We start from the raw sequence: 72089 nt of genomic DNA, 5'->3' as shown, positions 1-72089 counted from the left end.
TTGCCTCACCCAATCTGCTCTTTTCTTATCCCTTAACGTTCCACCCATCATTCTTCTTTCCATAGCTCGTTGCGTCGTCCTCAATTTCAGCAGAACCCTTTTCGTAAGCCTCCAGGTTTCTGCCCCACATGTGAGTACTGGTAACACACAGCTGTTATACACTTTCCTTTTGAGGGATAGTGGCAACCTGCTGTTCATGATTTGAGAATGCCTGCCAAACGCACCCCAGCCCATTCTTATTCTTCTGGTTATTTCAGTCTCATGATCCGGATCCGTGGTCACTACCTGCCCTAAGTAGATGTATTCCCTTACCACTTCCAGTGCTTCGCTACCTATCGTAAACTGCTGTTCTCTTCCGAGACTGTTAAACAATACTTTAGTTTTCTGCAGATTAATTTTCAGACCCACCCTTCTGCTTTGCCTCTCCAGGTCAGTGAGCATGCATTGCAATTGGTCTCCTGAGTTACTAAGCAAGGCAATATCATCAGCGAATCGCAAGTTGCTAAGGTATTCTCCATCAACTTTTATCCCCAATTCTTCCCACTCCAGGCCTCTGAATACCTCCTGTAAACATGCTGTGAATAGCATTGGAGATATCGTATCTCCCTGTCTGACGCCTTTCTTTATAGGGATTTTGTTGCTTTCTTTGTGGAGGACTACGGTGGTCGTGGAGCCGCTATAGATATCTTCCAGTATTTTTAAATATGGCTCATCTACACCCTGATTCCGTAATGCCTCCATGACGGCTGACGTTTCGACTGAATCAAACGCTTTCTCGTAATCAATGAAAGCTATATATAAGGGTTGGTTATATTCCGCACATTTCTCTATCACTTGATTGACAGTGTGAATATGGTCTGTTGTTGAGTAGCCTTTACGGAATCCTGCCTGGTCCTTTGGTTGACAGAAGTCTAAAGTGTTCCTAATTCTATTTGCGATTTTACCTTAGTAAATACTTTGTAGGCAACGGACAGTAAGCTGATCGGTCTATAATTTTTCAAGTCTTTGGCGTCCCCTTTCTTATGGATTAGGATTATGTTAGCGTTCTTCCAAGATTCCGGTACGCTCGAGGTTATGAGGCATTGCGTATACAGGGTGGCCAGTTTCTCTAGAACAGTCTGACCACCATCCTTCAACGAATCTGCTGTTACCTGATCCTCCCCAGCTGCCTTTTCCCTTTGCATAGCTCCTAAGGCTTTCTTTATCACTGAAGCTTAAATTACCAGCGAACCTTTCACGACGTGACGCAACACTGCTGTGTCGGCTGTGGGCAGGAGTAGCATTCACCAACTCCTAGAGCTATCGTATTGGAATGGCGGACTCACCAATGTGCGCTAATTGCAAGTGTGAAGAGAGCATCAATTATCTTCTGTGCCACTGTTCTCGCTTCATTAATCAACCTCAGATTCTCCAGTGTCCCTTGAATACACTTGATGACTGGTCATTTACGGAAGCGAAGATCTTGGGAGCCTGGCCTCACAGTTCATTAGCCCAGAAAGCAGTTCGAGCTCTTTTTCACTACCTGAAGGCAACAGACTTGGGTGCCCGACTATAGACATCCTACACATAACTTGTATCTCTCTCTCATTCACTCCCCATTCTCCTCCGCACGTGTAGGGTAGCAAACTGGACTCAGTCTGGTTCACCTCCCTGCCTTTCCTTCTTTCATTCTTTCTCTCTCTCTCTCTCTCTCAGGACGGTCAATTGATATTTTAAATACTTTTTTCTGGCGCAGTCCTTACCTCAGAGAGAATTACGTGTTCCCCTGACTGTTACTACGCAAGAAAAAATAATTTAAAAGCTAAAGGCTAACCATTTTATTGTAAAGTAACTAATAACTAACTGTATGCTCATTGTGTGCCTGTGCTATTCCCAGCATTTATTTTATGCACTCGCATCTTCTGTACCTCTAGTTACGTCTATCTGTCCATCTTGGTGTATATCTGTGCGTTTGTGCGTGCGTGTGTTGTTAAACCACAATCACGCATCACACCAAAGCTTCGATCGTTGCTTGTGTGCCACACATACGAGAACATCTGACAAGGATTGTCGGCGTCACAATTTCCTGCTGCGGCTGCCTTAACCAGTGCATAACCTTAGGACGAAAAGCGATATTTATTGTTTTCCTACCGTAATGATAGGCTTCTTGCGCAGTCGCCTTTTATAGATTAGCAGTGACAAACTATATGTCGAAAGATACGACTATATGTTGCTTGATGCGGCGTTCACAACGTTTTTGTACGTGTACAGAAATGCAGATAAAACGAAGAAGCAACGATCAAAACAAATTTATGCAGCACCGACGCTCATGGGGGAACAGGGAAAAGGCGTGGCTACCATGGAATCATTTTGTCTTGCGGTTTCACACGCGGAAAGCTTCTGTTTACGAACTTACATTTTTTAATGCTGAAAGTACTACCCTCATTTAAAAGAAGGCGTAGCCGTGTTTTTGTACATTCGTGCAAGCGCGATAAAGAAAAGCAGCAATTTTTTGATACCGTATCATGTAACGGCGGTGGCGTTTTGAAGGCGGTCACATACACAGCACCTAATTGAAATCTCTCCCCAACGTGTAGGTTCGAATGAGAACAGTATTTGAAACCTGTGCCATCCTTTTGAGCTGACTGTAGGGTAAGAAAATGAACACGCGTCTGTATGACTTGTTTTATTTTTTTTCATTATTTTCACTGATTTAAGTCACATTCCCCCGAATATATTTCTTGTGCTTCCAGCATCATCCGTTAGTATAGAAGTAGAGCGAAGCTATTCTTTGATTTATTTTTACTATAGCGGGTGGTAGCACGCTGACACCTACAATAAGTGTTTTCGCATATGTTGTCTAACAGCATTTAGCGTTGAAAAAAAATGACCCGCAACATTGATCGGCACTTCTTTTTAGTACAAAATTAAACACGCAGCACCCACCTAGTAGGGTAGTCCCAGATTAATTAAGCGCATCGGCGTTGGCATTTTCCCAAGTGCCAGATCTGAAATTTATCTTCCTGTACCGGTACCGTTTTACCCTCCGCTTATCAGCGCACTTGTGCTAACGTGAACATGGCGAAATGTAGTGGCGCATGGACGGCCCTTAATTGCCTTACGCTCTCCATATTTTTGCGTGCTTTGTGTATTTACTGAATTGTTGATCTTACGCCTCGTTGCTTGTATAGTATTGGCTAAATTGCAGGAACTCCATGGTGAACCACTCAGTCATGAAGGCTCAAGCGAAACTGAGCATTTAGGTAATGAAAACCTGAGGAACTATACAATACCGCGTACAACTTGTGTATATATAAAAAATGAAACAGCCATCGTTGACGCGATTAATTTTTTGCTATACCGAGATATATGGAAGGCACACTTGGAGATAGATGGGCTTTCTTTCTGGCATTAACAAGTAAAGGCAGCCAAAATGTTGCTACTGAAATGCATTGCGATTATCAATCAGGACATCATAAGGCTACCGTTGGGGAAAATATTTAATTGCCTTCTTTAAGTAAATAAACGCAGTTGTAATAGCTGATGTCTTCGTAGGCTCTATCAGATCATGGATACCAATCGACTTACAAAAGCGCGAGGTTATTTCGAACGTAAAATACGTGATATCTAGGCACAATCTAGGTGTCGAAAGGCGTGCCACCCAACTTCAATATTACAGCAAAAGCTGTATATGACTAACCTTCCGTAGTTTTTTCGGCGCCCGGGAACAGAAACGGACTTAACGATTTCTAACGAAACCCGCCGTGGTTGCTTAGTGGCTATGGTGTTGGGCGGCTAAACACGAGGTCGCGGGACCGAATAGTGGCCATGGCGGCCGCAGTTCGATAGGGGCGAAATGCGAAAACACCCGTGTACTTAGATTTAGGTGCACGTTAAAGAACCCCAGGTGGTCGCAATTTGCGGAGTCCCCCATTGCGGCGTGCCTCGTAATCAGAATGTGGTTTTGGCGCATAAAACCCCATAATTTAATTTTTTTAATTTCTAACAAACCCGTACGGGTGTAGTTCGGCGGCGCAGGTGTCAAAATGCGGAACAGATTAGCACGCTCGCCGTGAACAACAGCGTGACGTCAAGGTATTCACAGTATATAAGCAGGAGCGGTATTGGCGCTAAAAACAGCTGCACTGTCGATGAGGCGTACACGTGTAGTTCATGCACCCCAAGAACAACATGCGTAAGAGGAGCGCCAGAGCGAACAGCAACGAGAATGTAAACGGTACCCGTACACCACTGACCAAGAATGTTCCAACGATGCTAAACGAAAACGGCAACCGCGATCCCGGGCATCTCCGAACGAGCAACGAAGCCAAATTCGCAACGCAAAAAATGACGACCATTCCACTCCGTGAAGATGGAATGGCAGCGAAAGCACTTTGCTTTTCGTTTGAGAGCGTTGCCTGTCGTCAGCTTTCGCTGCCATTGCATCTTCACAAAGTCTAATAGCTGTCATTTTTCATTTTCTTCATTAAGGTGCTGGCTTTGACTGGTCAAATTTCATGAGAATAGCGCAGCACAAGCGCTGTGTCCTCTTCACGCGTGCCTGCTTTTCGTGCTGTTTTCGGTTGGGTTTGTTTTCTGGTTACCAATATATTCTCTATAATACAACCTGTTTTAAATGTCGACCTTCTATTACCATGATCCTGATAATAGTAAACCTAGGCTCGCACATGTTTATTTTAAAAAAAATTGAAAGTGACTGTGTAACAGACATCGTGATCCAAAGCCAATGTCACATATTGCAAGCACGCACGCATAATTTGTTGACCTTTAAGGTCTCCTCCCCTTTGTAAACGACAGCATAAGCAATTTTTGTGCCTTCTTGTTACATGAATGAACCCCAAAATTCATGTTGGCTGAGCAGGCGAGAAGGCGTCATGTAGCAGTAGGAAGCGGCTGGAAATCTCAAACTCAGTTCCCCAGAGCGACTCAACGACTGTGATCTACCATTTTAGGTTTAGTCGATGGTTAATGTTAAGAAAGCGAACGCAACAGAGATTGAGTTTGTTCTGCTGCTTAGTATAAGAAGACAAATATAGATTTAGACACAGCTCGTGCGATGCACCAACTCACTTGAAGTATTGGTTGGGAATCCCGAGCTGCTCACCGCGCCAAAACATACCCATTTAACCATTTTTCAAAGGGAAATGCGTACATTTTGCAGAAGAAACCTGACGCCGTGTTTTTTTGGAAAGAAGCCAGGAAACTAATCTATTTTCCTGGTCATAGTGTACAATGGCATGAGAAGCGTGTTATGTTTTTCTTGTTATTGTTTTGGTTGTTGTTGTTTTTGATGGTTCGTAACTAACGAGCCAAGAAGGCACGGCTGTCGTTTCATTGAGTTGAGCGAAATTAAATTTTCGTGCTAAGATATGTCCACGTTTTGGAGCTAGGAGTTTCCTCTCTTTAACGATCAACTAAACTGTTATGCAGGAGCTGCATTCTACAGCAGAAGGCCCAATGTTCAATCTAAGCACAGCCATATTTGTTGCCGTTATTCTTATTGTTATAAAAAATGACCTTCAAAACGACGGCGCCTTTTGTAATGTCATCTAAAGTTAAGATGTGGAAAGGAGATCGTTTTTTTTTTCTTAACACGATGAGAAATATTAAGCGTGCATCTCTTCGTTAACAGCTAAGGTGGAGAACCTACGGGATGTTGCTGTTCAAATGCGGATGAATATTTTCGTGTATCGACAAAAAACATAAATACTACTTTAGGGCGTACTGTACTTAATCGGTTCACCGCTGTTGTACGAAAAGATCAGGTGCTTTTGATCATATTAGGCTATTTTTTTATGTGCATTCGAAGTGAACACTGTAAGAACAAAACTTCGGACCATTGGTCGAAAAAAACAACAATAATTTTTTAATAGGTTCCACAAAGTATGTTAGCTGGTGTATCCCGCAAGCACTGCTTAGTAAAATGGGATAACGGTGGCAAAGTTCTGTGTGAATTTTTGTTACTGTCTCATTGGAGCATTAAATAGCACATAACGCAGTTCTAATAATAAAAACACACCCAGGTGTTTAACACGTTCAACTACTTTGTATTGAAATCACAAATACAGGTGATTTTATTTAGACCAAGTCTGTGTTGAAAGCAACGTCATGCTTCTGAAAATACGAATTTTCTTTAAATATACTTTGCGCTTCCTGTGATATAAAAATGAATGCGCCTTGAATCCTCCACGAATGTGAAGTTAAGCAGATAGATTCAACATGCAATAATCCGCGCCGTTTCTAAAAACAAAAGCAAGAAACAACGCTTCTAAATAGATGCATAATTTGCGTGTCATGCGAATGATTGATTTATCGATTGTGGATAGATTGTTTCGGAAACAAGTACAGTATCTCGCAGGCTTCACTGGAACGCTGTCCTTATTTTTTTTCCAAGGTGATTTGCTGCAAGGCATATGTAGTAAAATAACAACAGTGACATAAAATAAACACATTCAGCCCCGCTAGTTGCAGGCCTTGCAGTAATGAGTTAACGCCTTTGTTGAACTTTTTCTTGTAGATATATTCCTTGGAAACACTGGCCTTTAGTTTTTCCTCTTTGAGCATCTTGTACCTAATGTCTTGGGCACCAGAGCACTGTCCCAAATGGTGAACAATGTTATTTGTTGACAAAGGAGCCACGTCCAGTAAACAAGGATTTCTCACTACAAATACTTAGGGGTTATTTTAAAGAGAACTTTCTTTGCCGCTTCTCCCGACTTTCCGGGCGCTGCTGCTTTTGTGGTCGTGCTTGCACGCGCCTCTGGTTTCTTGCAGCATCACCAGATGGCGCTCGCCTTCTGGTCCTGATCTTGCCTCCTTGTAGTACAAGTGAGATTTTGTGGCGGAGAGGCGTGTTTTCCTAGGGCTCCGTGGCGGCGACGAAATCATAGGCTTTTTTTTTTCCTACTTGGATCTTGCTTCTGTTTTTTGTTTGTTTTTTTGAGCCTTTAAACAATAACTGCGCAGTTTTCTCTTTTTTTTTCTCTTTTCTCGTGTGCGTGGGTGTTTCGTATACATTTGGTTTTGTAGGATACTCAGAACGTCAGTTCGCTCCCCGTGCTTCGACATCTGCAACCTGGTGAGATATAAAGTCCTTATAGCCTTTAAATAATAGCGAGGAAGTGGCAAGAGTAATAGCTATTAATGGTTTTACTGTGTGTACATTGGTATCGGGAATATTGCTTTGGTTGGAAAGTGAGAGCGTGGCCGCGTGGTTGTAACACGTGCGAACAGGTGTCTCTATGCGGCATGTATTGCTTTTAAAGCATTGGTGACAATTACTTTGCGCCAATTTAAGGATTTAGATTCTGTGGGCATTGGTTTTTGCTAGAAGGCACATGCTCTGAAAGATTCGGTATTTGCATTACAAAAGGCCACGCAACACATGGCAAAAAAGTCGGTAAGGCGTGCAGTGTGCGAGGGGTCCCTCAAGGCAGATGAGGGGACGGATGAGAACGGAGAAGGAATCGATTCAGTCGGCAGACACTGCGATGTCGATGCTAGGCTGAAGAAAATGGAGACTTTCCAGGATGAGCTTGTCAAACAGATCGAAGATTTTTTAAAGATGAGCCAAATATGGAGCGTGATGCACGGAAAGTAATGGAAACTAGACTTCAAGCAGCCGAGGAAAAAATGAACAGGGCCGCCATTGTGAATAAGAATGGTCGTGACAATGGCAACGCAGTCACTCGATGTGACAGGAGATGGTCTGTCAGCGACGCATGTGGAATGCGTGCAACGTGGGGAGGGGGTAGCTGGAAAAAGGAGCACCTACCTTGAGGCCACCACGTGAAAAAAGCAGGAGCGTAGGGGCAATGCCTCTTGTCATGTCTGAAACACGCAGAAAAGGACATAGAAAACAGGGAGAGGTAGGAGACAGTAAGATGGTGATTATCGCCGCCGACTCAAACCTGGCTAGGCACTCAGAAGCAATTGTGGAGAGGGTGAAAGGCGACGCAAGAGTGGCGGTAGGGACATTTCCAGGGCGGACATTTGGTTCTGTCATGGAGCGAGCATAAGCAAAGCTCGCGGAGAGTGCCCATGTGCGCAACCGTGTCATAGTAGCGGCTGGGCTAAATGACGTCATACGCAGGAAAGGGACAGGACTAGCGCTTGGCGGAGGGGGTACACGACTTGCGCGAGCTGTCCACTGAGGTGCAGATCGTGGTGTTCTTGGTGCCGGAGGTGCCCGTACGTGACAGTCACGTACAAAGAGCCGAAGCGGCTGCTAATGAGGCGATATGGATAATGAGCCGAGAGAAATCTTTCGATGTTGTCGAAGTAAACAGTGAAGTCAAATAGTGTGGCGGTTTTTAACGAGACGGGATCCACTTCAATTACAGGCTTGGACGAGAAGTGGGCTGGTGACTTCCTGGTCGCTCTGTTGCTTCTTTAGGTGGTCCACGGGCACTCAGCAGGCCATAGTAGTTAGTAGTCAAGAAGGTCCACTAGGGGTGCCTCAGTATAGCGTCGCCGTCAATAATAGAAAAAGAAGGAAAACAAGAAAGAGAGCTCGCCATGCAATAGGCTACATAAACATGCAGGGCGGAAGAAGAAAGGCAAAGTGGGCAGAGATTGAGGAACAGGTAGATACAAAAAATAGAGATATACGCGCGTACAAAAACGTGCCTTAGAGACTCGGAAGAGCAGCCAGTGATCAAAAATTATGTTTGGGAATGGTGCAACTGAACTAAGTAGGAAAGAAAAGGAGGGGGAGTTTGAATGCTCGTCCATCAGGGAGCCAAATGGAAAAGAGTAAATTCAAAATATCAAGAGCATCTTTGGTTATCAGGTACAATGAGTGGGAAAAAAACTTGCTGGGCGTTACGTATTTGTGGATCGGAAATAATTGCACAGAGAAGAATAAAGAGTTAGTGGAATGCATAAGCGCTGATATTAAGGGTTTCGGGAATGATGCCGAAATTATCGTATTAGGTGACATGACTGCCCACATACAGGATCTAGATCGCTATACCGACCACAACGGGAAGTAAATGCTAGACCTTTGTGAGCAACATAACCTCACTATCGTGAATACAGGGCCTAAGTGTGAAGGGCAGATCACGTGGGAAGTGGGAGACCGGCAGTCGACCATTGATTACTGTCTGATGACAGAAGGCATTCATAAGTTGGGAGAAATGGTCATATACGAGGAAGGGTATAGCAGCATAGGGAGTGTCCATAAACGTATCATTTTGAAAATGGAATATGTAGTTGGTAAAGAGAGCAATGAGTGCAAAATGGCCAGTCCGAATTTTGACGCTGAACAAATAACAGGTATAGTCACAAGAGTCAAGAAAGAACTTGACAAATGGTCAATAGTGGGAATATAGTGAACTTCTAAGTGCAGTTACGACATAAATATGGAAAAAAGAAACAACATGTTCTTTAGAAAGGAAGAAAAACGAGAAGGTGGGTAAGCAGGGACATACGAGAAGCGATCGCCGAACGACAGGAAGCATCCCGAGAGCAGAGGCAGGCAAAGAAGGCGCAGTTGCCGAAGGATGAAGAAGCCAGTAAATGGGAAATATACCAGGAGAAAAAGTCTATGGTTCAAATACTAGTGCAAGCAAAGACAAAAGGTGAAAGTGAACGGTGGTTCTGAGAAATACGTGAGAAAAAGCAGGCCGCACCTAGAATATCTTGTAACCACATGAAATTGTTAGACAGACAGTCAAAAATACAACAACATAACCTATATGAAGATGGAATCAAACAGCAAGGGGAAGCAGCATGCATTAAATTGCATCCGTAAAATAACAGCCGAATCTTCTAAGGCAATTACGAGGTTGTATTTGAAGATAAAAAAATAATGTGAAAGAGAACTGGATGGAAAAGGAGCTGGTGCTGAAGAATTTCAACTGGAAGAAAGCCGAAGAAAAAATTCCAAATCGCACAGCCACAGGGCTCGATGAGGTTCCCGTTAGGCTGATAAATGAAGTAGGAGCAAAAAGTAAGGAAACACTGGTGAAAGCAGTGGGAAAAGCTTTTTAATATAGACGAATACCAGAAAGCTGGCGACAAAGTATAATGAATTTAATTTGTAAAGCTAAACGTGGAGAAAGGTAGAATTCACTCGAATAGACCGTTGACCATTACATCGGTAATATGCAGGGTAGCAATGCAGGCAATTAAATTAAAACTTCAAGCATGGCCAGACAATAATGACATTTTGGGAGTATTTCAGCATGGCTTCAGAATAGGTAGGCGTTTAGATGATAACTGATTTGTTCTTACTCAGTGTATTGAACTATCAAAAATAGAAAGCAGAGTGTTATATGGGGCCTTTTTAGACATTACAGGAGCCTATGACAACGTAGACTACAACATTTTGTGGGATATTCGGGAAGGGGAAGGTTTAGGTGACGATTGTCTACAGCTTTTGAAAGATATTTACCTAGAAAATACAGTTTGCGTTGAATGGGAAGGGATGAGGAGCGAGGAGAAAGTTCATATCAACAAGGGACTGAGGCAGGGGTGCCCTTTATCCCCACTGCTGTTTATGATGTACATGGTGAGGATGGACAGGGCGCTAGAAGGAAGTAATATCGGGTTTAATCTCTCATACAAACAGGCGGGTACAGTAATAGAGCCGCAGCTCCCAGGCTTATTCTATGTGGACGACATTGTGTTGCTAGCGAACAAGCTAAGTGATTTGCAACGTCTGGCTAATATCTGTAGGCAGGAAGGCAACAATTTAGGTTTGAAATTTAGTGTTAGAAAATCAGGTGGTATGGTATTCAATGAAAACAGTGAACAGACAGTGGAGATACAGGGCCAGGAAATACCTCGGGTAACAGAATATAAATACCTTGGTATATGGATAAATGAAGGCAATAGATATATGGAAACACAGGAAAAAAACAATAACAGTAAAGGGGAAGAGAAATGCAGTCATAATGAAGCACAGAGCGCTATGGAGATACAATAGGTACGAGGTGCTCCGAGGTATGTGGTAAGGTGTAATGGTTCCAGGACTTACTTTTGGAAGTGCGGCTGTTTGCTTGAAATCAGGGGTACAATCAGGACTCGATGGCAACCAAAGGTCAGTGGGACGCCTCGCATTGGGCGCTCTCGGGAAGACTACAAATGAAGTTGTGCAGGGTGCAGGGTGCAGGAAGCTGTACAGGGTGACAAGCTTTAAAGTGAGAGAAGCTCACACTAAAATTGATTATGAAGAGTGACTGAGGATTATGTGGAAAAAAGTAAATGGGCTGGGAGTGTTTTTAGGTATTTGTACAGCAAAACATTGAGTCAGAGTGGATGAAAAGAGCTAAGAAGCTTATGAACAAGTATGCGACTTGTATGGTTAGCAATATGGCAACAAAGAAGGTCAAGCGGAAAATCAGAGAGGCTGAGATAAACTCATGGATGGCGGCAATAGAAAATAAACCTGCTAAGAGTAACGTATGAAGAGGAAAAACGAAATAAGGAAAGAAGCAATTTATGATAACTCAAAGGGAAGGTCCCTACACTTCCATACGAGATCAAGCTGCCTTAGAACACGCACTTATAGAGCGATATATAAGAAGGAAGAAGAAGCAGGTGCTTGCTGCGGTAAAGATAGGAAAACAGTGGAGCATGTTTTATTGGAATGTGAAGATATCTGTCCAGCGGTCGATTTAGGCACCACTGATCTTCTTGAAGCGCTTGGGTGCAGGGAGAGCAGTGGGAAAGTAAACATGTCCGCAATAGAGATGAGTAAGATGCGATTGGAATATTGGTCGAAGAAAAGAAGGAAAACGACAAAAAACCGAAACGTGCGAAAACAAAGTTCACAGTAGAGGGTCAGAAAATATGGTTATGGGTATTCATCGCGGATTCTTTGTTTATTTTTTTTTTCACCTAGGTAAAACATTAGGCAGTATAATAGGAAGAGCTTGGTGGCACAACTTACCAGCCTAGTAAAACTCTTGCTTGGGCTAGTTGGTTCATGCTTGAAGTAGTAAAGGCAAGGCGCAGAAGACCAGGACTTAGGGAGAAGAACACAAACGACAGGACCGGCGCCGGTCCTGTCGCTTGTGTTCTTTTCCCTAAGTCCCGGTCCTCTACGCCTTGCCTTTACTACTATTACCAGCCTGTTCCGAAGGGGACGCTCATAACATCTATTCAACATCCATCCATCCATCCATGCTAAAGCACCTCATTAGAAAGACAAAAGTAGAGCCATCCGTTGAAGACTGTCTCCGGCCTCCTCCCCTGCGCTTTTTCTCGACTCTCGGTCCTCCTACTGGCCGAACGCCATCACGCGTTTTTTTTTCTTGCTAGTTTTCGCTTCCGCGGGCATAGCGGTGCCAAGCATGGCGAGCGGTGTACGCAGACGGCACGTTTCGCGCCTCCTTAGTGCTTTTCTAGCGTAGTTCCGTGTTCGCGACGACATGTTGCTGTGTCATCAGATGTGCCACACGGGAAAGTTACAGCAAGCGGCTTACGTCATTTGTAAACCCAGTCCTGCTAAAGTCGTAACGGGCTGCAGATGAGGGGGTTCGGTCTAACGTTTCCGGTACCGGCTAACTAAGGTCCAAGGAGACACGTAGCTTGTCCCCACCGTGCAGCGCAAAGCGGCGTCGCGGCCGGTTCGCTGACTATCGGGCATGCGTAGAGAGGACTCCAGCCGCAACCGTAGAAAGTATCCCCTGTTGCGTCCAAAGGCGCGTACAATACAAGGGTTACTATAGGGCGACAGTCGCAGAGCGCGGACGAAGGCTCATGGGAAATCCGCTCAGCCACACAAGCGATTCTGAGCCAGCCTTGCCACACAAAGGGGCCGCCTATAGCTCATAGGGGCGCGGAACCAGCAGCCAAGAGCACGGAAGGTGTATCTGCCTGGTGAAGACGCCGATGTACCTCAGACGGTGAAGAAAAGAGATGCGAAAAAGATGGCGAGGGTGGCCCAAGGCTCAGGCACTGTTCGCACGCGCGGTGCACGTTGTGCGCTGTAATGTGAGCCGAGCGCGCAAGCAGCCGGCCTCGTATGGCACCGGCGCCAGCGGCTGCGGGAGATGTACGCTTCCAAAATAAGGCTTGAATAGCGTGCCTCCAGCAATCACTCGGGCGATAGGCCTAAGTCGCGCGGGTACTTGAAACGGGGTCCAAGGAGTCTCCATGCAGTTTGTGTAAATAAAGAAAAAAAATGTTACCTAATGAATGGAGGATGGGGATACGTAACGGGAAGCATTTAAACTATATTGCTGTCCGGAACCAAGCGCGGATTGCAATAAAAAACTATGCATACTACATTCCTCGTTGTCGGACGTATATGATGCATAAAATTGTCTTTTAGTTTTCAAAAGAATTTTCGCTAACACACATTTTCACACTCACTTCAAAGCAGGGAGGAATGACAGGAAAAAAAGGTTATCGCAGAGTTTGTGAGTATCACGCAATACAACATAAAATGCAATAACTAAACCATTTTATAACTAAGACATGTCTCTGTCGCTCTGATGGCATCCGGCGAAAACTGCCTCACCACAGTGACGCTGCTGTGCTCTCTAGAGTTACGTAAACTATTCAATAAATCAGATCGGCGAACACGCCAGCGCCACTTCCTGCGCGTTCCTTCCATACCGAATTGCAGAGAATCGCTCGAATTCCCTTGGTCTTGAATTCCAGCGCCTAAACTGGCAAAAGAACACGAAACAACGTGCACGTGTGCCTCAATCGATGACTTAACTCGAAACAACGCAGATAATGACGTTTTCCTAACGTATAGTAAATGTTTTCTCAAATTACGAGAAAGATTTCCTCCTGTGAAGTGAGTCTGCGCCTCTTCATTGACCGGTTAGGACGCGAAGAGCTTCTGCGAGCAACTATATAAGGCAATCGATGCTCGTGCGCTTAAAACAGTCTGTGTAATAGCCACGGAGCGCTAGCAAAGAGAGCACGTGATCGAATTAGAGAAGGCTCATTGGTTCGACGCGGTGATCACGGCTGCTTTTTTTGTCCCCACAAGAACGTCAGCATGAGCTTCCGGGCCACTGTGACTCGCCTATGACACGAGGTGGTGTGGTCCATTAGGCGGCTCAATATCCCTATTGCACTGCGCTGGTGTTCGGTGCACTCGGGACTGCAAGTGCCAATTCGCCTCGCGAGGCCCGTCCCCGACGACGTGGCTTAGTTGCTTTTCTTCTGTCGTTCCTTAAAGTAATATGAGTTAAAGTTACGTCGCAAAAGTTTCTTGCATAATAGGCCAGGGATGTGAAGATTTGAAAGGTTAGGCGTAGAACGCGTAGGCGTTAGTCACAATGTACAAGCAATTTTGTCGTCCTTTTCCTAACTTCATCTGGTGTCCGTGTCTCGTGCGGCCATCCTTTCGAACGATGAATTCTTGCCAACTCGCTCGATTTGCGGTTGTTACAAATGTTGAAGGTGTCTTCAGGTTCCACACCATGAAGGCAAATTTTATGAGCTCAGCATTCATTCACCAAGGTTGTTCAGTATTCCCGGACATCAACCATGTGTTAGGATGTGGGGCTAAGACACAAGGAATTATTAAAGTTCATGCGAGAGCACGTAGTCTGATAATGTATAAATATACAGAAATTCTACTGCAGACTGTGGTCCCGCCTCTTCCCGCGCTTATAACGCGTATTTATGTCCTGCTAGAATTTGTCCCGAAGCCGTATTAGCCAGGATTAAGGCTGGTTAGGACAAAAGTGGGATAATAAATATTAAAATTACATTATTTTATAATCACAATTATTTATCTCGTTAATTGATGTCCTTGTTGACAAGTCATCAATGGGTAAGGTGCACACAATTAAAAGAAACACCGAAGGGGTTATTTTCAGCATGACATGATTGAGGGCTTAACGTTTTCAGTTGAAAAAGACGACTGGCGAAACACGAAAAATACCACGCGTTGATGCATTCACCCACGCAATTCGTAGCACAGAGGAGCGCCTTTAAGCAGGCTCAGGAGGAAAACTCTCGAAAATTATAGATACTAACAGGTGAGAGTGTTACCAACTTATCTGTAATGCCCCTCCTGAGGGAAAGCGTAGAATTGGTGTTGGTATACGGAACGATGCGCCGATAGCTCTTCGCACATTGTTGAAAGAGTGAGGGGTGCACTTACCCCCTATGCCTAATTGATAGCTTTGACAATGCTTTCACAAAAGGTGACCCTGTATGAGGTCGCTACTTTCTCATGCGGCTGAGCGTGTAAACATTTTCTTTTTCTCTTTATTTTTCTTGTGGACTTTCTTCTTCGCCTGCAAGGAAAAAGCACGCTAGTTGTTCTAATTATATCATGATAAAAACAAACCTGTCCGCTGTCTCTTAGAACTGTATTCAACCTAACAATGGAGATCTTCGAATTATGACAGTAAGTGAGTTGGGGTAAATGTATCAATTACGCAATTTAATACCATTATCAGAAAATTACAGGTGGCTTCAATGTGAGGAACATGTATGTAGTTTCGTTAATGCAAAATGATCCATCTTTTTTAAAACTTGCTTCATGTTTGCTGAGACCCGCTTCAATATACTTATCGCAGGTCAGCGGGCGTAGGGGCGTTTATTTCTAAGCCTACACTTCATTGTGCAGCTATGCCCTCAAAACCCGCTTCAGGGAAAGGTTCTACGCACTAAGGTGACACGCTGATTGAAATAAAGAAGAACCAAGTCCCTCATAAATATACGGACGTTTACTCCCCACGCGTTACTTACTTCTAAAATATGTTTTCACACGATTTCTGCTAAACAAAGTTTCACCATCCCCATATAATACAGCTGTTCAAATTTCGCAAACGTTCTGACTCTAAATTATCCCGAAAAGATAAATGCTGTAGGTATGTTAGGTGATTGAAACATTTATTTACTCGTCTAAACCTTCGTTAATTGACTGCATGTTGAGTCATTAGAAAAAAATATTGCATACCACCGCCAATTTAATATGCACAGGCCCTTGAGGCGCTGGTTGTTTATGTTGCAAAATTTTACCTTTATGTGGAGAAAATTAGCAGTATATACAAGGAACACCGGCTGTGGGGTGCTCCATATAGAGCCGTGTTTATTCCTGGTTAACATTGTGGACGTTGAAGCGAACTTTTCTTGAAAAAGATTCTGAAAAGAAGCACCTACTTAAAATGTTTTTAAACAAACGAAAGTCCTGTCAGGAATTTGTAACCTTGTAGGGTAAAGCCGCGAAAAGACTTTCGTAACTCTGCACCCTCGGCGCGAGGACGGCAGTCAAATTAAAAAGTACCGAGTCGACAGAAACTCTAGAAACTAATTCCGGCATTTTATCTAGCAGTGAGAACACACATCTGTAATGTGTTTTATGTGGCTGCACCATTGCTGCATTACATTTGCTGTTGCGGCGTTTTAGTCCAACCATAGGCGTGATGAGAAAAAATTATGGTACATGAGACTGAATGGGCTTCATAGTACGATCAACTGTTATATGGTCAGCTCCCAGACTAGCTGTGGATGTGGGGACGGACCATAAAAAACATAAAATCGAATGCACAGGAGCTTTTTTACTTGGCTCAAAATAAGCTTATTGTGGTAAGCTTCGTTGTACCCATAGTCGCAGTGCACAAATCTTAATTTTTGAGAAGCACTTCCTGAAGCCCACCATTGCAAAAAAAGCAACAGTAGTATATGCTGAAATTCAGTATGAAACGAACGTTTTTAAAATAAAACTGCTGAAATCAATGGGATACGCTTGCTGCAACACAAAGCGCTTGATTCGAGGACCACAAACATATATTGACACAAGCTGATGGCGCTCTCTTTATTTTTTCGATGTTGGTAGAGGCAAGCTTACAGCGCCTCACATACATAATTCATGCTGATTCTTAGCACTAACATCACAATCCTTTCTTTTTTCTTTTTATAGAACACACAGAAAATGTTATTGTGCACCATGAAAAAAAAGGTATGAAAGTAGTTACGTTAATTTCGCCTTATTCCTAATGATATCTATCTATCTATCTATCTGTATATATATATATATATATATATATATATATATATATATATATATATATATATATATATATATATATATATATATATATATCCAAGGGATGTTTCGAAATGAGCTTCGACATTTTTATTTAAAGAAGAGATGGTACATATGATGAGCGAAACGATCACCATGGGAATCCACGCCCGTTGCTGGTTAAACGGCGGAAGGAGAGTCAGTGGAGTAGGAATTGCGCAGAGCGCCGGAGAAGAGAAAATGTTCCCTGAATTGAAAGCTGCACTCTTGGGGCGTCACGTCCAAAACAGCTGGAGCAGTCTGTGCGACAATTCCTTGCATCGCAGGGCATCGAGTTTTACCAGCGTGATTTCTTCAAGCTGATTTCATGCTACTACAACTGTCTCAATGTCGGTGGCGACTGCGTGTGAAAATAGGGCAAGGTGTATATGATTCACGATTCCATGGTGTATACTTTTTTTTTGGGGGGGGGTGGGGGGAGGGGGGGATAAACCTTGCCGTGTGAAATTAAACGACAAAACTTTGATTCGGAACGTACCTCGTATATATATAATTTATTTACTGTTAAGATCCCCTGATCGGGCAGTAAATAAAGAAGGGAACAAATGGTAACCACTGGTCACAATAATGAAGCACTTGAATATGGACTGCAAGAAGAGGTAAACACAGTAAACAGATGAGAACGAAAAAATCAGATAACCACAAAAGGAAAAAAGGCTTACTATTCGGGCTGTTGACAATACTTGTGTATTAATATCTGTTTATATTTTACAGAATTCATTACATTGATGATACGGTCTGGAAGTACATTCCAATCGGACACGGAAATCGGCAGAAATGATTTATTGAAAGCGCTAGTTGAAACATGAATGTGCTGAACACTGAGGCAATTAAAAAAAAGAACGTCGTGGGCGGCAGATCTAGGCTCTCGCTCCAATTGAGGAAAATTATAATATAGCTTATGAAAAAGGAAAAGGCTTGCTATGTTACGACGGGATGCCAGGGGGGTGAGACCAATCGAAGTTTTGATGTGAGGAACGCTCAGTCGATAATCATGTGTAGATGTTATGAAACGAGCAGCTCCATTATGTATTGCCTCTAGCGTCTGGATTAGGGATTTTTATGGGGTTTTCACATAGATGATGCGTATTCAAGTTTGGTAAGGATGAAAGTTTCGTATACGATTAGTCTAACCGTGAGCGAAGAAAACGTGAGGAATCGTCTGATGAAACCTAGTGATTTAGAAACGCTTGCAACAAGCGACGTGATCTGCTTTAACCAGCTTCGATTACTTATTACGATGCTGAGATACACTCTAAAAAACGTTTGCACTCTTTGGGGTATATATCTGCCACACAACAACAATCGTCATCTGCCTTGATGCGTTTCCTTTCTTGAAAACGCCGCGTCCGCTACTTTCCTGTCGGGAATGCTATGTCACGCTGATAACGCGCATGTCGTTCGTTACTGCGAAGTACCGGGCTCGCAGCGTTAAAGAAAGCAAACACATCAAGGCAAATGACGATTATTGTTGTGTGGCAGATATACACCTTAAAGGGTGCAAACTTTTTTAGCGTGTACCTATATCAAGTACAGCTTGTGATAGGATGATAGTGTTTATCATGCATGAGAAGTGTAGGTTAGATCGTTTTCGAGAGACGTGAACAAACTTACATCATGATATTTTTAACTGCATGAGCCAGGTCGTGCACCAATTCTGGATTAAGCTTAGATCGTCCCGCAGCAATGACTGATCGTGAATAGCAGAGATACGTCGGTAGAAAATGCAATCATCCGCGAACCGATGAATGCATGGTAAAATTTCAGCAAGAAGGTAGCAGCAAGAAATTCAGTGAGAAAGTCGGACGAAAGGGCAAAGGAAAACGCAGTCAGGCTTCGAGACAACAGGAAAAGGAGTAAAGTTGGCGAAAGCCTACATGATGCTCCACATAAAGATTACGAATAGGGATTTCTATTTGTTCCATCATCGTAGCCATCATCAGCCTATTTTATGTCCACTGCAGGACGAAGGCCTCTCCCTGCGATCTCCAATTACCTCTGTCCTGCGCCAACCAACCTGCGCCTGCGAATTTCCTACTTTCATCGCCCCACCTAGTCTTCTGTCGTCCTTGACTGCGCTTCCCTTCTTTTGGCACCCATTCTGTAATCCCAATGGTTCACAGAATACCTAACATACGCATTTATTGGCCTGGCCAGCTCCATTCTTTTCCCTTAATGTCAGTTATAATATCGGCTATCCCTATTTTCTCTCTGATTCACACCGCACTCTTCCTTTCTCTTATTGTTATACCTATCATTCTTCGTTCCATCACTCTTTGCAAGGCACTTGTTATCGAGCTTCTTGTCAGCCTCCATGTTTCTGCCCCATACGTTAGCATCGGTAGAATGCACTGATTGTACATCTTTCTTTGCAATGCTAGTGGTAAGCTTAATTCCAGTCAGTATCTGACAATGTCTGCCACATGCACTCCAGCTCATTTTTATTCTTCTGTAAATTTCATTCTCATGATCAGGTTCCTCCGTGAGTAATTGACTTCACAGTCTCTAGATGCTGACTGGCGATCTTGAACTGTTGTTCCCTTGCCAGGCTATTACCTTTGTATTCTGCATATTAATCTTCATCTCTACTGTTGCACTCTTTATGTTAAGTCCTCAGTCTTTTGTTGTAACTCTTCCCCAATGTTACCGAACCAGACAATGTCATCTGCAGACCGAAGGCTGCTGAAATATTCGCTGTTGATCCTCATTCCTAAGCATGTCCAATTTAATAGCCTGAATTCTTCTTCCAAGCATGCAATGAATAGCATTGAAGAGATTGTGTTTCCTTGTTTGAACCCTTTTTATATAGGTATCTTCGTACTTTTCTTGTGCAGAATCAATGTAGCAGTGGAATCTCTTTCTTACGTTAGAATTTCGAATATCCCTTACTTTCCCCTTATAGATCTGTTGTCACAGTTTAGGAAATTCTCTCTGATCACTTGAGTTGCTCACTTTCAATCTCTGTCGTTTCTTTATGAGTTCTTTCGTTACTTGGGAGAGTTTACCTACTAGTTGCGTTAATTCTTACTTTAACTGCTGCTTCTGAAGCCAGTCTAGTTAGGGATTCGTTCATTACCTCAATGCCATCCTCATACCTCTGGTCTAAGGCTGAATATTTGTTTGCAAGTACCAGCCTAAATTGGCCTGTTTTGCCTTAACTGCGTCTAGGTTGACCTGTTTCCACTTCACCAATTTTAACGTTTCTCTCCTCATACTGAGTTGAATCCTAGACCTCACTAACTTATGATCACTGCATTTTACCCTACCCAGCACTTCTACATCCTGCACAACGCTGCGATTGGCAGAAAGTATGAAATCTATTTCATTTCTTGTTTCACCAGTGGGGTTTTTCCAGGTCCACTTTCTGTAGCTACGCTTCTTGAAGAAGGTGTTCATTATTCACGCCTGTTCCTTTCCAGAAATTCTACCAACATATCTCCTTTAGTGTTCCTAGAATCAATGCTGTAGTTGCCAAGTGTTTTTCAACAGCCTGCATTTACAGCGAAGCTGTATATGGCTAGGGTCCTGCGCAGTTTTGTTCTCCTTGAACAAAAGCAATCATCATCAATCGATCATACCCCCGAACGCATTAATACTCCCGTAAGCGAGCAAATAATGCAATGGCTCATAGCCCCGTAAGGCAGAGGCTGCAAGCACTCAGCAAAGTGAAGCGAACAGTACTTGAATTCTTTAGAATCGCGCATACAACATACAGAAGGGCATTCCGAAAAGTGTCATCATCAATGGCTCATACCCCCTTGAGCAATGACTCATACCCTCATGTGCAAGCAAATAATGCAATGACACATAGTCCCATGAGATTCATGGCTACTCACTTTGTGTGAAAGCTGAGATGACATTACCCTTGTTGCCGTTGTCGGTGATTTCCATATGGATGTGTCGACACCAAAAAGGGAGCGGTTTACGTGTTCACTGTTGCAGAGATACCCCTTACGATGCCACACTGGTATGGCCCTACCGACCATCCAGCGGCGTACGTGCATCGATTTCACATTGTCAAAGAATATGATTGCAGTGGCGAGGAAAATAATGACCACCCATTGAAACAATAGATGAGTTTGTACCTTTCTTCAAAATTATGTGTCACCTCCGTGTCATGTGCTAAACAGCTTCGCTGGTCAACCACCTACACAGAGTGGAATGGCTCATGATTTTTTTCCCCACTTTTGGATTGAAGTCGCCTATGACTACAGTATGGTGAGTTCGCGCTTTTCAAATCGGGAACTCCACATCTTGATAAAACTGCTATATTTCATCATTGTCGTTACTGGGTGTTGTAGCGTATGCTTGCGTGCACCCTTATTCTATACTTCCTATTTAGTTTTAGTACGACTACTGCTACCCTCTCATTAGTGCTGTAGAATTCGTCAATGTTGCCCGCTATGTCCTCATGGATCAGGAAACCTGCCCGGTATTGCTTATTTGGGGGGGGGGGGGTTCTTTATAGCATAGGACTGGGCTATTAGTCAGCACTGTAAAAGCTTCATGAGTTCTTGTAATCTCACAAAGGCCAATGATATCCCAAACAATGCCTGGTGGTTCCTCAAAGTTCTGGTAAGCTAGCTTCACTCGAGAGCACTCGTGTATTGTACGTTGCCAGGGTTGCTATATTAACTGCAACCATATGAGCCAAGCAATAAAGAAGCATTACGGTTAATCCTGTTAAAATATATTTTGGTCATTTATTTATTTTGAAGTTGCGTGCAACGTATTGCATGGAAGAAATTATTATTATTATTATTATTATTATTATTATTATTATTATTATTATTATTATTATTATTATTATTATTATTATTATTATTATTATTATTATTATTATACAAGAACACAACTGGTATAATGCTGCGCTGTTAATAACAGAAGCTGCAAGGAGTCACAATACGAGATATTGCCGAGCTACTGTTACCAAAACAGTCCTAAGCTTTACGAAGGAACTGATCCCATAAGCCTCCTTATAGTTGTACTTTTGGCGCCGACAAAACCTTTTGGATTAACTCAGAACCGTGCGAACTCTGTCGATGTGTAATTGCGAGAGTCTAAAAAATAGAAGGGGGTGGGAAGGGGGGGGCGGAAGGGGGGGAGTAGTTTGAGGCGTCGTTGTGTAGCGCAATAGCTGTACATAGCGACTTAATTTAACCCGAAGCTGCACCCAGAACACCAACGAAGGCGTCGCAACAAGCACTATGTATTTAGCTTTCCCGGAATATTTCAGCAATCCTCATCTAAACCACTAGGGCATTAGACCCCTCTGAAACCGTTCGTAACAACGCTTACACGCTTTCATGGTGAATAAATTATGAATTACTGCGCGAAAAACCATTGTTGGACTGAATGCACGTGCTAGCAATTAGTATTACTACGTCCAAAAGTCAGTGCCCAACAAAGGGCAGAGATTAGCGCAGGCACCACTCCCCATAAGCAGCGGCGGAAACACGGCCATGGCCGGGCGTCGCGGGCAGGAGGCCGCGACGTATGGCGTAACGCGGAATGGCGCACCCACCAAGCGACGGTTAAAGAAAACAACATCGTAAATGCAATAAAAGACCGTCGGCATGCAGACGAGCGCCCATAATGTGACCCGAGGTTTTTATTTGCACATTGTATACACGCATGGTCATGAAATGCAGACCTCGCGGTCAGGGTGTTATTTAAGATAACGACGCCATTCTGCACAGAGCTGTTGCTTCCGCTAGGTTGTTTCATGATTACAGCCGCTATGCTGCTTCCAGGGTTGAGCAGGTAACCGGGGCGAGCTGCAGGAGCCAATAGGAGGCGCTGTTGCCGAGTGGATTCATGAACCTAACTACACTTCTCAGTCATAGAATCATTGAAACACACTGAGACGCTCATTGCGATTCGTCGGATATTAAAACCTTTTATGTCACATCTACGCCGACCCGAAATTTATATTGCAATTTTTGAAGTAATTGAGTATCCTCGCACCAGAGGAAACGAGCACAACCGCGTCCCGAACTACAGAATGGAATTCCAGGAAAGGCTGCCCAACAGCTCTACTGCCGAAATGTGCAAGTTTGCTGCAGCTAAAGATGTCCAGGCATGGGCATCTTTAGGCGAAGAAGTATGGTCGGAATTTCGCATAAATTGAGAATGCAAAGGCTCAGCTTCTGTTGCGCGCTGACCAATCAGAAAAGAAACTGGAAATGTTTTGTGCACACTTCTTGAGACAGAAGCAGCGTAAAGCGTTTTATTTTAGCGGAACGAAATGCTGTGTAGATGCCCACGAATATACCCATGGCGCGAGTAAACGCCTTTTCAAGTGAAATGCAGGTACACTTGCTCAATTTACGATACAGAGACTCTTATTGCGAGGCTGCTGAAAAGTGTGTCTGTGCACAGGTTTCGTGGGAGCGAACTGCAGTAAAGCGCTCGTGCGGAACTAATCGAGAGTTATGAAGCACTGCACATACGGGTCACGTAGGGCAGTGTATGTTACTATCATTACGACTACTCGCGTCTTATCAGCAGTTTTGTTAGCCAGTCATTATTCTTGTTACGTCTACAGCGCATTCTCTTTCACAGACCACCAGCTCATATTTCAAAAAGAGTGTTGGGTAAGCGTTCTTTTTTTTTTTACGTGAGCATGACTTTCCCTTTGTGCTTGCTCTGCCTACCTAAATATATGTGATGTCAGAAGGATGAACTTAGCGTAAATGAGTCGAGAAAACGGCTGCTTTGTCAACGAAAGCGGAATCTTTTTTTGTATGTGAAATCCTTGGTGCCTTTTTTTTTTTTTTTTTGTCTGCCCCGTCAACGCAATCTGTGCGAAAGCGTGAAAAACTGCCGGAGCCAACCGCTACACTTCCGTAATAGCCTGCCATGCTAGTCGTGTACTGAAACACGCGATAAGAAAGAGAACTGCTTCTCACAAGCCGATTGTGCCTTCAAGGCGAAAATTGTCGTTGTCGACAAAGAGTCGCTGTGGCGTTACGTTTGCTATTTTTTTACTGAATCCTTTCATTCCATTTTCTACAGCACTGAACGCCTTTCTGTTGGCTTTGAATGACAAACGCACTTTGTAACTTGATACTGCATTAAAATTCTGCCCCACCAAAGAAGCGGACGGTGCGTGCCAAAGTGATCCTGGTACCAGTTGCGCGTAATAAAAACAGAATTGAATTTTCGCGTTTGGCATGCCAAAACCAATTTTATTATCGGGCACGCGGCAGCGGGGCACTCCGTATTAGTTTTGACCAACAGGAGATCCTGAATGTGCCCCCAATGCGCGTGACACGTGCGTTTTTGCATTTCGCCCCCGTCGAAATGCGGCCGCCGCCGCGGCCGGGATCGGATCTCGCGATCTCGTGTTTAGCAGCACCACACCATAGCCGCTAACCCACAGCGGCGAGTCCATAGAAATCGTACACTCGCTTCCTCATACGTTGCTGTGATCGCCGCTGCGACCAAGCTGTTGTTTCTAAAGCAACGTTGCTCAGGTAGTACATGGGCAGGTTATCGTTAGATCGGGATACTCTCACAAATTTACACTTGTTACTATTAAGTTCCATTCGCCACAGTCGCACCAAGTACGGACATTGCTGGTCGGCCTGCAGCGGGGTTATATCATTTTCTTTAGTTATTTGTCTGAAGATTGCAGTCATCTTCAAATAAGTGTATGCCAGATGTCATTGCTGAAGCTAAACCCTTACGGCACATTCACACCGAAAGCGGAGCGTCTAAGCGGACAAGCGGATTTTGAAAGCGGCGAGGCGGCAAGCGCCCGCGCCTGTTCAGACTAAAGCCCCTCCATACACTGTGGCGCGTGGATGTAGGGGCTTTAGTTCAGACCAGCCGGGTTGTCAATTTCAGGGACGTGCCGCCATCTCGCGGCACTTTGGGTTTGTACGCGCGCTTTCGACATTTTTTTCGTCGTGGGTTGGCGCGCTCCCGTCCGCTATCTACTTCTGCAAAATGATGAGCTCCGAGGAAGAAGACGAGATCGTTGGCATGTTACTCGCCACTTGTCTAGTCGCTTTTCAAGATTTGTCAAAGCGCAACAAAAGACAAGGTCAAAAGAAGGTAAAAAGCGACGACACGGCGCCGTGTCGTCGTTTTATACCTTCTTTTGCCCTTGTCGTGTGTTGCGCTGTAACAAACCTTACTATGAATCCAAACCAACTGGCCCAACTTGCCGTTTTGGCGCTTTTCAAGAACAGAAGCGCAAAGCTCAGAGAAAGACATTTGTTTACATTCGTTCACCAGCGCTTCTGCCGTGTCGGGTTCTGACTGGCTGCGGCCAAAGCGGCCAACTTGTCCGTGCGGAAAAAATCGGTCCGTGCGTGACTCAGCCAAGCGGCCGCGTATTTTCCGCAAAGCGGAAAATCCGCGGTTGCTTGGCCGGATCCGCTTCTCCGCTTGCCCGCTCCACCTAGGGTGTGAACGTGCCTTTAATATACGACGCAGATAAGAAATAATAAGGATAAGGTAATACCCCAGCAGGGAAGCTTGTGAAACATCGGACTGAACGTCGCTATGAGCTGAGTTATTACCCTTAGCTTTTACGAACGTGAAAATATTAAGGAGAAATGACTCAACCTACTTCAGAAGGTTACGATTAAGGCTTAATTTACATATTTTATGAAGTAAAACTACATTACATGCTTTGTCAAAGGCTGTCGAAAAATCTAAAAAGATGCAATCAGCAAGAGAGAATGGTCAAGCATTTAGTGTAGTTTGCAAGTAAGTGTTAATTGCGATTCACATAAAAATAATTTGCGAGACTTTTTTTGTGATGGCGCAAAAAATGAATTAGACTCAAGAAAATCCGCAAGGTTAGCAAAAACGATATGTTCTACTAATATACAGCAGGTACAGGTTAATTATATGGGACGATAATGTGTAGGTGGCGTGCTGCTGCCAGATTTTTCCAAAGGATTTTTTCTGTTTTCCATTCAGACGGAACAGTGGTTATTGCTTGTGCGTGTATAGGATTGTGAGCTCTAGATTTCTGGCCTGATGACGTGGTTTCCTTTCATTTGTTTACTGCGTGTATCTTTATATTGTTCTTTCTGCTATGCGAAAATGAGTAGCCGGCACCATTATAGGGTGACTACACCTTTTTTTTTTATTGTCGTTCCAATGGAAAAAAATTGCAGGTATGTTGAGCCATTGCTAAAATATTTTAGTTAATATAATGGAGCAATACGAGCAGATGTTTTCAGAAATATAGCACAGGTGTTATCAAAGCCGGGTGACGATAGTGTCTTCAATAAATCTATTAGTCGAATTACACCACGAACTTCTACAACCACTGAAGACATAGTTATGGAGTTATAGCAATCGAAGACATGCATTTAAATATCGCCAATGCGCGCGAAATTTTTAACAATATTCAGGAAAGTTGCGCATAGGTTTTTTAAAACAGCGTTACCAGAGCACTTTTTAAAAGCGATAGAATAATTGGAAAGCCAGAGTACGACGCACCAGAATTTTTTTTTACATTTGTTAGCACAGATGGTAACGTAGTGAAGAACGATTCTTCAGTGAATACGAGTTCGGCTACATAGGCGTTAAATGATAATGCGTACAATTTCCAACGTGAGTCAGTGAGTGATTGCGTCGCAGAATGATACGGTCTTTTTATGATGGATAGCCGCTTTAGATGATTGTGTTACGAAGGCGCGCGCAGGTTACAAGTTATAGTAGGGGTTGGAATGCGTTTAATTATTAAAGGATTTACCTCTACCGAAAATATATTCTACGTTGACTGCACAATACGATTATCAAAATCCCCCAAGCAAATGTTGAGCAATGCATTCAGCTCTTTCTTTATTTTTTCAAACGTTGCGGGGGGGGGGGTGCTTTCGAATAGCCTTAAAATATTATTTTGTTGCATTTCGGAAGTTTCAGTAAGAGAGTATCAAGGTGGCTATTTAGTATTAAATGGTCGCTAATACCTGGTAAGTAACGGATGACAGAGGCACAATCAAGACCATTGGTCAAATAAATGCAGAACGCTGGCGGAATTTGATGTTACTCTTGTGGCTTGGGTTAATAATTGAGTTAACGATAATGAAGTACAAACTCTCAAGAACTATTTTGAATCAGAAGAGGATGATAATGACCGAGGTAGACCGCTGTTCGAAACGAAATTAGGAATATTGAAGTCACCGAAGAAAAGAGGCGTAGGGGAATACTTTGTCGTAATTGAACTAATCACATCGTGCAAGACATTGGCAAATTAACCCCAGCTGCTCAATATGTAATTTGGAGGCTCTCAGTTCAGCATCATCATCACCATCATCCTGGCTACGCCCACTGCAGGGCAAAGGCCTCTCCGATATTTCTCCAACTACCCCGGTCATGTGCTAATTGTGGCCAGATTGTCCCTGCAAACATCTTAATCTCACTCACCCATCTAATTTTCTGCGGCCCCCTGCTACGCTTTCCTTTTCTTGGAATCCAGTCTGTAACCCTTAATGGCCATCGGTTATCTTCCCTCGTCATTACATGCCCTGCCCATGCCCCTCATTTCTTTTTCTTGATTTCAACTAAGATGTCATTAACTCGCGTTTTTTCGCGCACCCAACCTGCTCTTTTCTTATCCCTTAACGTTACACCCATCATTCTTCTTTCCATAGCTCGTTGCGTCGTCCTCAATGTAAGTAGAACCCTTTTCCTAAGCGTCCAGGTTTCTGCCCCGTAGGTGAGTTCTGGTAAGACAGAGCTGGTTATACACTTTTCTAGAAAAGGCTCTCACTACAGCGTGCCTCAAAATCAAATGGCGTTTGTGGCACGTAAAACCCCAGAATTTATTTTATAACGGTCATTTTGTGCACACGAAAGCTCACTCGATAAACGGATGCGTGATATTCCAAGTTCACCTCACTCGCCGCACTGATATTCAGTCGCAGTGTTATCCCTTGATTTGCATGAGTAAATATCCAATTAATACTCTCATTATCAGAAAACGCCTCCCATGGGGCTCACTTTGCTAACAGGAACATTTTCAGGCGATCCCGTAATAGACTTCTCTCATATATATGTAAAAAAAGAAAAAAAAACGTTGTTAGGGAATGTTCCCCTACTTCCAAGTTATCTCGATATAATCCTCGCAACACTGCCCGATTTTACCATATTCAGCCGCACATAACGTCGTCGATGCGATGCACGTGGCAGCACCGAGCGATTCCGCAGGAATGTGGTAATGACGCGGAGGGCATAGCTGACGGCGAACGCATTAGAGTGAATGCGTTCCCGCGCGATCGATAATGGCCATGATTTGGAAGGTTACGCACGTGGAGGAAGAGACAAAAATATGCAGACGGAAGCCGAGAAGCCACGGAGCAGGCTTTCCGCAAGACTTACGGAAGTTACTGGAACGGCGCCACTCAAGCGAACCCTTCTCACACTAAGGATCCAACACTCCGCTTCCTAGCTACATCGCCAGTAACGCTGCGGAAGCTCCGAAAGGAGTGCGGTCATGGGAGTGTCACTGTGCGCGACTCGAAGTACGGTTATTTTGTATCGGTGACGCCTTATACGGAATGTGTGCTTCATACATTGCAAGCACAACTTGCCGGTGCAATGTTACGCCAAATGACGTATTAATTGGGCACCTTGACGCGTGCGGTGTGGCACGTACTATGTTCTTGTCGCGAGCGAGGTTCGCGCGCTGTGTTCCGCGGTCGCACAAACGAGTCACCAGCTCGTACAGTGATGGATACCTTCAGATCTACAAGTCCTTGCGTGTAATAAACAGCTCATATATTTGAAGCTTACTGTATGATATAATTTTACATCAGATTACATGGTTCGTCTTTAATCTTTAATTTCGCTTTTGACGCGCTTTTTTTAGGTCGTGAATGCCAGCACTTATGAAAAAATTACCGCCCCTTCCAGTCCACGAAGATGGTCGTGAAGTTACACCGAGCGTTACACAATGCAAGTCAAACTTCGCAAGCAGTCCATATTGTGAGTCTTTTGTTTCACCATTCTTTTACCTCATTGTAGTTTTTTCAGTAGGCAGCTTCTTCCTCATGAGTACGCACTACTCGTACGCCTGAGTAGTAGCTGGGATGGAATGTGCGGAACCACTAATTTAAAGCTCCGTTTATTGAGAGCAAGACCGACCACTGGAAATGCGGGCACTGCAATAGTTTTGACGATTGGTTGGATTGGTTTTACGATTGACGTGGCTACCGACACTTCTTGCTGGCGCACGAAGTAGTGGCAGCCACGCGCTCCTAGTATCGCGTTTTAATCGCTCGGCACAGTTCGTTGGCCGCAAACCGCCAGCATAAAATTTGTTTCTTCCGCAACACGGTGGGATCAATCGTCGATAAATTCGATGCCGATGTGGCTCTATCACCGAACATTCACCGTAAGGCAACCCTATAAGTTTCGCATATAAGATATCACTCTCACAGGGGGGAAAGTGGTCACTCGAATCCTTTCCCACTGCTGAGCTCTTCTTTTTCACTGTCGCTAGGTCACGTGGCCCTTTTTAGCGAAGTCGGAATACGATGGTACAGAGTCCGCATAAACAGCCTCGCTGTAAAGGTCTCTCTAAAGCTTTGCGCTTTAGTTCGTGGGTGCGGCGCTAGACAAGTTGTTCATCTAGCACACGAATGATGTGCGGCCGATGAATTTTTCAGACATTCGTCTTTTTGGCTTAGAACAAACTACCGATCTGTTGTTTAACTCTAATCCGCCTTCGCTAGTTCTTTTTTGTGGCGATCATCAACCTCATTCTGCGTCAAGTTAGGCCATATTGTCAGAGCATTACAAGTGAAAGTAACCGTACAGAATAATTACGCGTGGGTAATTATACTGCTAGTGCCCAAAAGCTACAGATCGCTTGCCAAGATCACCACAGTGCCACAGGTGACCGTGAAATCCATGATTTTTCGTTTAGTTGGTGCACCTTCAGTGTGAAAAGGAAGATTAAAAAAGAGCAGAAGGAAACAACAAAAATTTTATCTCACAACAATGTTGTACTTTCAGGAATATCACAGTTCTGCTGCAAAAATACCGGCAACAACAAGGACACAAACAGCTATAACTCACTGCATAAATTTAGGTGGGCAAGGGTAATCCTGAAATGCATTTCTTAGTTCGGACAGACTGCTGTACACTTTTGATGTTCGTGATGCACATGACTACAAGAAGATAAGAATTCTTCAGAAGGGGATAGAATGTATATTTATTTATTTATTTATTCATTTATTTATTTTCAAGCCTCACAGGTTCCATTAGAAATATTAGGAAACGGGGGTATCAAAAATATATTTACAAGCAGAAGCGTTATAGAGTCAGAATGAAAAAATACTACGGACACACGTGAAAAAAAATGCCTGTAAGAACACGGGAAAGATTTACAGCAGTTAGCGATGCGCAAGTATGGGTTGAACAAGCGAGAAATAAGGGAAAAAACATAATAGCAGAAAAATGCTCATAAAATTGTGGTGGTGAATTTATATCCAGATTTTGTAAGGTCGCCAATGTGAACGACATTATGAGGAAGGCCATCCCACAGCTTAATCAAGCGAACGTAAAGTTGGTGTGCCGAAAGCGCGTAATTTCTGCCGTGGTGCCCTATTTGGGGGGGGGGGGGGGTCGAGGCGGTTGTGGTGAGCAGCGAAGTGGCACATATGTAAAGATACATAGGCGTAGGTCGCGTGCAGCATGCAACTGGCTGGTTACATAGGCGCTTTATTAGGGGTGATGATCGCGCTTCCGAATTATGCGCGTGCCAGCAACTGCAGTCGAGTAGCCCGGTCATTTGCCTCCTTATATACAGAGGCACATTCCCATTCGGGAACGCATTCCAGTGCGGGACGGCGTCTGCCACCCACATGCAAGAGCTACACTTCTTTACTCATTGCGCCATGTCAATGGATCCACATGTAAGCTGTGTCAGGAGTGCGTGTCAAAAAAAGAAAAGGAATTCAACGCCGGACGACGAGAACAACAAAGAAAACAAAGCGCACCAATATGAAGAGGCGAAAGAGGAATGAGGGAAATAAGCGGGTGCCACTGGGCATCTTTTGCACGTTTATTTTTACATTTCTAGTTCACCTATAGTTCTTTCTCAGTAGAGGTAGCTCACTTATGCCATGAAGTGTTGCCTTTTAATCCTCTTTCTTTAGAAATGCACTTTATCTCACCGTTTGGCAGTGGTTACGTGCAGAAGGCGTCCAGCAGCCATTCACTTGTGGCACGCACTTATTTGGCTCATATTTATCCTTATATTCTGGCTTACTAATATCCACAAATTGCACGAAAACTAAATAGCCCCTATAGGCATTCTTTCACATGTTCACAATCACGTATGGAATGGAATGGAAAAACTTTATTGCTCTACATCTCAGAGAGATTGGCGGTGGGCCGGTGTCTTCATGTTTTGAGTCCTGGCCGCCTCACAATCACGTAACAGTCACAGTCGTGTAGCACGTATTGAGGAACAGAAATCAAGATCGGGAGGTTTTCATCTCGCTCAACAATTTTCTCATTGACACTTTTCATGAACCTATAATATTTGGTAAGTTGATTAAGCAATTAAGACTTATATTCTAATTAGCCTGAATGAAAAAAAAAATAGTTTGAGTATCTCCCACCGACGGCAAGCAACATTACCTTTGTTCTGTCCAGCTACGTGACATCTGCATATTTTTAAACCCTGGATAAATTTAGCTGAGACATCCTGTATATGCTATACGCTCCTTGAAGCTGAGCACGGCTTAAAGGAATAAGATGCGTTACTGTTCGCACCTATCACTAAAATTATTGCCCTACGTGACGACAGTTTTTTTTTTTGCTTCAAACTGACGTCGCATAGTCGCTTCTTGCAAAGACGGATGACTTGCATTTCAGGAGCCCTTCATCTTCACTCCACTTGATGTGAAAAGACAAGAAGTCAAGTCTTCACTGATCCTTGGAACACACTGCTGAAATAGGATGCATACTACTTTTTCATGTGTAAATGTTACGCAAATGGTTTAATGGGAAACAAGGGAGAACGTTAAAGTGGATGACATATAAAGATCCATATGACAGAGAACAAAAGGAAACATACTGGAAGTTGAAAGGGAAGACATGACGCGATAAATCTCCTCGTTTGGTAACTTAATTGTCCCTGTAGGTAATATATTTCTTTAGGCGACGTTATTCTGTTCAGTTATAAATGAGGGGCTGGAGGAGCGGCAGGACCGGAAACGCGTTCGCTGCTTCACCGCTATTGTTCAACACCAGGAAAAAAAAAGAAATTGGCAGTGCCGCTCTAAGGCGAAGCAATAAAAGCGATAGTAAGGTATAGCGTATGGTACAAACAATTGAGAAAGGAGTCAATTTCTCCTTTTCATGCCCTTTCCTGCAGCTCGCGGGCTTCCTCAGAACTGACTGGCCTTATTCAGTGTTTAGTTATTATTCATTAGCACTAGTATTTCTTATTTAGTATATTTCCTTGAGTATCTTGCACATAAATGAATGCATTCAATGTGTCTGTTCAGATATTAGGGCTACTGGCAGCATAGTTCATTTGGAAACACATTAACATCTAGATGACATCACTAGGAAACATAGTTTAGGTGCTCCTAACCATTTAACAATGAGAAACAACGGCTGGAATGAACAGGCTGGAACAGCAAAGCAATGGGTTTTGAAATAAATCATCCACTTGGTGCTGTTCTTGCTCGCAAACGCAGCCATGATGCAGCAAAATTGAGGCCCAACCAGACTAACGACTGTAATTTCCTCCGCGCGAAATAAGTTCTAAACTAGCTATAGAAATGGAAGTGACAAACAGCCCGGGTCCATCGTCATTTTACTCCGCCTTGAAGGACTCGTACTGACGCGAGTGAGAAAAAAAATAATATTTTCTCCCCTGTCCAATTCTCGTCAACCACGCTGTCAGCCTGCACTCAAAGAAAAAAAATAATAATAATAAACAAAATTAAATGATCGCTTTACTAGCTCAGGATGTTACTTTTCTTTTTCAAATTCTGGTTATAAAGTATATAAGCTGGGCGCTTATACCATGGAAAATATGCTGCCGCCCTTTGGGACGCTGAACACTCACATCTAATTAACAACATTTCAAAACGACGTTGCTCGATTATCTCTCCTGACTACTCACGTTACTCCCGCGTAACAGCCCTAAAAGAACGCACCGAGCTGAAGGACCTGTTGTGCCGCCATCGCACCAGTCATCTACTGCTATTTCATAAATTTACTGTAACGCTTCCCATCATAATGACGTCTTTAACAACACGTCAGGAAATTAATATTTCATCGGCGCGATCAAACCTGCAAACTAAAGCTTTGCATGTGTCGCTCACAACATTTCGCTTAGTCTTTCATTCACCGAAAAATATCTGCTTGGAATAAGCTGCCATCAGACATAGTCGGTGAAACCGAGCCTGATAAATTCAGTACCCTTTCGCGCAGCACCTGTAACTCGTAATTCTTTATTTACTTTACATGGTTTTCCACAAGGCTGTGGTCATTTGAATTGTCTGCCAATGCTGCAACTTTGTGATTATTTAACTTGTTCTTGTGGAATTGTCTCATATAGTACCAGTGCAAGAGGGCTTTTCTGGATAAAATCATGAATCGAAATTTGCAAATCTTGTAGTGTCAGGGTGACGGGGCTTAAGTACAAGCCCGCACCCAGAGAATGATTTATGCTATCGACTATGTCAAGAAATTGCATTCCTCCTACTTGAGAACCAAATTATGCAACACTTAACTACAACACAGCAAAGAACATGACGGAAGGATTCAATATCTGCGTGGCTGCAAAAACCTGGCTAATGAATATATGAACGGCCAACCTTGAGGCGATGGCAAGAAATGTCGGCCCGGAATTCTCACGTGCTGTGGAAACGTACCTTAACTTGTCTTTGCATTACATTCCCATATACTTGTGTATGCCGCTCTTCAATGAGGGTCTTTGTCGATAACTTGGGTAACTATGTACTACTGAGAATGTGCCGTTCTATACAATGACGAAAAATATTCCTTAAAGGGGTCGGGACACCAAATTTTGAGGCTATAGAAAGCATGTTGTAGGCTGCTTCCGTATGCAAGGACACCCAGAACGAAGTATCGGACGCTGCAAACGTTTCAAAATAATTTTAATTCAGCTCCAAAAAGTCATTAAACACTCCTTCTCATGGTCGAGACCCATCGCTAGCGCGGCAGTTATGACGTCACAGAGGAGGAACGAAAATATTGACGTCATGGCACACTAGCCCAAAAACGTGACGTATGATGAGCAGCGATGAAATGCCGATTACGGAGCCTGCTGAGCCGAGCGACCGAGCTTAGCCTCCACTATGACCGAGCTACAGGCATACAGAAATCCTTTCTTAATGGAAAAAAGGGGTAAGGCGTGCAGACACGGACACAAGAGGAGAGAAGTGGACAACACGAACGCCGCACGACATAGTCGCATAGTTCGGCAGCTCGGAGCGGTCTTTCGTTCGCTTGGCCTTTCTCACTGTGAGGGCCCATCCACGCTACCGGCACGGAAACTCGCCGCACGCCATTTGCCGTTCGCGGGCCCCCGTGCGACGGCGGTTTTGCTCGCGAACGGCGAGATTTCCTTGCCGTAGAGAGGACGGGCCCGCGGCCCATTTGTGCGGGAGCCGTACGGCGAAGCGGCCAATCAGCGACCGAGGAGTGGTCACTCTGGCACCGACGGCAGCCTCACCGCCTCTGATCGTTCGGCGCCGCCGATATCATCGCAAGGCCTTTCCCGGTGCACTTCAAAGCTAAAGCTTACGGCGCTTCGGAATGAACCACCGACTCTCACAAGCCGCAATATTTTCTTACCGTTGTTGTCGCTCTTCGCAATAAATATAATAATCGCTATGTGCACTTCAAATCGCCAGTTGTTTACCTCTGCTGGGAGAGCATGCGTACGCGCGAGCAGACGACGCAGCATCGTTTTACGTCACTATTTTTTGTGGCCCACGTCACCAAGCCATGTTGCGCTTCCTCCTCTGTGACGTCATAGCATCCCCCGGAGCCCAGAAACCGAAACCGAAATTGCTCGGTATAATAACGCTATTATTAAATTATTTATCGGATATAAATGAATCCCACTGTGTGTATCGTGCTCCCTGAAGCATGACGCAACGTTTGAATCGACAAACGCCTGAACGAAAATTTTGATGTTTCCACCCCTTTAAATTTCTCCGTGGTCAGCGGAACTGAACTCACGTCACAAGGTTTCCTCACCGACCGCAGCCCGATTTATTAGCAGGTTGCGCCACAAATGCACTAGTAAGTGCCGCTCTTCAATGAACATCTCGCGAACGTTGGTCACTGAGTATGTAGCATTCAGTGTGCGGCAAGCCAGGTAACCTTTCTGAGTATTCACAGGTGTCGTGCGTCTAGTCTCGGATGCCAGGCGTGGACTTCTGGCAGTGCCACTAAGTGTCACAGCGCGTCCATAAAGAAGCGCAAGAAAGGAGCCAGGTTGTCGCATGACGCGTTTCTTAGCTTTTGCAACCACCGGTGCGCCATGCACTTAGGAGGCCACGCACGTAGGCTTCGTGGCGGCGGCGCTAGATGTCACCTAGTTCTCTTGGGGAAGCGCAAAAGAGGAATCCTGCTGCAATACACGCTTCATGCATAACTCCTTTGGACGGCGGCAATACGGTGTGCCGCTATATCGAGTCAATGCTAACGCATTACCGTCGACAGCCATCGTGAGATGAGTCATGCCCCAATTTTTCATTAAAACGCTTCTGAATAATTTCTATTACGTTTTTCATGTATGCCATAAATATACAAGCTTATTTCTGTATGAAACAGCAATTTTTACTCAGCTTCATGTTACATGTTGCCGTTATCTTTCTGAAAATTCACTGACGGTTACGTTACTCTTTGATGCGAAATTTGAGCGCAGCTCTATACACGTTTCATCTCCCGATATATTGAGGCATAGCACCGATCACCGCAGTGAGTGGCAGAGCCGCGACGCGCGGCGCTACTTGTAGACCGGTAACACAGTGGCCGCTTCCCGGTAACTGCAGCTTATGCAACCGTAATCTTTACCGGGAAGCGCTTGCAGCGAAAGTTATGCGCGAAGGTAAACTTTCTGGTTCTTTCTTTTTGCGCACAGCATGGACGGACGGACGTACGAACGGACGGATGGATGGATGGATGGATGGATGGATGGATGGATGGATGGATGGATGGATGGATGGATGGATGGATGTTATGAGCGTGCCCTTTGGAACAAGGCGGTGGGTTGTGCCAGGAAGCTCATCATGTTATACTACCTAATGTCCTACCTAGGTTAAAGAAGAAAAAAAAAGGAAAGGAAAAAAAACACGATGTATTCTCATAACCACATTTTCTGATCTCCTATTGTGAACTTTGTTCTTGTACGTCTCCGTTTTTTTTTTGTAGTTTCCCTACTTTGCTTCTACCAATATTCTAATGGCCTCTTACTAATCTCTATTAAGGACATTTTTACTTTCCCCCTGCTCTTGCGGAACCCAAGGGCTTCAAGGAGGCCAGTGGTGCCTGAATCGACCGCTGGGCACTTATCTTCACATTAAAATAAAACGTGCTCCATCGTTTCCCTAGCTTTACGGCAGCAAGCACATGCTTCTTCCTTCTTATATCTCGCTTTATAGGTGCTCGTTCTAAGACATCCTCATCTCACTTCGAAAAGTAATGACCTTCCCTTTGAGTTATAAATTTTTCTTTCCTGATTTCGTTTTTTCCTCTTAAGGAGTTACTCATGGCAGGTTTGTTTTCCTTTGCCGCCACCCATGCGATTATTTCCGATTCTCTGATTTTCCGCTTGACGTTCTTTGTTGCTGTGTTGCTCATCATGAAGGCAGCATACTTGCTGGTAAGCTTCCTAGTTATTTTCCTCCACTGTGAATCAATGTTCTTCCTGTGTAAATACCTCAACACTCTCCCAGCCCATTTACTTCCTTCCATATTCCTCAGTCGTTCTTCATAGTCAATTTTACTGTGAGCTTCCCTCACTTCAAAACTTGTCCAGCCCATATCACTCTGCAAGCTTCATTTGTAGTCTTCCCGTGAGCGCCCAATGCGAGCCCTCCCACTGACCTCTGGTTGCCATCGAGTCCTGACTGTACCCTTTATTTCAAGAAAAAAGTCGGATTTCCAAATGTAAGTCCTGGAACCATTACACCTTTCACGTACCCCGGAGCTCCTCGTACCTATTGTATCCCTGAGTGCTCTGTGTTTCATTATGGTTGCATTTCTTTCCCCCTTCACTGTTATTGTTTTTCCTTTGTTTCCATGTATCAATTACCTTCGTTTATCCATATACAAAGGTATTGTTATTCTTTTATCCAAAGTGTTTCCTGGCCCTGTATTGCCACTGTCTATTCACTGCTTTCATTGAATACCATAACACCTGACTTTTTAATGCTAAATTTCAGGGCTAAATTCTCGCCTTCCTCTCCACAGATATTAGCGAGGCGTCGAAAATTACTTTGCTTGTTAGCTAGCAACACTATATCGTCCGCATAATATAGACCTGGAAGCTGCTGCTCTACTACTGTGCCCGCATATTTTTTTTTTATTGAAGTGAATATTAGGAGAGGTTGGCGCCTTTATGGTGGCACCGGCTACTCCTTGTCACTTGGCAAAGGAAACAAATTCGCGTAAAAAGGGAGAATAGCGACACGAAATATGGAACTCGGTAGAACACTGGATGAACAAAAAATATACAGTCCAACAGTACATGAGTCGCAAAGTTCTGTGCATTAGTTCAGTTCACGTACGCATACATAAAGTCAGATATTTAGAACAGCCATAACACACAACACATGTAATGCACTGCAAGTACAGAACAGAATTATACATATTGCATAAAAGTTGCGATCGCCACATAAACCAATTATGAATCACGAACAACGTTTATGTTACTCATTTAGCGCATTCGGATCATCTGATACCTAATATTTTCCCAAAATGTTGGTCTCCTCTAAAAACTTTTTCAGAGCAAGAAGCGCTCTTTTTTGAAGGCCCGCAGTTGGCCATGGGCCAAGTATTTTTTTTAGAGTACTGTGCCCGCATATATGTTCGAGATATTAAACCCGATATTACTTTCCTCTAGCGCCCTTTTCATTCTTACCATGTACATTGTAAACAGCAGAGGGGATAAATGGCACCCCTGCCTCAGTTCCTTGTTGATATCCAACTTTCTCCTCATCCCTTACCATTCCACGCAAACGATATTTACTACGTAACTATCTCTGAAAAGCTGTAGACAATCGTCGCCTAAACCACCCCCTTCCAGAATGTACCACAATATGTTGCGCTCTACGCTGTCATACGCTCATGTAACGTCTGAAAAGGCCACATCAAAAGCGCCATTTAGGCGTAATATGGCGCTTAAAAGTAGCCTCCTTCGCCTTCCTCCTCATGCTACCACTGCACCCGCCTCCTCTGCTATCCTCCTCGCGCTCTCCTTGCTCTCACCGTCTTTCATCCACCACTGCGCTCCCCGTTAGCCCTTTCATCCTTCGCTGTGCTTATTCGCTCGGTTACGCCGAAATACGATGCCGGGGTACGCTGACGCTCAGAGCAGGAACGGGTGCCTAAGAGCTGTGCTCCAAAACATGCTACATAAAACAAAACTGATGGGTATCTTCACCACATCACAAATCAAGCGCTGCTTTCTCCTACCTTCCCTGCACTGCTCCTAAAAGTCGAGTCTGCAAACCTTACGGGGTGCTGCGGAATTACAAGCCTCACGAGGATGCAAATGCATTCTGATTGAGACCAAGCAAAGGAACGTGTATTACCATGTTTGTGCGCGACCAGCTACTCCGTTCTGCTTTGGCTGTGTTCCGCTACGGAGAGCTGCCGGTGAATAAGGGGCGGGGGAAGAGGGGCAGGGTTTCAAGTTTACGGAGTGGGCGATACACTCACTGGCAGCGGAACGCAGGGTGAGCAGCCGGGTTTTCATCTATCCCGACGATTTGTTATCCCAGACGCAAAACGTCACGCTGGATTTTCAGCTATTTCCTGTATGCGTAGGCTGCTCTTCGGGTCTTGTGTCAACATCATCTACCAGTGGATACCGGGACACTGTGGAATTTCAGGAAATGACAGTGCGGATGACGCTGCCCGGTCGGCTCATGATGGTGCCCAGATTATACCCATACCGCTGTCAAGAACAGACGCAGCCACAAGTCTCCGCTCCCTCGCCCGCGAGCTTACGCAGAATCTGTGGAACACCAGTGATTTCACGAACGCACGTCTCCACAAATTGGATCCACGTCTGCAACTCCGCCTACCACCAGGGTTGCCACGAGCGGAAGCAACACTTCTGTGCCGCCTGTGGCTCGGCGTGGCATTCACGAACTCATATTCATTCCGCATTGGCATGGCCGACAGCCCTACTTGTGACACCTGCGGCTGCGAGGAGACGATTCAACACCTCCTATGTGACTGTCCCCGTTACGCAGTGCGAAGAAAAGTGCTCGTGACCGCTCTCGCAAAACTGGACAATCGCCCCTTTACAGAGGAAAAAGCTCTAGGACATTGGTCCAGACGGGCTTCGGCACTCAAGGCCTTAAGGGCTTTGTTGAAGTTTTTAAGGAACTGCGAATTGTGCGACCGCCTTTGAACGTTGTAGCGCGTAGTTTCGCGTTACTGTGTGAATTTTCTCTTTTTTTTCCATTTTTTTTCCCTCTTCTTCTTTCTCCTTTTATTCCCTTTACCCCTTTCCCCAGCACAGGGTAGCCAGCCGGTACTTACACTGGCTAACCTCCCTGTCTTTCCTCTCCTTTGTCTCCTCTCCTCTCCTGTGTCGCCTGCAGCTGTTTTACATCTTTACGCTACTTTTCAAGAACTTTTTTTTCTACAAGCATTTCTACTACCTGGCCTTTCAGGTCGTCGAAATAAAATTCAGGTGAGGAAACGGGAGACGCCTTTTTAGTGTTGGTTACGTTTGAAACGTATGACAGTGAAAATTTTGATTTCCATGGCTATGTATTTACCTGCAATGTACGCCGAAGGCCATCTCAAAGTATCAAAGCAGTGAAATGGGCTTTTTGGCACATTTTAAGAAGGATAAAAGAACCAGCGGAAACCCACGAGAGACAAGATGGAAGAGACCGCGGGGCAAGCTGGAATTTACTACTGAAAGATTGACACTTGAATGACGAAAATATACCTGCCTGAGGCCACGTGGTGCATGCGGCAGCTGCCATCAGAAGAGGCGAACTTTTTGATCCATCTAACATAAAAAGTTGCAGCAAAAAAAAAAAAAAATCGCCTCTTGATCAGCGAGGCCGAGACACGTGTCGCAAACACGTCTCTCAGAATCTGATCTCAGAATGCCTTCAGAATCTCTCTTTCTTTCCTCGTTTTCACGCGGCATAAGATACTTGCGTTGCCAAACACTGGGGCACACCAGCACTGGCTGTCTCATAGGCGTCAGTGGGTCACGTGGCATGAGCTGCTGGCGCAGTGAACCAGTACCTGTTAACGTGTCTGCGATGAGTTCATTTTGTTTCCTGACTAGACTTGCCGCGTTCAGACTACAGTCGCATCCGCTGTAAGTGGCGTATTTATTGCAATTTGCGCAACTGCTGGAACGAGTTTTTACGCAGCTTACAACCGCCTATGTTCACATTGAGCCTTTCGATAAGATACGTTTTTTACGACTGGCCAATCACCGCTCTGGGACAGCCGCGTTTCGCATTTTTCAACATGGCGCCGATCAGCAAGCGGCTGTTAACGCAGGTCGAGGCTCTTCAAGCCCAAAGTGAGCTTGTCATCGTCTACGCGCTTAACAGACGCAGACGGAGGCGTCGTAGAAGAATGTGGGTTCGTCAAATCTTCCTCGACAGAGCCGTTGACGGAGATTTCCACAATCTTTTCGCGAAGCTGCGGACTGGCGATACGGCGTTGTTCTACAACTTCGTGCGGATGTCACCGCAGCAGTTTGACTTCCTGGAAAGCCTCCTCCGACCGCATATACAAGCTCAAGAGACGCAACTGCGAGAATCCCTGTCATCAGCTGAGCGCTTGGCTATAACGCTGAGGTAAGCATATTATATGGAAATTTCTATCGTGTTCTATGCTTGGAATGGTAGACGCGGGAGCAGGTGGGCTTCTTTAACTGCGGAGCTATGTGGAGTGTTTTGGTGAAATCCGTATTTTGCCGACGGAAACCTGCTGTATAGCTACAGATTTCGTGTGGTAGTCACTGCGATACGCATATCTTAAAGACAGTCGCGCAGCCCCAAGCTCGTGTCGAAAGTGTATTTATAGTATACTAGCACGCAGTACGCCGTTACAATATTCGCGCTGCTTTTCTGCGTTGTCCTAAAGACGTTAAGTGCAGCATTCTGATTTCACAAAGAAAACAAGTCCGCAAATAAACGGTTTTGATAAGGTTGGCAGTCACACAAGTTTTTTTGTTTCAGAAGTTAACGTGGCTGTTTATCATGCCTCCTGTTCACAGCGTAGTCCATGAATACGAACTGTTGCCACTTGATAAAAGCACATTATGCAGAGCAGCTGGGAACTGCTGTTTTGTATTTTTTTTTGCCTAAAGTCACAAGAAGGCGTTAAACAAAAGGCAGTATAGACTTATGTTGTCAATTATATTCCAGGTTCTTGGCAAGCGGAAACAGCTACCAGTCTCTGGCATACAGCTTCAGGGTTGGAAAATCAACGATCTCGCAACTGGTTCCTCAAGTGTGCACTGCCATATGGAAGGTTCTTCAACCAAGGGTCCTGAGACGGCCAGATCATAGGCAACTGAAGGCTATAGCTGATGAGTTTATGTGGAAATGGAACTTCCCAAATTGTGTTGGTGCTATCGACGGGAAGCACATTCACTTGGACGCACCGCCAAACTCTGGTTCTGTGTACTTTAACTATAAACGTAGCTTCAGCATCAACCTCATGGCATCCTGTGATGCAGGCTACAGGTTTACAACTGCTAATATAGGGGCTTTTGGCAGAGAAAGCGACGGTGGTGTTTTCTCAGCGTGCGGGCTTGGAGTCATTGTCGACAATGCACAGGAAACGTTGCCATCCCCTGCAGCCTTGCCCAGTGATGGGCCTGTTCTTCCATTTGTAATGGTAGGAGACGACGCATTTCCTTTAAAAGTGAACTTAATGAAGCCATATCCTGGTGTCCAACCGCCAAACACACCGAAAAGGGTCTACAACTATAGGCTTTCTCGAGCACGGCGATGCATTGAAAATGCATTCGGAATTTTGTGTGCCAGGTGGAGGGTGCTGCGGAAGCGCATGAGTCTGCTACCAGAGAATGCAGCTGCAGTCTCAGCTGCTTGTTGTTGTCTCCACAATTACCTGATGCAGGAGGGGAGGCTGCCAGGTGGCTATTGTCCACCGCAGTTTGGAGACAGTAGCAACAGTGCAGGTGTAGTTATCCCAGGTGAATGGAGGAACAATACAGAGTCCCTGCCACAAATAAATCAGCAAGGCTCTAATGCTTACTCTAAGAGAGCATCTGAAGTGAGAGACTGCTTTGCTGCCTATTTTCATGGTCCGGGTTCTGTGAGCTGGCAGTGGGTTTAAATGAAATCAAATTTAACCAATATCTTTATCTGACCTCCTATTTAAGTTACAGGTGCCTTAACTGTGACTTACTTTTGTAATGACTGGATTCCATAAGTACTGAGATATGACCAGCAATAAATGTTTAGCAAACACCAGCCTTGTGTCGATAATGCTTTATTTCATTCGCAAAGCGCCTCTGCACTGCATGGAGTTTCCATGAAGACCTTGCTCGATATTTTATATATAATAGGAATAAAACAGAGCTAATAAAGCAGGCAAATGATTGTAGAGATGAATACCTACTTGCTGGCTATTTGAATCATATCAGCGTGTACTTGGTGAGCGTAACTGTGTATCGAAGTTCTTTTTGTTCCCGTAAATGTCAATAATCTAACACCACATTTTGCAACATTACACCCTTTTCCAAAAGCACCAGCAATGCTAGAAGCAATCTTCTTTCCCAGTAGGTAACACACACACAGGAGTGTCCATTTAACAAGAATTATCAAAAATAATGCAGAGAAATTTGTTCCACAGGATGTTTATTGCACATTTCACCTTGAAAATTGCAGTGGCCCAGGAAAAACATTACAAGCTTCCACTAAATCTTTTGCAACACACAGAGCAAAGAACTGATATGGATGTCAATGAGTCTGCTTACACCTAGCAGGTCATGAGAAAAATGGCCACAAATATCAGCTGTAATACACGAGGTACGGACCTAGAACGCGTGCTCACGGCTCTGCAGCATGTGGAGGGTATGCTGCCTCAACTAATAGGCTATAAATCTGCAGCTTGATGTGCTCCTTCTTGCGGCCATCTACTTTACCTAAAAGACCTTTCAAGCTCAACAGAAAATGTTCATCCTCATCTACTGATGCTGCAGCTGTCGTCAATTCATTCAGTCGCTGGCGATTGGCGGCAAGTGTCGTGATCATCAAATCATCTAGGTCTTTTTGTTTTCTTTTCGCAGGCTTGTTTGTGTTATTAGGTGGTGCATAACTTTTGTCTGAACACACTGATGATGTCCCTGGTGCGATGGTGACAGGCCGTGAGTCCACCTCGCTGCTTGGGTTCGACGAAGCGTCTGGAGTGGACAAAACTTGAAGCACCTCGTCAGGAACTGATGCATCTTGTGTGCTGTCAATGTAGAATGTGCGGCACAAACCCGCCACCGACGATGCTGAGTCACTGGCTGACTCGACTGAGTGACCTAGAGACAGAGCAGCTGAGGCATCTTGTCTCGCCAGACTGTGGATGGCAGAGGAAAAAAAAAACATTATATGAGACGCTTATATTCATGCATAAGCTGAAGCAATTGTACATTACAAAGAGAACAGCACATGCAAAGTTGTGGGGTACAGGGCTCCTTATACAGCTTCCTGTTAACACTGACAGGTAAATGATGCCTCATTTTACATACTGGGTGTAGCTTCTAAATATTATTCTGATCTTGGTGGCCCTTTGTCACAGCAGAATGGAGCGGAAACACTACCCGAGGACTCTGGAATAATGTAAATTTTCATCAGCAGTACATGTAAATGTGGCAGTGGTTTTTAACGCTTGAATGTAACTATGCATGGGAACTACAATAGAGTAAAATATTAGAAATGCGCAGGAACGGGATACACAGGCATGAATGCTACCTGAATAATTAACAAAGTCCCAACCAATGACACTTTCGTGTTTTGGTAGTTCATTTTACACCCGACGTGCTGGCAGTTGTGCCGCACCCATTGCTCCTACTTAAGAAAGCGTCAAAGTCAACTACTACACACGTATACCGAACGTGCCATGAACAGATCACCTACAAAGCCCCAATTCCACATTTAGACTTCAGAGGATGTCGTTCTGTGGACTAGTAATTATTTTTGTCCTCCTGGGGACCAGTCAGTGTACGCAAAAGTGCAGGTAAACGAGTGTGTTTGCATTTATTTCATCAAAATATGGCCACCGCAGCTGGTACTCAATATATCCCATGCTTATCAACAAAATCCCACGCCTATTAAGTAGCAAAGAAGCTAACAGTTGGCCTTTACCTTCGATGTTGTATAGCGTCTGCCAGGAACATGAGATGGGGCATCAATAGCCATGATTTAGCAACGTCCGCTGCGCCACTGCCAGACTTGGCGTATGTCTTTCGCAGTCGAAGGAACTTCTGTCGAAGACAATTCCAGCGATGCTGCAACTCTGCGACTGCATTGCACATAGGAAAAGAAGGCGTTCACATACTATAAAGGGCACATTACACACTATGAAATACACGTTGGTCTAAAGAAACCTCACTCCTGTCATATTACGCTGATCTCATTTTTGTAGCCGAATATGCCGTTTATCAACATTTGTGCACACAGCCGTGGAAGTGCGCTAGAAAAATTTTTCACGGTGTGCCAGCTTGCGTTCGGCGCGATGGTAGCGACAAGAAGAGTGGGTCACTTAATCGCTGATTACGCGCCACAATGCGATAGCGTAGTCCGTCCGCACAGACACTCATAATATGACCCACAGACACTTCTACGAGTGTTGGTTCGACTCCCGACCGATGGCTGACACAAGCTACAACTCGCATTTCCGTGCTGGGTCTGACGCAGATCCGAACGCAATCAATCCCACACTTGTGCAACAATTTCAGGGCCTGCAATTGTTGCCGCAGAATACGCCGCTTCACCGAGCGTGACGCGACAAAACAACGCCGAGAGCATGTCTACATGCCTCCTTACCATAAAACCATCGTTGTAGGCGTGGCACTTGATACTACGGCGGCGTAAACGCGTCGGACTGCAACAATGCACTGGAACGAAACTTACAGCGCACCGTCGTCAACACTGTCAATGCTCGCCTAGCACCCAAATTGCACTTCTCTTGACACTGAGAAGCGGTTGATTGCTACAAGTTTCGCGCACATGCAAAAATTAAAAACACTTACCGCTTTGTTTCAATGCGCTCGCTATCTCCAACCAGGCGTCGTTTTGCAGTTGCTTGTCACGGTAACTTTTCAGGCGCTGGTCATACAGTATCGGCCTCTGTCGCACTTCTTCAATTAGTAATTCATCGCTGCACAGCGAAGAAGCTTCCGCACTTAGCATCATCACTAGCCACGGGCAGTATACACAACACAAGGAGACCGGAAAACCGCACCGCACTCAGGGACTCCGCGCGCGTTCGGCGCGAACCCGGGAAAACGCGGATGGCGTCGGCAGCAGCAGCAAGGAACAGCGTTGCAACGCCGGATGGCTGGGATGGCGGTCACGCAGAGGCTTCCGAAGCTAGTATCCTCACCAGCCACGAGCACACACAGCACAATAACAGCGTCAAACCGCATAGAGACGCCAAGAACGGTGCTACGTCGGACTGCTGGGATGGCGGGCACCGAATAAAAACGCGGAATCTGGGGAGGCCGGAAGCTCCGTGACCGGAAGATGCAAACCGAAACTGCTTCGTGCATTGGCGGCGTCGTAACAGTTGTATCTGTGCTTGTCGTAAAAGTAGCGGGTACTCCAACATTTGGTTGCGATTGTTGCGTACTTTACGCTCACTGCAACAGTAATGTGAACAAACTAGTTGCGCTTTTTGCGTTTACGCTTACGATCCGTGCGAACGATCTGTACGTAGCGCACGTAGTCTGAACGCGGCATCAGTCTGATCACTTTTTATTAACTAATCCATCACGTGATACCGTTTGCAATCACAGTGATTCTTGCCGCAACAATATAACAATGGCAGTGCCTGCTCACAAAGTTATTCTGCTAGACTTGCTGTTCTCTGGTGTCCAGCAATGATGTAATACGTATGATAGCTATGCCACCTGTATGAACTAGGTTCCAGTTCACCAATAATTTAAAAAAATGCGACAGCTTCGGCCATAGCAAGGCAAAAGTTAACATAGTTGATAACCTTTCCAATGACCATGCAAGTGACAGAACAGACGGTCGGTTTTTGCTGATCCTCTACGGTCAAGTTTCAGTAAATAATTGATTGCCTGCTAAATGGACTTTTAAACGTAATTTAGAGCGTGATGAACAGATAGATAACTAATAGCTAGTGATGAAGTTGACACCGACATTATGAGTTCAGATTAATGTAGGCAAAGAGATTCCGGCCGACGTACGAATGACATTGTTCATTTGTTCTCCTTCACTTTTCCCACAACATTTCTAGACAGAGCTCTTGCATTGCTTTGTGCTCTGTGACTTTGACTTTCCTGAGTGTGTCACAGTGGAAGACGCTGATTCTATGATCGGAACGCAGGCATTGCCGGAAGTTGCTACTTTGACACCACTGTGAGACCGCATAGCGCAGCAAAGCCAGCTATGAAAGTAGTTAGGGAGTATTTGCAGAGCAGCGGACTGCATTCAAGACTTTAAGGAAATCGCTGACTAACGTGTTTACCATACATACGCATCGCTTCTTCCTGTCCTCATCATCCATCTTTCATTATTCCTTTTTGTCCCTTTTCTTTCTTCTCCGATGCAAAGTCACGCACCAGAGCATAGTAGTTCAGGCCTGCCCCTTTGTGCCTGTCCTATAGTTAAGTTGTCCTGGTCCCGCCTTCACACGTTCGCGTAGTCACCAAACGCGTCCATACATAAAGTGAACCCTGACGCTATAATCAAAAGCGCAGCTTGTGGAACACGTCCCCAAAAGCTTAGTGGCCGTTTTCCTTGACTCTCTGCGCTTCGCTTGATCGAAATCAATCACGCAGTTTTTCTTGTTTTGCAGAACGTTAAAAGAAGTGCGAGTGCTAAAAGAAGCAGCGCCTCCTTTCGGGCAGCACACCTGCTCGACGTTAGCTGTTTTTTCTAGTTACATGTGCCTCTTGATGAGAAGGAGAAAGCTTGTTTGATCTGCTGTAACTTTGTTGGGCAAAAGACGTAGGTCGATGACTGAACGAGCTGCCTTGGCGTAAATAAGAAGGTCACGTTAAAGGAAGTGCGCCTTGCGCACGCATAAAGTTGGTGGCAAGCAAAAGCGCCAGAAAAGAGCTCCCGGGATCGACAGCAACTGGAAGCCGACAACTTAACTCGCAACAAATGCCGAATGAAGGTAGAAGATATTCAAGCTGCCGGGCTTGCACTTCGATGTCCTAATCGCATCAGATGAGCTAAATAGAAAAAAAAATATAAGATCAAGTGGTTTTGCTGAGCCAAGCTTTCGCTGTTGGACTTTTTATAGGAGACCTGGATGTAAGAAGTTGTCGAACAGGTGAGATGAAATGAAGCTTCAAGTGGAAATAGGTGTCCTTGAATTGCGCAAGGGAAAGTCGTAAATTATCAAACTGCATAGAGCTGATGATTCAGCCGTAGTTCATCATAAAGGTCACTCTTCTCTTTACAAGAGTAGCAGGGAAGAATCAAGAATTAAAACAAATTTGATTGGTTTCCATCCGCTATATACCTGGCCTTCGTGGATAGTGTAGGACAATTCGAACGCGGCGATGGCAGTCAATAACCTCCTTCAGATTTGGCTGATACCTTAAACTGAACTCTCATTTTCGTACAACCACACGACGCATTCATTCCAGCAAAAACCCCACGTGGACGAGAAACAACGAGCTCTCTATCGTGCCTCCGTGAACGAGGTATCTTAATTATATCCCATAATATTAGTAATCATATCATAAGCACTAATGTGTATATGCTAGGTTTCCGACTTGAAGAAATGAGTGCTACGAAGACGCGGACTAAAAGAGAAACATGTACGACGGACAAAAGCCTTATCCGTCGTACATGTTGCTCCTTTAGTGCGCGTCTTCGTAGCGCTCATTTCTTGAAGTATGCAAAACCAAATCGCCCACATCAAGCTTCTGCTGCTAGATTTCCGTTTTTGCTTCTGTCTTTGTATCTTTTTTTTTCATTTCCAGTGGTGCAGTTCGGGTCGGGAAAGCACAGAAACGACATTAGTGCTGACAACAAATACAATGTCAGCGTTTCCGTCGTCATTTTCACTCAGTGTCGCGCTTTAAAGGAAGTTAGGCACGCACATCGGGAGGGAGGCTGGAGGTAGAAATGGGGTCTCAGAGTTTTGCTTCAATTCTGTCAACCTCTATGTATCAGCTTAATTTCGCAGGCCGAATGAATAGAGGTGCACTTTTGTCCTCTCAATGCAAATAGACAAGCTCTAATCACTTGGAACAGCCAAACCAATTGTGGTGGGGCAATGTTACGTATGCATGCTTGGTGACTCAAACACCGAGAGTGCTACTTTGAAGCCCAATTCGTTTCGCTAAAAGATCTCGGGAGCCACAAGCTCATACCTGGAGCCACCAACTCGACTGAAAACATTTACAGCCAAAAAAAAAAATATACCTGGCGGATCTTTAAGAACGAATAAAGAGGGGTGGTCAGGTACCCCATGCAGTGCAAAAAGACGCACAATGCGCATGGACATGCGATATAGTGTAGGGCGTCATCGAATAATACGAGAACCATGAAATTGATGCAAGCGTAGTAGCTGGGAAAGAGATCAGCAAGCAAGGTTTATAGAGGCCATAATTTTTGTTCCATTGTAAGACTTCTGTTTCCCCTTCTCTGGCTGCAAAGTGACCTTCCCTTGACTGAGACTCCGCACTTCGACACATTTTCAGAGCTTATGGAGCTTATGTCAAAACCTGACTGGTGTGAATTACCATTTCTAATCCTACTCCCACAGCCCATACAGTGCATTGAAGGTGCTACTAGGCAGCCGTGTCACCCCAGATGGGCGACCGTCTAAGCCTCTATTTGAAGCGAAGGGGGGGGGGGGGGCGGAATGGCATAAGTGACTGGAGATCAATACCGACGCTGTTGTAGCGTCGAATACGTTGCGAAATAAGAGCGTTACGCAACTGGGACGATCACGCAATATTGCGCTTAGGGATCTTGGCTGATGGCCGGACATGTGCCGTTACTGCGACTCATAAATGACGGGGGAAAGAAACGAAACAGAAAAACAAACGATGGAATACGAAGGCGCTAGACCGTGGGCGTCAGAGGTTCGCGAGCATTGCAATATTATAAAGGGTTATTCTTGCTCGGACCAGCGATTCGGCTGTGCTGTCTTCTCCAGGGAACGACGAAGATTTCGATAATACTGATTACCCTGAAAGATCGGGCTTTGCGATCAGTCTTTTTCAACCTGTTCTTTTTCTTCATGTTCCCTTGACCATCCCGCGTTCCCCAGGATGCGTCGCATAACAAAAGTGCAAAGCTGAAGTAATGGTTACTAGCGTAACTACAGTGAACCGGAAATAAAAAGAAAATAAAGGAATGAAATTTCTGAATAATTTATTCTATAAAATGGCGAAAATATTCAGCATAGCTACCGGTGGTTTGATTGGTGGCGTTACTTTCATGGTTCCTGCTCTAAGGTACCCTAATAATAGGATAGGAAAAAGAAAGAACAGTATAAAACCAGTGTATGGCTTTGCATTAAGGAAAACAGCTATTGCTGGGCAAATGATACTCATTCGATCTCCTACATTTAGCTGCGCATTTCCATGTCCGGGTAGTTGAGTGGTTATATAACTGGATGCATTAGGCTTCACGATGGTCGTCACTTTTGAAATGAAGATCATGAGGCAAAGGACTCGAGGTCATCTGCCGTGATCGCCTAAGCTTTGAAATTGTGTGTGAAAGAGCTATCCAGCAGCAGAAAGAAAAGCGGTTATAGCATTCGCTTAGCTCGCCCTTCAATGTCATTGTCAGTCAGAGCCCCATTGTGACTGTAGCATAGTCATTAGCAATTCTAAGCAGTTCCTGTTATGTGAACTGCAGCGCTCGGACTCATACTCCAATGCGTATAGCCAGCAGCATAATAATGTTTCAAAGGTAATTGATTCGCGGGTGGAAATAAAAAAAAAGCGGTCAGGGCAACTAAAGTACAAGTGCCACAAACAGGAAGAACCACCGTGCTCGTCGTTTCGTCATGCTGGTTCTTTGTTGAACTCGTTTTTTTTTAAAGACGAACTGGTCAATAGTTGTTCCATTTCGGCACGGAAAAGATACTTATGAGGCGTAAACATCTTACCAACAATAGAGACTTTAAATTAAGCTAAATCAGAAAGCCCTTAAACAATAAAAAGGACACTTCCTCTTTCCAAATAAACATTACCAAACCGATAAGCCAGTCGCATGGGGAAGTCGATTAGAGAACGGACAAAAGATCTTGATATAATAGCTTAATTCCCACAACGTGAGAATACTTATCCTGAAGCTGATGTAATACTTCAATAACAATAACGTAATAATATTTCTAACAATTTTCTCACACAACACCATACATTGCAAAGCCACACATTCCCGCCGCCACTCCCAAATTTAAGCAAAAATCAGTCTGTCGAATGGCGGCAGTTACAGACCAGATCCTATCCGAGTCCAGCTATCATGCACCTAATACACCCAGATTTATACACGCCTGACAAGTGCAGACATTACGACTCTAGAGCCACCCTGGAGCATATCCTATGGGAATGTACGGCTATAGTGCACAATAACGGTTATGCAGCCTCAAACAGCGACAGCCTCCGCGCGCTAGGTGTCTTCGTTGCTCAACTCGGATTTGCAGCACCAGCTCTGGGCCGTCCAGCGAGCCGACGAATCCGCGAAGGGCCAACAACCGTTGGCCGAAACCTAGGCGGCGTCCAGGCCCCCCCCCCTAAATCGCAGGCCACTCAATAAAGTTATTTGAGTGAGTGAATGAATGAATGAATGAATGAATGAATGAATGAATGAATGAATCCGAGCTTATGACAAATTCAGGAAAGCAAACAAGACGGATGGTTACGAAGCATTAGTAACGTCCGATGAAAAGCACTGAATTGCATACACTGAATACTTCTTGGCTCTCGCTAGGAATCATTCTAAGGCAAGCAATTCTTGAAGACCAATAAGTATGCTAGTTTGCAACCATGCTTACAAGCAAACATCATAATTGTTACAGGCGTTTTAAAGAAGTGTCATTTAAGACTCTCAAATCAAATGACTTCATATATTGTTTTCAGGCGTTACACGTTGCCCCCTGTGCATTTGCAACTATTGCTTTGGCCCTATTTCGCTGCCCACCAGAAAAAGAATGACAAATGAAGCATATACAGTGCTAAAAAGCGGGCACGGGCTGTGGTACCGGGGCTTAGCGGAGAGGCGAGAACTAGGAATCGGATTCCTTATTAATAAGGATATAGCTGGTAACATACAGGAATTCTATAGCATTAACGCGATGGTGGCCGGTCTTGTTGCGTAAGTTAATAAGAGCTACAAATTGAAGGTCGTACAGGTCTGCGCGCCTACATGCAGTCATGATGACCAGGAAGTCGAAAGCTTCTATGAAGACGTGGAATCAGTGACGGGTAAAGCCAAAACAAACTACACTATACTGATGGGCGACTTCAATGCTAGGGTAGGCAAGAATCAGGCTGGAGACAAGTCAGTGGAGTAATATGGCATAGGTTTTAGGAAGAGCAGGGGAGAGTTATTAGTAGAGTTAGCAGAACAGAATAATTAGCAGATAATGAATACCTTCTTCCGCAATCGGGATAACCGAAAGTGGACGTGGAGGAGCCCGAATGGCGAGACTAGAAATGAAATAGACTTCATACTCTGCGCTAACCCTGGCATCATACAAGATGCGGACGTGCTCGGCAAGGTGTGCTGTAGTGATCATAGGATGTTAAGGTCTCGAATTAACCTAGACTTCAAAGGGGAACGGTAGCAACTGGTAATAAGAAGTCGATCAATGAGTTAGTGGTAAGAGGCAAAATAGAGGAGTTCCGGATCAAGCTACAGAACAGGTATTCGGCTTTAACTCAGGAAGAAGACCTTAGTGTTGAAACAATGAACGACAATCTTATGGGCTTCATTAAGGAGTGTGTAATAGAAGTGGGTGGTAACCTCGTTAGATAGGATACCGGTAGGCTATCGCAGGAGACGAAAGATCTGATTAAGAAAAGCCACTGTATGACAGCCTCTAACCCTACAGCTAGAATACAACTGGCAGAACTTTCCAAGTTAATCAACAAGCGTAAGATAGCTGACATAAGGAAGTATAATATGGATAGAATTGAGCATGCTCTCAGGAACGGAGGAAGCCTAAAAGCAGTGAAGTCGAAACTAGGAATAGGCAAGAATCAGATGCATGCGTTAAAAGACAAAGCCGGCAATATCATTACTAATATAGATAAGATAGAGGAAGTGGCTGAGGAGTTCTTTAGAAATTTATACAGTACCAGTGGAACCCACGATGATAATGGAAGAAGGCAGAGTCTAGAGGAATTTGACATCCCCCAAGTAACGTCGAAAAAGTAAAGAAAGCGTCGGGATCTATGCAAAGGGGGAAGGCAGCTGGGGAGGATCAGGGGAGGTGGGCAGATTGTTTTAGAAAAATTGGCCACCCTGTATACGCAATGCCTCATTACCTCAAGCTTACCCGAATTTTTGAAGAACGCCAACATAATCTTCATCTATAAGAAAGGGGACACCAAGGACCTGAAAAAGTATAGACCGTTCATCTTACTGCCCGTTGCCTAAGAAGTATTTACTAAGGTAATCGCAAATAGAATCAGGAACACCTTAGACTTCTGTCAACCAAGAGACCAACCAGGCAGGATTTCTTAAAGGCTACTGAACAATAGACCATATTCACACTATGAATCAGGTGATATAGAAATGTCCGGAATATAAGCAACCCTCTTATATAGCTTTCATTAGTTACGAGAAATCGTTTAAGTCGAAACCTCAGCAGTCATGCAGAAATTACGCAATAAGGGTGTAGACGAGCCATATGTAAAAATAATGAAAGATATCTATAGCGGCTGCACAGCAACCATTGTCCTGCATAAAGAAAGCAACAAAATCCAAATAAAGAAGGGCGTTAGGCAGGGAGATACGATCTCTCCAATGTTATTCACTGCGTGTCTACAGGAGGTATTGAGAGACCTGGATTGGGAAGAATTGGGGATAAGTGTTAACGGAGAATACCTTAATAACTTGCGATTCGCTGATATATTGCCTTGCTTAGTAACTCAGGAGACCAATTGTAATGCATGTTCACTGACCTGGACAGGCAAAGCAGACGGGTAGGCCTAAATAATAATCTGCAGAAAACTCAAGTAACGTTTAACAGTCTCGGAAGAGAACAGCAGTTTACGATAGGTAGCGAGGCACTGGAAGTGGTAAGGGAACGCATCTACTTAAGGCAGGTACTGACCGTGGATCCGGATCACGAGGTTGAAATAATGAGAAGAATAAGAATGGGTTGGGGTGCGTTTGGCAGGCATTCTGAGATCATTAACGGAAAGTTGCCATTATCCCTAGAGAGGAAATTATATAACAGCTGTGTCATACCAGTACTCACATAAGGGGCAGAAACCTGGAGGCTTACGGAAAGGGTTCTACTTAAATTGAGGTCCACACAACGAGCTATAGAAAGAAGAATGATGGGCGTAACTTAAGTGATAAGAAGAGAGCCGATTGGGTGAGGGAACAAACACGCGGTAATGACATCGTAGTTGAAATCGAGAAAAAGAAATGGTGCATGGGCAGTGCATGTAATGAGAAGGGAAGATAGCCGATGGTCATTAAGAGTTACGGACTGGATTCCAAGAGAAAGGATGCGTAGCACGGGCGGCAGAGAGTTAGGTGTGGATGGATTAGATTGAGAAGTTTGCAGGGGCGGCTGCGGCTGCGGCTGCTGCTCTTTCACAACCAACTTTACTGAGCACAAATTTTTTATAGCCGCGCACTAGAACGAGTAGATGCATGTAAGCTGTCGTAAAATATGCACGACGTTTTCACTGCCCTAGATGCAGCCGGTATTTAAAGGCTGTATTACGACTTCACGCGAGATGGATTGTGGATAACCATGCACTCTCCTTGTGAACACTATCGATCAAGGAAGGCTGCTTAGTTAGCGCACGAAGTGCTCTTATGCCACACATATCGCAAGAGTTACAACTTCAGAATTATGGCAGCGGCCCATTAAAACCTCCTCTCCCGCCATGTTTTCTCGTTCCAGTTCTTCCTGTGTTGCATTACCGAAGAAAGGCAAAGTGGCTTTCATCGCATGGAGCGGCGAGGCGGGCCTAATGGAATAAGTGCGTCGATGCACTGGGCCCTCAACACTCCTAAGCCAAACAGAAAACTGATTCATACCGGCTGCGGCCGGTCGAGCGATGCATTTGCTGACAGTATGAACGCGATCACCTTTTTGTATACAGCGTCTACCAGCCATGTTGGGTCCTTGCGCGATTTTCGTGACGCTGTTCACGTAAAATCAAAATCGTGAAGCCTCGTCCTAGCTATATTCGCATCTACAGTGCGCACAAACAGCGTCGTATCAGTAGCTGTCCCACTGTGACAATTTCGTTTCTGACTTTCGAGAAGACTTTTTCTTGCATTTAGCAAACGCAAATATCCAAGTACGTGTATATAGTACAAGAGATATTTCTGCAGATGCCGGGCCCGTTGCTGGTGTTACCTTGTGAGCTGTTACTGAGAAATTTCTTTCAAGAGACATCGCTGTATTCAGTTGTGCTCGGTTTCGCAGCAAACACAATTCAGTTTTCTCTTTTCAGATGAAGTGCGCAACGTTAGCTTGTTGACCTGTCTTTGCGGAAGCTCTCGAGTATAGCGCGAGCACGTAATAGACGATGAAGAAATGCGGTGTGTATGCCCGTTTCATGTTAACGCATTCTGTCTTTATGTTGAATTCTCGCCTCTATGAGGCTCCATTTCAGCCGAAAGGCCCGGTGCGTGATATCAGGACTGGTTTATTCGGATATGTAAGAAAGTTCTACTTCAAAACATTGTGCAGACCTAGTGGAAGCAGCAGACGTTCATGGTACATTAACGAGTGACTTCCTGTCACTAGTTGCTGGGCAATATTTTTTTCAGTTTTATTTTAACGGTCTCAAAACGTAAATCGCCATTTAGGAGCAGCAATTTCCATATCGAAGGAGAATGTCTGCTATTTTCTGCACAATTGTCATCCCTCGGAAACCATAGTCATTATTTTTTCTTTCTAAAGAGCTTTTGTGCCGTGTTCAAGGCTAAAAACAGCCGATGGCTTCGCGGTGCCCAATTCAAAAGTAAAGGTTTTACCTGTGCATATTTCTGCCAGTACTTCAGAAGAAAAGTTGGATGTGGTATTATTCGCAGATAATTCATCATCACTATGCCAAGCTTACTTGAGTAAAAGAGAGGACATATAACGGACCTTTGCAAAATGAATGTCCGTTTCGCTTGCAATGTCTAAGAAAAATAAATAATCGAGCGTTAATTCCTCTTTAATGATGCACAATGTAGAACCAGGGTTATAGTAGATTACACGCAATCATCTGCGTGCAATATTCTTGACAGACGATTATAACGTACTTCTTTGAAGTTCACAAAAGTCCACAGATGATAAAAATATTGCATAGATTTTTGGAACTCCGCGGGAAAAAATACACAGTGATAGCTTTTATGCATCGTGTTGACATAGCCATGAATTTTAAACATTGTTCCTATTGCCATTTGCTAAACTTCACCGCAATGCTCCTCAATAGGCAAGATTTTCAAAAATGGTATTTCGAAAGACAACCCCAACTTCAACAATGTGCAGCTAGCAACATTAAGAGGCTCCGCCCTTTTATTTACATGCGTATTTACCGCACTTCTACGTAACTTTCTTGCTGCATTACAATAGAGGATTAATCCTGACCAGAACATTGCTTGAACGCGAAAAAGGCGTAAGGTGCTGCAAATACGCATGTTAGTAAAACAGCGTACCATCTCAATGTTGCTAAATGAAAGTTGTTGAAATTCGGGTTGCCTTCATAAATAAATTTTTGTTTGAAAATGTTTTGCATTGAGTAACGTTGGTGCACTGCACTGAAGTTTGACAGATAGCCGTAGGGGGCAAGGTCCAAGATTCCTGGAAATGAACAATGACAACGCGGTTTGTTCAGACATAGCACAATAAAGTCCTGAAGACATAGTCTGACTCGTTGCAATGCGCTTCATCTCATGGAATATTTCTTTATATTACAGCAGTTGACTGCCGCTTTGGATTGAAATATATGCGTTGGTACTCGTGTTCTTCCTCGGAAGTGCTCGTGTTTTCACTCGTGGGATGATGCTTGGTGTTTACTCTAACAATGGAAGAGCGTCTTTCTTTCTACTGTCTTCACCCGTTGCTGGTCGCGTAACTCTGGCGCCACGTTAGTTACGGCGTCATTTATGTAATAAATGAGGGGCTGGTGGCTATAAGTGGCGCCAGCTAATGCTCTATTCTGACACGATAGTTTGGCTCAAAACGATAATCGTAACAGAAGAAACAGTCAGAAAAGAAAGAAAAAGAAAACGCAGTAACGTAACTTCTAAAGTTTGAAGTACACAAAACATAAATGTTCGCAACATATTAGCGTTCTTAGTCACGTGGAACCGCCATCCTGCTTGAGTGGAAATTATAATTCGAGCACTCACAAATACAGGCACGGGAGCCGCGGAAACCCAAATGCACAGCAAAACAGGGAAACAAAAATCTGTCCAATACCAGGAGAACAATTTTTTTTCCATTCTTTTTGTTGATGGTAGCGCTTTTCTCGAGCAAAAAGCTGCTGCGTCTTTACTGAGTGAAATGAAATGCAACGTTGAGAGGCACTAGATACTCTCGGCATATGCAAGCGCCCAGTTCACTCACGGAGCTGCTGATTTAGACTTTGCAGTGCTGCTCGCCGCAACGAGTACGTAGTTTAGGTTCAGAACGTCGCTGAGGTTTATGAGTGAAATCGCTGCTAAGCATCGCGATTATGACCTTTGTGCTCCAACGACGATGCCGCTGACACGAATTTAGAGAAGGGTTTTTGATTATTGCTAAGGTGAGCTGTCTACAGAAATTCTTGATCATATTGAATATGTTAGAAAGAACGTGACGATGAACATTACGCTGCAAACCGTGAGTGCTGGTCATTTATTTAAGTGAAACTGTTGGTAGCACTGGAAACGTATGTTTACCGCTTATCCACTATACGCACAAGCAAAATGCTTGCAGAGGTATGTCAAGACACTCTGCCGCCGCATTGAAAGTTCTGCATCAAGGTTAACGAAGCCTGGAGCAATGAAACAAGCATTAGTAGTTTGCGCCCAAATAGTGTCACTTTTCCCTTTTTGCTGATTAATATATTTTCTGCGGCCCTTTTGTTCTTAACCTTGCAAGGCAACATTCGGAGGTCTGTCCAACATTTATTGTGCATGTAACAATGGATGAAAACTACAAATTGTAGATTTTTATCGGCTTGCGGCATGGAAGCAAAGAAGTCGAGTGTACTCCCCATTGCAGCGTTCCTACCTTACTTAGATTGATTATCAGTCTTTTAATAATTAATTTATTTTACTACTACAATATATTCCTAGGTGTACTTCTTGCTTTGTAACACAGATACATAGAACTATCGAGATAATTTTGCCTCAATCTCTGTACAGCAACCATGTAAAATACAGCAGAACATATGTATTCCCTCTTGGCAAATGAAAGTCCTAAAAAAATCGAAGGTATTTTGGAGGCGTATGGAAAAAGGCAGTACTGCTCTCCTAACCTTTTAAGACCTCCATTATTAGTACACAATGGTCTATCCCGGCTCTCTACAAGCCCTTACGAAGGTGCTGCGCAAGCTCGCCAAAACATTTGATTCATAGAAAGCAATGCAGGAAGTTGATCTAATCGTCTGCCCGCTGACATCCCCGTTGCGTAACTGACGGATTCTCTAATCACAATTCTTGTTTACTGTTGTGAAAAGTTATATTGTGTGCTCTAAAGCCATCGAGTTTGGCCGCAGAATTCATTTTGTCGACCCGAAAGACAAACAGTCTAAGCCACTCTCTTCATCGTTGTGTCGCTGCCTCCTTTCTGCAGTTAATCTTATATTTTTATTGTTGCTCGTTTCTTTATTTTTACATCGCTTTCCTAAAAAAAAAAACTTATAATGAAAAACCAAAGTTACACACAGTTGCTTTGTATTCATGCACAAAACACATAAAAAGTATGTGTCATGGAGAGCTGTGCGGTGTACTGGGATTATTTGAAGCGAAACAAGCTTTTCAAGACATAGGCTCAGAGGTCAATAGTCGTTCTTCAGTTGCAATGTAGCCGTAGCATATATAAATCTGCGGAAGCAGACATTAACCTACCCTTGTTGATCAGAAACTGTGTGCAAATTTTCATTGGTCTACTTTTTTTTGTAAAGAAATATACAACCTAGAAGGGGGCGTAAACGACGTACGGCGCGATTCAAAACTACTTTCTTCACCAGTTGAAGAAAGTTGTTTCGACAGTAAGACGAAACACATCATTCAACCATAAGGCGTACACGGTCTTATAATATGCGAGGAGCACAATTAGAACTTTCACTTCTTTCATTATTGTTTGTTGTAAATGGTACGGCGAATTACCCACCACGGTGGTAGCATTCTGTTGAGAATCAAAGGAAAAGAGTTGATATGCTTAAAGTGCGCACGCGTCTAAGAACTCCACGTGCTTAAAGATTAATCCTTAGGTCTATTCCCTATGCCATCCATAGGTGACGATAATGCATGACGCAGTGCGTTACCTTGACCCGTCGGGGCTCTCGGAGAGACAATAGGAAATTTCTACAAAGACGGATGGACTAACGGCAATCCCACCACCTCGGGCTTCCTGACCCGCCACTACTTTGGTTCTACCTCTACGACCCTCTACCTTTCTTCCTCCTATACTATCTCTCTTTTAACCCCATCTCCTCCACCCAGCTGGCACTGAGCCGTGCTCCCGCATGGGTTGCAGAAAATAGTGCTAGCCTTTCCTCCTTCCCCACAAGAACCACTTCTCTCTGTTATAAGCCGCGATGAAACTATGATGGTTTGTTGCAAATACGTGGTAGGACAACACCTTGAAAGAAAAGCTGGTTAGACGCTTTTACACTGACTGGATGGCACTCAGTTTTCAGAACTTTTTCATAAGCGCCTTGATGAAGCGTCCAAGGAATGTTCTGAATTCCCTGCGCATATAGTTCACTCCATGTTTGCAAATATGTGACCACTCCCTAAAAAAATGCCTCCAGCCCGCCATAAACAAACAGCAAACGAACAAACAGAAATAAACCGATAAATAAATAAATAAATAAATAAATAAATAAATAAATTCGACAAACACACTTAAGACTGCTTGCCTGTGGGAATGCGAAAGCATTATAATCCCTTTGGTGAAATGTATCTTGCAGCGCGTTCCTTGTTCATACGAGCTCTCGCCTACGATCTAACTGCGCCTCGGTAAGGACAAATCAAAACACGCCAAGCGTCTCAACGCGCTCTTGCCCTCTACGATTTCATAAATCGAAGGACCGCTCAGTGGCATTCAGTTGGACATCAGTGATTTTATTGAAGCGAAAGCTTTACTACGCCAGCCAGCGAGCCATTTCGGCTCGTCGCGCCGTTTCGTGATAGCAATTATATGGACACTCCAGGAGCATTTCTGCCGTCGCCGTCAGCGTCGCCGTCGCCGTGAGTGAAAACGTGTGAGGGTGAGCCGGCGAACGCGGTTCAATATCTCATGCGCAAGCGTGGAACGCGACCCGGATGCGTGCGCTCTCCTGTGGCGCGCGGTGCATGGAGGTGATGCGAGGGAGGAGGGGCGTTCTCCTCCTCGCCTGCCGCTCCTTACAGAGTAGAGAGAACTGCGGCGTCTACTACGGCGTTGGCCACGCGAATCGGGGATGCTGTAGTAGATGCTTTGGCGGACGCCGTAGGGACTCGTTGCAGGCGCTCCTGTGTTGAAACAAAGGCTTTGATTGAAAGCGATCTGCGACGTGTCTAAAGTGCGCGCCCACGCATGCGTCATCTTCAAAGCGATCTGCGATGTTTGCAGAGTGCGCGTAGGGCCGGTAGCTTCGTATGCGCTGTGATTTCGACGTTCGTTCGCGCTGAAGCGAGACATGCATGAAGGTCAATTCGTTTACAGCTGCCGCGATTTCTCACTGCCGAATTTTCACCGGGAGTTTCCGCGCCCATAGAGCGAGATGAGTTCATGTTTACCTGCGCGCACGTAAGACCGTGCTGGTTAACTTAGTTAAAACATGTTGACTGGCTGGTTGGTTTGAATCAATGATGGAATGTGTAAGCGCGACTACACAAGGACGTGGGAAGAAGCAGACACACAAAGACAGCGCTGTCTCTGTGTGTCTGTTTCTTTCTACATCCTCGTTGGGTGACGCTTACACATTCTATCACTCTTAACTTAGTTGGTAAGCGAATGTTTACAAGTTTATACGGCCGATAAAACTTCTCTCCTTACTTCGTACAACTATCTGCTAATTTGCTATCGCAATCGGTGCTTCGCCTTTCGGGCGGAACTGCGAACTTTTAAAATTTTGAACACTCATTGCATACACTCATGGCGTAGCACCACCTCCTCTCCATTGGCTGTGCCGTCACATGCCCAATGAAGCACGTTCTAGGCTACAGCTTTCGTGGTCACGAGTGCAATGACGCACGCACTAGGCACACCTTTAGTCAACCGGAAACGTGGAGCCGCTGTGGCGTCGGCGAAGCGTGCTAGTAGTCTCACAACCCGGAGCACCGGCTTGGATTCTCACTCTGCTCGAAGTTTACCAGATTTTCTTTCCAAAGCCACTGGTCTACTTTGTTTACCGGAGTCTTATTGAGAAATATGACGTCAATCCGAGCATGTTTGACGTGTTTTTACCCTACATCGTTTGGTGGCGACGCCGACGACAACAGATTTTCGCGTAATGGGTCATACAATGCTTTAGCAAAAATAACTTTTTTTCATGTACCAGGTTGATGACTTTCCCATTCCTGCTAAGGCACACATATAAACTGCAATGTCGTGTAGAATGCTAATCACATTGCGCCATTGGCAGCGGCACAAGGACGCAATGCTTCTCGCATTGCGAAAGCAACACGTAGGCGCACAATACTAAGGAAAATATATTATGACTCACATATTATCTATAATACACTGGATTGTGAAGGCTGGTAATGCGTACGGAGAGCATGAAATAGAGCTACTGCACTTAAATGTTATTTTCGGTCGTGCACTAAAAAAGAAAGAACTGTGGCCCAGATATGTTTGTCATCCTATGGACAGAAACAAAGGCGGTGAGATGAGCCCCTATGTGTCGTTCTCTTGATATGTCGAACAACAGAAGCGCGAACTCGAAACAGGATGGGGGGGGATGGGGGCATGTAAACAAAGCGTAGAAAATATCTGGAAGTTTATATGCCTGAATGTACACAGCATTATTTTCTGGTTTCATTCATGCACAAAGGAACGCTCGGGCAAAAAAGAACAGAACGCGGGAGCGCATACAATTGACAAAAACGGGGATGAGCATTCCATGAGAAAAGCTCGTATATCTTTTTCTTTTCCGAGAAAATAAGAAAGTACCCTTCCTCTCGACATGAAAGTGAAAATTAAAAAAAAAATAAGAAAGAGACGCATAAAACAACTTTTCTCTTTCCGAGTTGGCATGGTTTTCTCAAGCCGTTGTTCCGTAAAATAGGCCGAGAATACGAATGCGCTTCTTCATCTTCTGCCTTTCTTAGCCATTTCTATTCCAAATAGCGAAGCGCTGCGAGAACGTAGGCAGAACACTGAAATTGACGAATAGGGTGGCGCCGCTTCAGTTCCCGCGTCTGTGATACCTTCCGTTGAGAGCCGAACAGCTCAGTCAGACAAAGAGAATTGGAGTTCCCATCCTTTGAAAAGAATCGGGCGAAAATAATGGCATCACAGCTTTTATCACTTGCCTCTTCTGCCCGTTATTTATGTCACTTGAATAAGCTCTTGTCCTGTCAACTACACATGAACGCGTAGCGACGCCCTATTTGGAGCTCTTCGCACCCAATTGGCCGACAAAGTCGCACGCACTGTTTCCAGGTAGGAATGGCAGAACTGCGGAGCTTTGCGAGCACGATGCCTTTTAAACTGGCGGCGTACAACTAGGCCGAAGGTACCGGAAAACAAGGCCACCGCCGCGAAAACCAAGGACAGCACAAAAAGCGTGGAGTTCATCATTCCAGGAGAATGCTATTGACAGCTGGCGGTTGTGGAGAACGTGTTCTCTGCACCCCTGTGCTATCCAGAAGCTGCGGGACTAATGGGAAAGGACCTTTTGTGAAATTCTCAACGCGAGAAAACAAGCTCGTGATTTTGGTCTGAATCTGGAATAGAAACAGAAAATCTAGACACTTTTCAATATACAAGGTGTTTATCTTAACTTGTGTGAATGATTTCAAAAATGTGGATAGCCGCAGTTGAATAAACCAGAGGCATGGATTTGCCGTCATATGGCACTCCTTAGTGTTTCTTTTTATTCACCTAATTAGTTAATTAAGTAAGATAAATTATGCAGCATCTTTAATATTAAGTTTAGGGCCAAGTGGGTTTCATTGTGTTGCAGAGAGTGTTCAAAAACGAACGATCCAATTTTTTGTGTCAACGTACGGGCTGCGTGGCATTTTTTTTTCGGCGCCTAGAGAAAGCCCGCGAAATATGAAATAAAACCACGTGACTGCGCTTGAGCGCTATCCAAGCGTGCGTCGAGCCCACCGCTTATCAGGGATGACGGCGCGCTTCCTTTCCCGTGTGCCACCGTCAAAGATGCTGACGCACTGTGAAGCCGATGCCTCAGAGCCGCGGCTGCTTACATTGTCGCGGTCTGCGCGCACGGTTCTTGCGCACGAACCGAGATTGAGAGCGCTGCAATTATTTTATTTATGCACGCATGCAGGGACCATGCAAGCGGAAAATTTTTTTAAATATACAATTGCACAGTTTTGTGGCACGAATGAAGCCGTGCGGCACACAAGCACACAAAGTGTATAATGCAAAGCAAGCATATTAGTGTAGCTAGAACCATTAAAAGAAACCGGTGAAACCGGCTAAAACAAAATAATACAGCTCACAGGAGGGTGCAAAATGATACAGCTCACAATCGAGTGCAATACATACGATATAATACGATAGCGCACGAGCGCAGTCATGTGGTTTTGTTTCATATTTTGCGGGCTTTCTTTAAACGCCCGAAAAGATCGCCACGCAGCGTGTACGTTGCCACAAAAAATTGGATCGATCGTTTTCGAATGGCCTCTACTACGTAACGAAGGGGGCTTGGCCCTGAAGGGAATATTAAAATATTTGCATAACTATATCTCAGTTAACTAATTAAGCGTAATATAAGGATACTCTAAGGAGCGCCCCATGATGGCAAACCATATGCGGTTGGTTTCATTTAGGTGCGTTTTAAATCCTTGGCACAAGTTACATGAAACATCCTACATAAGTGAGCATCTTATTCACAGAATTTCTAAACGAGGATGATTGCTTGAAAAGTCACTCCTCACTTCTTTTGGAAGCTACTCACTCTAAATGCTGGGTTCAAATAGTATTTCGCAGAACACCACCCGGAGTAATATTTCGCTATTGATAGCGACAGTTACAATCAGAAAGTTGTACGAAAGCAGAGTGTATTTGACAGAGATCTGCATTTCTGTGTAGATCTGTGTATTTGTAAGACTGTTTTGACCTCAGTCTAGCAGGTTTCACCAGATGCAAGAGACAGAAAAATGTTCTATTTGATTTAGGCTGCTCTATGTGCAAAAAAAAAAAAGAAAAACGGTGAGTTTGAAGAAAAAAAAAATTCTACCTGCCACGGTAGCTTAGCGACTATTGTGTTTCGCTGCTACGCACAGGTCATGTGATCAAATCCCGGCCGCGGCGGCCGCATTGCGATGGGGGCGAAATGCAAAAGCGCCCATCTCCCGTGCAGTGGAGATACATTAAAGACCCCCTGGTGATCAAAACTAATCCAGAGTCCACCATTACGGCGTGCCTCATAATTGAATGCTAGTTTCGGTGCGTAAAACACCATAATTCATTCAAAAATATTCTACGTCATTTATGGCCCGCCTGCCGCTCCTACATGTCCTGGCTCGACGCTGACAACTGTTGCATGTTTCCTTTGTTCTTTCGATAATCATGTATCACGAAACAATTTTAAACATTTTAAACAAAATAGAAAAATGACGCTTTATTTATTAGATTCCCACGATGCTACCAACGCATGAAATTTCGCAGCTACGAAACACGCTTTCTAGTCACTTTACGCGTTCGTGGGTCAGAGCGCACAATGTGGGAGTGCACATGCGCATGGCAGAAAAACAAACACATAGGCAAGCTTTATAACGCTTTAGATATGCAATCGAACACATTCTCTAGAAGCTACGTAGGAAACACATCAGACGCATCCTTCCTTACTCGGCTCTGTATCGTGCAGGCTTCTAAAAATAGCGAGACGCACGTTTCTGCGAAACTTGGCACACTATTGAAGGAGCTTCTTCTTTTCGGGTATGAAACGCACCATATTAGTTCTGCTTCCACAGGAAGAGTAGTACTCGGTTCAGCCCTTCGATTTCTTTTTGTTTGACCCCGCTCAGCTTAAAGTTTCCGTACGCAGCTGTTCGGTATTTATTTTCTCCGCTTACCTCTTCTCTCAACAACCAGTGTCCCTATTCGATCCCCAGTGTTTTAGAGGCCAGGAATACCCCTTTTATCTGGACCATCACTGATCAGTCTTCCTTCCTGTGAAACATTTCCCGTGCTTGCTCCCAAGAAAACAAATAAAGAAAGCTAATATTGCAGAAGGACAGCGCACTGAAGATATAAAAAAGCATGAACTATTGCAGGCATACGCTTACGTGTAGTTGGTTTGAACCCTTGCTTGACATCTGTTTACTTCCCATACAAAACCTCAAACGCCTGTAGCGACCAAAGCACAGCAAACAGGAAAGCTCTCTCGTAATGTCTAGTTTTCAAAGGACTCGAAGTGTTTCATCGTTTCGCGACTGGCATGGAAATGGACTATTTAAGGTGTATTATAACATTTAAAACTCTTTACCCATCAAATAAAACATTATTATATAAGAGCCGTGGTTATAGCGTGTGCCATGGCGTACTCATGCCAATTTCTCCTATATTCTGAATTGTTCTGCATGTGCATGAACGAAACATTCACATATAGTCTCGTTTCGAATGGAACATTGTGTTTAAAAGTTCGAATAGTTTTAGACAGAGCAGGAAATGCCAGGAGTACTCTTGGTGTACAGGAAAAGTTAGGACAAGCTAGCGTTTACTAAAAGGAAAAATAAAATTAATAAGAAGAACAGCTACCCGGTACCATTAGTTTTTTGCAGAGTTGGGTTTCAGCTTACAATGGTTAGTTACAGCTCGGTTGCGCTATCACGACTATAACGATATATCATCATCATTTTGTTATTTTTCAGGTTTTACTATTTTGTAGTTAACAGTTGAAGGGAGCCTTAACCTGTATATGCCGGCAGTCTTCCTGACCTTTACGTCGTGCACGTCGTTTTGGATGCGAAGCATTTCTTTGCCAGGTCGGAACCAAGGTCACAACGAGGTCATGCGCAAGGACGCGATGATCTTGTGATGCCGTTCTGTCTCCGAAAAATGGGGGTCGATACCGCAGATAATGCGTTTAGAAATACCAATACTGTGCAAAAAAGCCGGCAAGGCAAAAAAGCACCGAATATAACTCCCCACACTTCTGCACTTCGTTCAGCAACCCGGAAATGCCTCGAGACAGTGATTCATGTTGGCATGTTCGCAGTTTGCTGAAATCGATAGGTAGCAAACAATCGAAGCGCCTTTCACATCACGCGATGTCGATCCGTACTTCTTTTTGGTATTCCCTAGTTAACAAACAAGTGGTTCAATACGTGACCCTGATGTGTTACAACGCTTTGAGACAACTTATTTAAGGCGATGTAACCCATTCTGGTTTAGGCCGGGTCGCTCCCAAGAGACACAGAAGACAATTGTGCCATGCAACACACCATACAACACCATGCAAGAACATCATGCATGAAGAGAGTTCAACAGTGCAAACAATGCACATAAAACATGCGGGATTGGCACAGGGCGTTCTTTATTCATGTTACCCGACGCGGCAGAAAGAGGGCACACAAAGGAGGCGCCGACAGCACAAAGGTTTGGATCATTCTCTGACTGGGATACACCATTTCTTTCTTTTCAGTGTCAACAGCAATGGCGGTAACGCAGTTATCTTCTTTTATTTTCTTTTTGTGCTAAATGCTTCGATGACCAGTTTATTATGTATCGAGCTAAACCTACGCAAGACGCGTGTGCGATCACAAAGCTGGCTGCACTGCGTGCAACTTTACAGCCTATCATTTAGGATTTAGGTGCGTTGCAATCTGACGAGTACAGAATCTGTTACACAAGGGTTACACATGGAACGAAGCGCGTAACACGAATCAAGAATCTCGCCACTAGCCTGTTCGACAGCACTACTTCACAAGTCATAATTTACGAAGAACTAGAGTAACTGTGGGTAGGACACCTTAAGGATGCCTTAAAACTCTTACTTCGTAAGAAATAAGATCGCGCTGGACCTGATAGAGTTCTTTGACACAATACTGAATCATAATCACCTCCACCCAGCCAGTTACCTTCTTAATGTTTTCTGAAAGGATATGCGATATATACAGCGAATACGCAGTGTGCAACGCCTCTTCATGATAATGTACACTAACTGAATAATAAAAACGGAAGCCTCACAAGAGACCATATTTTTAGCGTACAATCTGCGGAAAGGCAGCAGTGCAAGTTTCGGTCGCCTGAGCTGCAGAAAGCTTTCCCGACTGCGATGGTTTAAAAGCCAACAGTTTTGACTTCTCTAATGGCTTCGTTCTTCCTGCTGGTTGATGCAGACTTTAATTCTGATAACAACACATTGAGAGTTTTCACTAACTTCCACGTCAACTCTGCCGCTGCCACAAGGTTACATCCCCAGGGAAACCACTACGTTTGCAGCTTTAGTGTTCGTAAATATTCTGTTGCGTTTGTGTTCGATCTTTCCCCCGTCTTTCTGTAAGCAGATTTTCTTGCCGACTTTAATCTCAGCCGAAGCTGAAATAATGCCACTGTCATCGAAACAATCTCAACGCCCGGTTATTTAATCCATGTGTCAAAGATTTAATGCTAGCGCGGACGCATTTAATCCGAGCGCCCAAATGTTTAATACAAGCGCCTGATTTTCAATCCAAGTCCTAGTAAATTAAATACATGCCCGAAAGAGAGCACGATTGCCAGTCAAAACCGTTAAAATATTGAATAAAGGTGCCGTAAATGGAAAGAGTTTATTGTGGAGTAATTGCTAGCATTTATGAAATGAATGACGGAGGTATTTGACATGGTGATGAATGTCATTTTGTTAGCGAACTTCTGGTCTTAAATCTTGAGTTGAAATTAAAATATGCAATCTTTAGTGTTTACAAGAGTGAAGGCGGAGAGTGCGTCTGGTAAATGATTTATTGAACCACTATGCATTTGTCAGTTCAATAATTCTTCGCTATCACAAAATTTTGGCTCGTCATGTAGGTGGCTCATCGTGTTGTGGCACAAATTTATTGTAGACCACTTTCGACGCGTCTTTGGAAAGTCATTTGATAAGAGTTGACAATACATTCGTGCAAAACAAAGAGTGGCGAGGTGGGAAACAACACGCATGTATACGATGACCGTTCTTTAAAGCGAATTAAGCTGCAAGTAAGCCGAACATTAGGAGGGCACAAAAGCAAAATTTAGGCCAATTTTATGCTAGCTAGGGCTGGATACCAGCTGCCAATACTGTCGAGTTATTTTCTCTATATTCAACTTCTAATTTGACAAAATTTTCACACGGTAAGTTTGGTTTGCTGCTTTGGTTTATGCTGCTACACGGAACCTTGATTCTGTGGAACGTTAACAATATGGTTTTACAGGCGAACATTCAAATGCTGAATCACTCATATAATCGCTGCTTAGCAGGCATGGCCTCAACCGCGGACCAGAAACGCTATTCAGTAATAAACGACCAGAAACGCTATTCGTGTATAGGTAACATGTACATCTTTCACTCACGTTGCTTCTGCTGCCCCTGCATCAACATGAGCTGATATCACATCGCACAATGCAAATTGCGAAACCACAGAAAATCGTTTCTGCGCTAATGCATTCCCTAATGACCGGTGTCGCCGAGCGTCGCTAACGCCTTCTGCTCGGTTGAATGCGAAAGTAAGCGTTTATGATGCGAAGCCGCGCAAGCCAGATTTTTTTTTTTCACTATCGCGAGTCATAAGACATTTCCCGCTTAAGATGCTTGAACCTTCACATTTTCAAGATGCATGTACAGTCTGCGAATAATATGTGACAAATGAACCGTCTTGGTAAGTGAAAAAAAATTGAGGCATGCTAGTCACAGATTCATGAAATTGCAGTTTGTTTTCCTTTGTCGACCTACACGAGAAAACATTATTTACCCTGTGTTGACAGGCAGCCCAAAAAAGAGTCGACAACGGAATCATTTATTCTGCATTGCGGAGCGGCAGTGAACTCGGGAATTTAACCGTCAAAATGCAAGTGCCGGAAAAGAGCAATCTGCGATATAAAGCCGTTCAAGCAACAATGGTAAGCGACAAGTGTAGTATGGCATATTTTTACTCCTCTCGGTCCTTCTTTTTTCTCTGGCGTTATTTTGTATTTTTGTGATTCTTGCAGATGAGCTGGCACCATTTTCATTGTGGCTTGACATGAAGAGCGACGTCGGTGACCTCTGCACCGAACGCAGTGAGATTGGGACTTGTGCCAAGCTGGGAAAAGATTGACGACATGGCCGCAAGGAATAAAGTGCGAAACGTTGTTAGACTGTGGACCATATGAATATGTTTTTGTAAAACTGCTTGACAATTTTGTAAGTATTTATATAGCATGAGGGCGTGGGGATATGACCCCGTGTCGGGCATGGATCACTCATCCGTGTTGATGCTTCAGGTGCACCTTCTTCTGGCTTTACCTGTTGCCCTGTGCCCAACAGATCCGTTTATGTGGAGGCAACACCGGACCGCTTCATGGCTTGGACGCAACCGCCGTCCTTGGACGGTGCTCACTTGCTCTGCATCACTAAACATAGCTAACGGCACTTCTAGGCTAGTAAAAATATAATCGCGCTTTGAAGACACCGAAAATGGAATTCGCCTCTGCAACTTGCTCTTCTTTGGAATCCAGACAAAAGCGCATCAAGGTCATCATCAGAATCAAAAGTCATTGACGTGTAACCACCACCTTGGCATCACTATCGATCGAGCTCTAATAGACCCCGCGCATCGCCTCGGCTAGTACGGCAGTGAGAAGAATAGACCAGTAACTCCGTAGTTCCCGTTCTTTATGGACAAACAGTGTGTAATGGATAAAGGCTGCAAGTTCAAAAACACTAATTTTATGTTTATGAGGATATTTCTTCGCAAACGCGTATTGCTCGACGCAAGCTCATTGACTTTTCAAAATGCGCAATTTAAGCTAACCCTCAATAAATTAGGAATTTATAACATTGTCTACATACACAACGCAACATCCACTCCTGTAGTTCCCTTAAGCCGATAGCAGGGACCTAGCCTGGCAACACATGCATCTAAGAAAAGCCCCATCCCCCACATGCTCCTGACGTACCCTCGCACCTATCCATACCATCCACTAACATTCGTAGCATTCTTCCTAAACGCACTGAAATTTCGTCGTACTTAGGTGATTGTGAATGCGACATATTGGCACGTATGGAAACTTTGCGCAGCTCTGAAATTACGAATGGCAAAATTTAATCCGATTGTGACGATTACAGTATCTATTGCAGAGATAGGGACGATAGAAGAAGAGGTGAGGTATTGCTTGCCATAAAAAAATTATCACGTCATTTCTTGTGCCTGTGCCTTCGATTCTAGAAATTCTGTGGATCTGCATATTATTGCCCCAGTCAAATTCAGTTTATGGTATATGCTACAGACCACCCGAGAACTCATCAAGTTTAATTTCCGAATTTCAGGACACCATTACTACTACTTGATCGAAATATAACAAAGCCAGCATTTTTCTTCTTCGTGACTAACTTTCCGGACATTGATTGGCAAAATTTGCGAGGCCACTCACGTGCATATTGTGAGTTCATTCAGTTTACAATCTATATTTTCCTTTAGCATTGCCAACCAATGAACATGTATTAATAACACGTTGGATCTGGCTCTAACGTCTGTACCCGAGAGGGTTAACACTAGTTCTTTTGCTAATGGGTTCAGTGACCAACGGTTAGTGCAGTTCACAGTTCACACACATTCATGCACACGTCACCTGAAGACTAAGCAGGAACTTGATTACAATAGAACAGATGTCAGTGCTATTAGCAATGGTTTGGAAAGCTTCATCTCGTTATTGGCAAATTTTTCTGAGCGGACAGTGAACGATACAAAGGTGTCTGTACAAACAAAGGTTAATGAAACTTGCACACGTGCATACACCAAAGGCTTCCTTTTGCGTAAACGCACCAAAACAATGGTTCACTAAAGCTCTTCGTACTCTAAAAAATAAGAACAAGCGTCTCTACAGGTCAGCCAAACATGAGGACGCACCTATACCTTGGAGCAAACAAAGCACTTGGATAAAGCCTACTGCATTGCTCTGCATCAAGCTAAGCATAAGTAGAAGAGTCTGGTGCTGGGCTTGTTGGTACATAGCTTGACAAACAAACGACGAAAACCGAGCTTTAGAAGACGCGTGCAAAAGAAGAGAGGAAAGGACAACCACACACGCTGGGTCTAGACACACGCTGGGAATAGTCCCAGCGTGTGTGCTTATCCTTTTCGCTCTTCTTGTGCACGCGTCTTCGAAGGCTGGGTTTTCATCGTTTGTTTGTTGAGCATAAGAACTTCTCTTGCAAATCTGCAACCTCCGTTTCAAGATAACCAAGAAAAAAGTTTCAATAACGATCTCTCCCGCAATACATTCCGACATTTCACCACAGCTTGATAGTTCTGGCTTGCAGATACCGCAAAAGCTTTCTGCATCTCTTTTTAACAGTTACTTCATGATCTTATCTACAAAAGAAGGGCATTCTCGTCAATTAAACACCCATTATACTAGGCTATCTTAACATGGCCCTAATATAAATAACGACCACTGGTGTTGCTGAGTTGATTACCAAACTCAAGATGTCAACTTCTTCCAACATGAATGGAATAAACTCAAAAAACTTAAAGTATGCAGTAGTACCGTCTTGAACAGTCCCTCTCAATAGGGGAAGTTTCGTATAACTGGAAGGTAGGTAAAGTTATACCCTTTTTAACTCATGTGATTAGAGCGCTGGTAACAGTTACCGCCCAATGTCACTAACAAGCGTTACCGGTAAGCTACTAGAATACAATCTTTTCAAATGTACATCACTTGCAAATTAACTTCTTTAAACACCAGCATAGTGTTAGAAAGGACTAGCATGTGACAGACAGCTAATTGAATTTACTACAGATATTTTTCTAAACATAAACACGGGCCCAAAGACAGATTTTATCCCCATTGACTTCGCTAAGACATTCGATCACGTTGTTTCTTGTCGTCCTATAGCTAAAGTTGAATGCTTAAACATTACTTCCCTAACAGTATCTCGGATAGTAAATGTGCTTAATTCCGTAATCACTTC

General features: G+C 44.2%; 1 protein-coding gene and 1 long non-coding RNA gene across 2 annotated transcripts; one reads left to right on the top strand and one right to left on the bottom strand.

Moving 5' to 3' along the window:
• The first annotated feature begins 28920 nt into the window (after nucleotides 1–28920).
• LOC142581825 (uncharacterized) lies at nucleotides 28921–69257 on the top strand. The gene is made up of 3 exons (XR_012828301.1): nucleotides 28921–28966; nucleotides 68903–69037; nucleotides 69128–69257. It is a non-coding gene; the product is annotated as an uncharacterized LOC142581825 (long non-coding RNA).
• On the bottom strand, nucleotides 43260–44728 carry LOC142581824 (uncharacterized). The gene is made up of 2 exons (XM_075691272.1): nucleotides 44581–44728; nucleotides 43260–43792 (listed from the first exon to the last, which is right to left on the bottom strand). The coding sequence occupies exons 1-2, from the start codon at nucleotides 44622–44624 to the stop codon at nucleotides 43276–43278; spliced, it is 561 nt and encodes a 186-aa protein (XP_075547387.1). The 5' UTR covers nucleotides 44625–44728; the 3' UTR covers nucleotides 43260–43275.
• Nucleotides 69258–72089: the final 2832 nt, after the last annotated feature.

This window comes from Dermacentor variabilis, chromosome 5, assembly GCF_050947875.1.
Source record: "Dermacentor variabilis isolate Ectoservices chromosome 5, ASM5094787v1, whole genome shotgun sequence".
In the NCBI taxonomy this organism is placed as follows: Eukaryota; Metazoa; Arthropoda; class Arachnida; order Ixodida; family Ixodidae; genus Dermacentor; species Dermacentor variabilis.
The sequence above is the reverse complement of the archived record's forward strand: the minus strand, read 5'-3'. Positions and strand labels throughout refer to the sequence as shown.

Bases quoted from the DNA above. Each gene is read 5' to 3' on its own strand.
- LOC142581824 (XM_075691272.1), bottom strand. From the start codon at position 44,624: ATGCCCCATCTCATGTTCCTGGCAGACGCTATACAACATCGAAG. The intron at 43,793-44,580 runs GTAAAGGCCAAC...TGCCATCCACAG, and splicing joins GACGCTATACAACATCGAAG to TCTGGCGAGACAAGATGCCT.